The 70306-nt window shown below is 47.8% G+C and overlaps 5 protein-coding genes, 2 long non-coding RNA genes and 1 pseudogene across 7 annotated transcripts in view; 4 read left to right on the top strand and 4 right to left on the bottom strand.

Annotated features, from left to right (window-relative positions):
- Positions 1-739: 739 nt before the first annotated feature.
- LOC120677827 (blue copper protein-like) lies at positions 740-1891 on the bottom strand. The gene is made up of 2 exons (XM_039959033.1): positions 1638-1891; positions 740-1361 (listed from the first exon to the last, which is right to left on the bottom strand). Exons 1-2 carry the CDS (start codon positions 1889-1891, stop codon positions 740-742), a joined length of 876 nt encoding a protein of 291 aa, XP_039814967.1.
- A 9031-nt stretch (positions 1892-10922) lies between these two features.
- On the top strand, positions 10923-13674 carry LOC120677662 (annotated as a pseudogene).
- Positions 13675-23600: 9926 nt separating this feature from the next.
- Positions 23601-23944, top strand: LOC120677665. The gene is made up of 3 exons (XR_005676396.1): positions 23601-23647; positions 23726-23824; positions 23913-23944. It is a non-coding gene; the product is annotated as an uncharacterized LOC120677665 (long non-coding RNA).
- A 5240-nt stretch (positions 23945-29184) lies between these two features.
- On the bottom strand, positions 29185-31084 carry LOC120677664. The gene is made up of 3 exons (XR_005676395.1): positions 30941-31084; positions 30047-30552; positions 29185-29970 (listed from the first exon to the last, which is right to left on the bottom strand). It is a non-coding gene; the product is annotated as an uncharacterized LOC120677664 (long non-coding RNA).
- Positions 31085-31646: 562 nt separating this feature from the next.
- LOC120677661 (transcription factor bHLH115-like) lies at positions 31647-34386 on the top strand. Its single transcript, XM_039958836.1, has 5 exons — positions 31647-31884; positions 32793-32855; positions 32950-33027; positions 33115-33277; positions 33928-34386. The coding sequence occupies exons 1-5, from the start codon at positions 31736-31738 to the stop codon at positions 34219-34221; spliced, it is 747 nt and encodes a 248-aa protein (XP_039814770.1). The 5' UTR covers positions 31647-31735; the 3' UTR covers positions 34222-34386.
- A 4692-nt stretch (positions 34387-39078) lies between these two features.
- Positions 39079-49584, top strand: LOC120677826 ((E)-beta-caryophyllene synthase-like). The gene is made up of 7 exons (XM_039959032.1): positions 39079-39203; positions 39437-39590; positions 40253-40377; positions 44353-44574; positions 44684-44819; positions 48740-48988; positions 49141-49584. Exons 1-7 carry the CDS (start codon positions 39079-39081, stop codon positions 49426-49428), a joined length of 1299 nt encoding a protein of 432 aa, XP_039814966.1. The 3' UTR covers positions 49429-49584.
- A 14435-nt stretch (positions 49585-64019) lies between these two features.
- LOC120677660 (uclacyanin 1-like) lies at positions 64020-65212 on the bottom strand. The gene is made up of 2 exons (XM_039958835.1): positions 64936-65212; positions 64020-64718 (listed from the first exon to the last, which is right to left on the bottom strand). Exons 1-2 carry the CDS (start codon positions 65099-65101, stop codon positions 64198-64200), a joined length of 687 nt encoding a protein of 228 aa, XP_039814769.1. The 5' UTR covers positions 65102-65212; the 3' UTR covers positions 64020-64197.
- Positions 65213-66702: 1490 nt separating this feature from the next.
- The window catches only part of LOC120677659 (probable protein NAP1), a 12708-nt gene continuing 9104 nt past the window's right edge, over positions 66703-70306 (bottom strand). Inside the window, exons 19-24 of the mRNA XM_039958834.1 lie at positions 69954-70079; positions 69762-69874; positions 69578-69674; positions 68274-69271; positions 67611-67820; positions 66703-67517 (exon numbers count right to left, since the gene is read on the bottom strand). Of these exons, the coding sequence (XP_039814768.1) occupies positions 67040-67517; positions 67611-67820; positions 68274-69271; positions 69578-69674; positions 69762-69874; positions 69954-70079 (2022 nt within the window). The 3' untranslated portion in view covers positions 66703-67039. The remainder of the gene's footprint in view (positions 67518-67610; positions 67821-68273; positions 69272-69577; positions 69675-69761; positions 69875-69953; positions 70080-70306) is intronic.

Here is a 70306-nt window from a genome sequence, read left to right as displayed (position 1 = left end):
GCGCCTACGGCGAAGACCGGTTCGCCACAGGCGAAGACGAAGAGAAGCGAGGAGAGGCGAAGACCAGGGCGCCTAGGGCGAAGACCAGGGCGCCGGCTGCGAAGTCGAAGACCAGAAGGGAAGGCGTCGGAGAGTAAGCGCTTCGAAAGCCGCGAAGGGAATCTTGTAATGGGCCCAATGGGCTGTAATGGGCCCAATGGGCAGAAGAGGCTCAGATGTAATTTACCAAATGATGTAAAAATACGGTTGTACCCCGGGAATATAGTTGTTAGGGGGTATTACGGTGTAATAACAGATGGTGGTAGGTGAACCGTCACCTATAAATAACCGACCCTGTACATTGATGGGACACATTGAATACAGAGAGAGAATCCAATTTACTGTGCGAAGCCTCGTTTCTGACTTGGAGTTGTTCACTTTGACTGGTGCGCTCTTTCTCCACTGTTGTAGTGTTCAACCGTTCCGGAAGCACTTTCCACCAACATACGAGACTACGGGTACGCTGTGGTTCCGCTTGCAAGATCGTTTGGCTTGCTGGAGTACAGAAGCCGATTCCGGTCACGATTTTGATCTTTCACAGTGAAAATGGATCAGTTTCAGTTATAACCATTTTGAACTTTTAGGTGGAAATGACCGGAAGAAATTGTTTCACACATTTTTAGTAATAATTTATTTCGACACTGCCATGAGAATTGCTGGGCTGTGTTGCTGGCTTGCAGCATGAATGAAAGAAGAAAAATCAGCTAGACAAGACAATGACGAGGCCAACAAGAAGCAGCGACACCACGGTGACAGCCACAGAGCTGAGGCTGGCCGAAGACCCCGGGGCTGCGCTGGCGCCGGCGGGCTTAACGCGAGGGGCAACGTTGAACGTGGTGTTCGGCGGCGGGCTGCCGTAGCAGATTGTGAAGCGCGACGGCGCGCCGGGCGGCGACGGCGGCGGCGACGTCCCGGCGCACGCGGCGTCGCCGCTGACCCGGACCCGCAGCTTCATCCCGGCGGCGCAGTGCCCCGGCGCGCCGCAGATGAAGTAGCGCTCCCCGGCGCCGTCGAGCCTGATCGTTTCGCTGCCGGTCATCCGCGCGGCCGAGACGGGGCGCTGCACCGAGCAGGAGAGGTACCCGTCCCGGGTCACCTCCACCACGTCGTGCGCCGACGCGTCGTAGCTGAACACGAGCTGGTCGCCCGGGCGGAAGGCGATGGAGGACGCCCAGGCCGTGAGGTTGGTCCGGAGGTCCCAGGAGCCCCCCGGCGCGCCGGCATGAGCTGATGTCTGATGAGCTGACCAGCTGCTTGTTGACAAAGCAAGCAAGGAAGGCTGTTTGTGGCTGCTGCGATCTTGTGCAGCATATGGGATCCTCCTGACGAGATGCAGAAACATGATATTTGTTTTTTTCAAACTCGATGATAGTCACAGCCTGGCAATTGCCGCCGCCGCCGCCGCCTATGAATCTTGTGAGGAAAGAGAGCCAATGCAGAGTGAACACTAAAAACGTGGCATTTTACGACAGACTAGCCATGAGGAAACGTGGCGTTGATTGCTCATATTTGGTTAATTGGTTGGACATCATCATGGAACAAACCAGAGTTCTATTCAACACAAAAGCAGCCACATATATATGGCAGATTGGCAGAACCGGCACGGCGCGTCGCCCACGAGCATCCCATTCCCGTGGCTGCTGCCAAGGCTGGCACGGAGCGGCGCTCCTGCGAGCCACGGCGAGCAGCAGGAGGCGTTCTTGCGACGGGCAGGGTGTGGATGGCAGGAGACCACGATGGTACCTTCTGGGGATGTAGCCTCCGCCCTCGGCGGACGGCCGGACGCCCGGCCGGTGGTCATGGAGACGAGCGAGGAGCGCACGCCGGTGATGGCTGCCGCGAGCGGGTGCATGGAGTCAAGAATCTAGGAGACACAGCGAGCGAGGCGGTGGCGCTCCGGCGAGCCACGGACAGCCACTGGAGGCGGCACACCAGGGGCGGACGGTGTTTCCTCTGCGCATGGGGCCTGGGCACGCCGGCCGTGGTGACCGTCGCACCAGCCCTCGGCCTTCGCTGACGCGCATAATTGAGGAAGTCGGCGACGCACATGATCCGAGCGGCGCCGTCGCGTGGCTGCTTGTTCCAGGGGCGAGCTACGGCGCGCAGCATGCCAGCACGACATGAGGGCGTTCCTGCGACGGAAAAGGGTGGATGGCAGGAGAGACCTTGATGGAACCTGCCGGGGATGGAGAGGCGCGTCGCGGCGCACTCCGGAAGCAGCCAACGAGCGGGAGAAGCCTCGGCGACGGGGCGGAGCTCCGGCGAGCAACGGAAAGGCAGCGGAGGCGGCCCTGCTTGCAACGACAGGGGGTGGACGGTGTTTCAAGTGCCGACCGGGGGGACGGCATTTCAAATACCGTCCACCCCTGGGCCGGTTTTAACCGTGGGATGGGAGATGTGCGGGCGAGATTTGCCGCGTTTCAGTTAGAGAGCCATGGCGTCCTCGAGTCCTCGTCAGGCAGTTAGGCGCGCGCGGGAGCTGGGCGGCGCCATGGCGGAGGGCTCAGCAGGCCAGGCGAGGCCGCGGCAGACGGAGGATCCCGACGGCGAGCCCCGCTGGCGGAGGTCGCTAGCTGCTGGGCTGGGCAAGCAGCAGCAGCCTCGTGGTCGCATTCGTCAAGAACGGAGCGTAGCTTCGTCGTCGGACCACCGGCCGGCCTCGGCCTGCTTCAGAATTGGGTACGGGAGTATCGGCCATCGCACAGCTCTGAGTCCGATCCTAAGCCTGCTTCGCTGAAAGCTGTCGGCACTCGTGAGCCACGTACGGCTGGGCTTGGCAGATCTCATGATTCACTGTCTCGTTGGTGCAACAACTCGCGCGTGCGTGTCCACGAGACGTTCCGGGAGGCGGCCGGCGCCCTACCACCGCGCCGCCACCCAGCCCCTCACTAACGGCCACCCCGGCCCTGGTGTCCAACACCCCGCGCTCCGCACCTCCTCCTCCCATTGTAGCTCCTCCACCCTCGTGACGGTGACCACCCCGGCGCCATCGATCCAGATCCACCCCGCGCCGGCGGTCACCCAGACCCGGCCCTGCCGGTCACCGTAGGGTTGGTTCGACCCTTCTTCCCGGCTGCTACCTCGACTGAGCGCTGGCCGCGCTGCAAGTACCACCGTTGGGCCGAGCTTACTCCGTCTAAGGTTTTGGGATTCAATTTGGGAAAATTTTCGGTCCAACCGAAATGGACAAATTTCAGTTATTTTGGACATTGAATACGATGTGGAATTCCACAGGCACGCGGCCTTGGACAGTTCCAATGGCAGCGATTGGTACCGTAATGCTGCCCTAATATTGACTATAATCGTCCGCACCCACCCGAACTCCCGGTCGAACCGACCCACCTGGTGGACTCCACATCCTCCTGATTTATCTCTTTCCCCTCCCGGCCAGCACTTTCTCTCTCTCTGTTCCCCATCCCCTTCCCTCTCTTCTCCTTTTCCCCTTCCATTTGTTTGAGAGCTCGGCCGCCTGGCAGCTCGATCCGGATCCACTAGAGCTTGAGCGCGCACGGCACAGCGGATGACAGAGTTCGAGCTTTGCTTCGCCGGTGGAAGGTCGCCGCCCCGGACGCTCGCTTGAGAAGCAAAGGTCGCGAGAGAAGCTGCTTGTCCCATGACGCTTTGCTTCTCTTCTCCTTTTTCTTTCTCCAGATCCGACTCCTGGGGCGCAGCGAGCAGTGCGGTGGCTAGCTCCTTGCCCACATGGGAGCGGCGCGGCGGGCAGGGGCGCCGCGGCGGGATGCTTCGTGCCCACAGGGGAGCGGCGCGGCGGCGCGCCGTCCAAGTAAGTGGGGGGTTTTTCTTTTTCTTTTTCAATATTTTTGTACAATCTTTTTTCATATGATTTTCTCTTTGTTTTGGATGCAAAAATTTTTTACCTGAGTTTTTCTTTCGTTTTGGATGTAAAAAAATTTTATCCAAGCTTTTTGTTTTGAATGTAAAAGTTTTCTCGTGAATTTTTTTAAGTTTGTTTCTTGAAATTTTTTCTTCCAAATTTTTCTCGTCAAATTTTTTTCAGTTCCTCAAATTTTTTCCCTTGAAAAGTTTTTAGAAAATTTTTTGTCACAAAATGACAAAAAAGTTACTAAAAAGGGAAAAAGAAAACGATCGGGAAATCGACCGTACAGACTAAAACTTACGGTCGGCCGTAAACTAGCGTGCCCGTGATGCTACTGCCCTGCCGTCACGTGCTGGGTTCCAACTGGGCGACATAGGGATAGAAGCGGATTGGATTCACATGAAAATAGATTCGGATACTTTGGATATGCATCTTCTCCTTTCCATCCAATTTCCATCCCTATGACGGAAGCGGAAAGGATTCGCATGGAAATATATTCAGATATTTTGAATATCCATCTTTCTGTTTCCATCTCCCTAGGGCGATGCGCAGTAGCGGAGCTGGCGAATATCCACGCCTAGGGCCACTATCTAAGCACCTAAATAGTCCATACCATGTGCACATACCAATAATTAACATAAGCAAAGGGGAAAGCTAAACCTCACCTAAGTGATTTGGAGACTCTCCTCACTCGAATTTTCTTTGTTCACCATCTACACCTTCTTCTCCAACTTCGACGAGGTTAGGGTTCGGGGTTGGTGTGTGTGGGGGGGGGGGGGAGGCTACTGCTGTCCGTGGGCCTGAAGGCTGGCGGCGGCGGCGGTTGTGGGGCGGCGAGGCCACCAGCGTGGTGGACGGCGGTTGGGCGGTGCCGGGGTGGGGGTGATGGCAGCGGGAAGCGGCGGCGGGAGGGGCGGGCCGGACAGACGGCAAGCGTGGGCGGGCTAGGGCTAGTCGGAGGGGTGGCGGCGGCGGGCGGGTGGGGGGCTGGCGCAGGGAGCTAGAGGAAGAAGAAGGTGGGGGAGGAGAGGAGGAAAAATAAGGTGGGAAAAGATAAGATGGAGAGAGGGTGGGTGGATCTGAGATATCCATTTTAGACCCAACGGCTGAAATATTTGAGTGAGGGGAGAGCCTTTGTTTCACCTAGGTGAGCAATAAACTCAAGGATCACCTTGCTACGGCTGTTTACTTTTTCTCACTTATAGAGCTGCTGAATGCTTATTTCCTTCTCGGCAGCACTCTTGTCTTTGGTTATAGTTACAGTTAGCTAACAACAAGATAGAATCAAATATGAAAAATACATATATTAGCAATGCCACAAAAGACCACAAAATTGTATAATACTGAACAACTGACAGAAGGATGCAGTGGTTGCATTTAGGCGAAAAGAAGCCGGAGAATGAAAGGACTTCAATGTCTCGATCCTCTTGATTGTGTAATCCTAGTAGAAGCCAACAAATTTCTTTAGGTAATGGAAAGATTATCTGGCTTCACCCTCCTCATCAAGGAGGGATCTGACAAATCTTATTACAAGCAGTAGCAACCACACCATATTCTCACAACGTAATTAAAGTATGAAGCATGCTTATTGAAAGCCAATTCGTAAATTAAAAGGCCATCCATGGGATATGAATAAATAAAGAGCCAACATCTCCAACACACGACATGCCTGAATCATCTTCTCTTTTTGATTTTCACTGCACTGCAACTGCGTCCAATGGCGTAACCAATACGTTCCCCTGAATAAAACCTGTAAAAAAGTTTTCGGTTGACATTTGTTGAAAACAATATCATTCTAGCTAAATTATCCTTTGTAAGTAAAACACCCCTTTTCAAGTACCACATAAAGATTTTAATCTTTAAAGGTATTTTTGCATACCAAATTTCTTGTGTAATCTTTATACCATTATCAACAAGATTTTTATACATAGAGTGTACCGTGAAGCAGCCATTAGCTTATAGGGACCAAATGAAGGTATCCCTCCCCTCTTGTAAATTAATGTTCAACAACATATCCACTATACGGAGTCAGTCATGTAGTTTATCCACATCAAAGCTCTCCTAAAAGAGATATTTAGTGGTGTGGTGCTAAACACATCGGCTACCGTAGTGTGTCGTCAATGAACAATGTTGAACAGAGAAGGAAATTGGGACTTCAATGTATGGTTGCCCAGCCATATGTCTTCCCAAAATCGTATTTGTGAACCATCTTTAAGCAAAAAACGTCCCAAGCTAAGAAAGTTATCATTCACCCCCATTAGACTAGTCCAAAAATATGAATCTCCAGGCTTCTTATTGACTTGCCCTAGAGTTTTATTCTTTAGATATTTATTCCGCAACAACTCTTGCCAAATGCCTTTTTCATTGCATAGTTTAAACAACCATTTACTAAGTAGGTATTTATTTTGAATATCTAAATTTTGTATTCCCAAACCACCCTATTCTTTTGGTTGGCACATCAAGGGCCACATAACTAGTTTGTACTTTTTCTTATGTTGCTCGTTTTGCCAGAAAAATCTTGATATATAGTACTAAAGTTTTCTAAGGACTCCTTTTGGGACCTCAAAAAAAGATAGCATAAACGTAGGTAAACTAGACAAAATGGAGTTAATCAGAACCAACCTACCACCTATAGATAAAAGGTTGACTTTCCAACCACTCAGTCTTTTCTCGATCCTATCCTCAATTATTTTCCAATCATTGTTGCTAAGCTTTCTGAAATGGATCGGAATTCCTACGTAGCGAAAAGGATATGAGCCAAGCTTGCAACCGAATAGACTTGAGTACATTAATTCATGTTGTTTTGCTTGACCAAAGAAAAATATTTCACTTTTGTGGAAGTTTATTTTAAGGCTAGATAATTGTTCAAAGACACATAACAGAAGTTTGATGTTCTTTGCTTTGTCAATATCATGGTCCAAAAATATAATTGTATCATCTGGGAATTGCAAGATAGATAATCCCTCTTCTACTAGTACAACCCCTTTCACTTGCCCATCTTCCTTAGCTATGGCAATGATGATAGCCAGCATATCGACCGCTATATTAAATAGTTGTCGAAGCCCCTTTTTGGTTTGGAAATATGAGCCTATTTGATCATTCACCTCTATTCCCACATTCCCTTATTTTATAATGGCTTCTATCCATTTGCACCAAACATCAGAGAATCCTTTCATTTTAAGAGTTTGTTGTAAGAAATCCTATTTCACTTTATCATAAGCTTTTTTCAAAATCAATCTTAAAAATAATCCCATCTTGTTTTTTCACTACAAGAAATGTGGTGATCTATAACGAAAATTTTATGACATTTTTAAACAGCATCACAATTGCACACAATCCATGACATTTTTCAGATTTTCGTCATGAATTTGAAGGTATGGGCCATAGGCCCAAAACTTAGTGATGTTTTATTGAATTCGTCATAATTGAGCCCACAAAACATGATGTTTAATATTAATGTCATAGAAATCGTCATAGTTATTTTGACTATATATTTTGACATTCATCATTTTTTTCAAGTTTTTGCTTCTCTTATTTGATGCTTATTCAAGCTATGCTCTCATTCATGGTATGCTAGGCGTTACACTACTGCAAAAAGAGTCTTTAGGGGCGGGTAAAAAACTATTTCTAAGAACGGGTACCGCACCCGTTGCTGTTTTGCGCATCTAAATATCGATGTTTGCAGGGGCGGATGTTATACCCGTCCCCCGCCCTTACTAATCAATTAAAAAAATTAAAAAAAGTCGAGCCCCACCCTACACTAGGCGAGCGCGCCACCCGCGTCTGCGCTCCGCCCGCATCGGCTCGCGTGCCGCATCCGTCGCCGCCCGCGAGCCGCGGCCGCGTCCGCCGGCTGCGTCCGCGGCCGCGTCCGCCGGCTGCGTCCGCGGCCGCGCGCCGCGTCCGCGACTGCCGCCGCACGCCGCCCGCGCGCCGCGACCGCATCCGCCGCCACCCGCCGCGCCGCCGCCGGCTTCAGGAGGCCCCGCGTGCCGCCGTGTCTGCCGCCCACAGCGCGCCGCCGCGTGCCACTCCAAGCCGCCGCGTCGAGGCCCCGCGGCGGCGCTCCCTTCGGCCATCGTGTCCGCCGCCCGCCGCCCGCCGCCGCGTCCCGCTCCAGGCCGTCGCCGCGTGCTACTCCAGGCCGCCGCGCCGAGGCCCCGCGGCGGCGCTCCACTCGTGGCACTGGGCCCTGCCGAGCTGCCGCTTGTGAAGGGAGGGATGAGGGAGAGGAGAGAGAGCTGAGGGGAGAGGACAAGATAAGAGAGAGAGAGTGTCAGAGGACAAGATAACGACTGCCGCCTACCGCTCCTATTTAATGCCTGTGCACCACCGCCAGCGCCCGCTCACCCAATTCAATTTTTTTAACCCTGCAAACTTTGTAGCAGCGAGGGATAGAACAGCCCGCCCCTAGAAATGATATTTGTAGGGGCGGGTCATCCCACCACCTGCCCCTAGAAATGGTCTCATTTTTAAGTACGGGTGAGCCCCCTCACCCGTCCCTAAAAATATATTTTCAGGGGCGGGTCGTTTGCTACAGTAACTTCACGTCATTTATAGCAACGGGTCAAATTTTGACCCGCCACTAAAAAAATTTAAGGCGTTCCTACAAATTGTTTTTGTAGTAGTGTTACTTTTTTAGTTAAATTATCAGTATGGCTTAAAATCTTTCATTTAATATTATTTGTTTTTGTGTTAATTGCTATTTTATGAATCATATTCATATGGCATCATTTCTTAATAATGGTTAGAGAGGAGTCAGCCTATAAATTGGACACTGAAATGTTGAAGGCAAAAATATGTGGACGCAGGAGTGTCGAAGACAAGAAAAAAAATTGGACTTTGAAGACCAAAATAAAATCTGGACGCATAAATATTCAAGTATTAAAATCTTTCATTTAATATTATTTGTTTTTGTGTTAATTGCTATTTTATGAATCATATTCATATGGCATCATTTCTTAATAATGGTTAGAGAGGAGTCAGCCTATAAATTGGACACTGAAATATTGAAGGCAAAAATATGTGGACGCAGGAGTGTCAAAGACAAGAAAAAAAATTGGACTTTGAAGACCAAAATAAAATCTGGACGCATAAATATTCAAGTAAAAAAAAACTGCATGCCCAAGATTCGATCTTTAGACCATGCTCATTTTCTAGATGCACTACCATCACACCAAGTGTTTACATATGGTAATCGGGGGTAACCAATTTTATTTATATGATTTTATTTATATGTTTCATCTCGCCCACAAAACCATCAAAAAAATTGAGGTGGAGGTGGGTTCGAACCATGCGCATGAGACTTTAAGTGAAGCGCATCTTCCATTAGGCTGGTAGTCCACAAGCGTTAGGCAAGCGCATTAGGGGATTTAGTACAAATGCTCGTTGTTTTTCTGGAAAATAAAAACAAAACTTGTCCTCCAGAGGAATCGAACCTGCGACCTGGCTATGGTAAAGACAGAGCACTACAACCGTACTACACGCTTTGCTTGTGATTGTTGGGCATTAAAAATATTTTTGTCTAGTGCCACGTGGGCGATGCGAAGAACACAACTATGATTGATATTTTTCTTTTTAATTCAGGATTAAAATTTGTAACTGGTATTTCTCCCTCGTATGAATTCCAATTTGATGGTTCTTTTTCCTAAATTATTCTAAAATCATGTTCTTTTGTGTAATTGCATTTTTAAAGTAAATTATGATTTCTTAAATCTTCTTCATATAGCTTGTTTTCTTTCATTTAAGCTTAGAATAGCAATACATATTTTTATATAACAATAACTAATTTAATTTCATAATTTCTATTATTATGGTCAACATAAGCTTCAGTCCAAATTTGAGATCTATACGACTTCGAAAATGTTATCAAGCAGTCTAATCTCAAAGATTGACTTGATTTATAAGAAACACTTTGAGAGATGTATCCATTTATGAACCATGCATGGTCCAACTTTACTAAAACTATTTAAGTTTTTTATCGTAAGATTGTAGACAAAAAATATGTTATCATGTGAAAATTTAGAAGTTTTTGACCAAATTTAAATATTATTACAATTATTATGTGGTAATTTGGAGAAAGAAATTTGAATTATAAATATAAGACAATTGAATTTTTCATCTATCTATAGGACTTGGACTGTAATAGAACATATGAGTTTAAATATAATTTTCGCTCAATTTTTCGAAACTTATCAAATGTAATTGTAGCTCAGCATGGAATAATTATTGATAAGCTTGTAAAAATTCATTTAAATGATAGAAAATAACAAATATACTAAACAATTATTGAACCGTCTACATAACAACTCCGATGGTGTCCACTACCTATAAAAAATATTAGGTATTTATAAAATAATTATTTTGCAAGTTACTTTAAAGGGTACCCTAATTAGGTGAAAATAAAAAAAAACAGTAAATTGGCCTAGATTTGGGCCGTTTTCTCGGTGTGCACACAAAGTCTAACATATCGTATCTGTCCATCCCATATCAACGGTTTGGATCACATTCTCATGTTATAAAGTCAGCTCCATCCGACACGCCGCCGAAAACCCTAGCTACACATCCTCCCTCTCGTCTCTGCACCTCAGATACACAGCCGCCGCACTGATCCTCTCTCTGTCTCTCAGATCCATCCAGCGCACTGCACCTCGCTCCACCACCTCCTCGGCCTCTGGCGCCGCCTCCCCTCCTCCGCGGGCATCACCACGCCGTCGACTCCGTGGGTGCCCCTACTTCTTATGTGTTCCCTAACCCTAGCGGCGGCGCCTCCACTCCCTCTCTCCCTTCCTTTCCCCCTCCCCACCTCAGATCTGCTCGGGGCGAGCGCTGCGTGAGCTCCGCACGGGCCGGCCGCATCGGCGTGGAGGTCAAGCTCTGCAGATAGGGAGATCTCCCTCTCCGGCGGCTCTCCCCCCGCGTGAGCTCCTTCCTCCTCCGGCGTGGCGTGTCCCTCAACGCGCGGCATGGCCTGCGCGGCGCGGCCGGCGCGGCGGCCCGGTCGATCGATCCCTATATAAACACGACCTTCCCGCAGACCAGACCCACATCTTCTTCAGCCAAGCAGCTCCAGCCTGATCAGAGCCTGACCGATCTCCGGCGACACTAGCTAGCCATGGACATGGCGTCGCCGATGATCACCCTCGCCCCGCAGTCACAGTGCAACCAGTTCCGGGAGTACAGCCCCAGCCCCTGGGGTGACTTCTTCCTCAACCATGCCACATGCACTCCATCACAGGTAAACAGAACTAACCTAACCATACTGTTGATAATTAAGGTATTGCCGTGGTATATATTTTGCATTGTGCACTAGGTATTTTGCTGTACTAAGTTTTTTTTACCGCATGCAGCTCTTGACAATGAATGAGAGGGCACAGGTAAAGGAGGAGGAGGTGAGGAGGATCATACTGGAAAGCTTTGCCTCCTCCAACCTGGCTCAGAAGCTGGAGCTCGTTGACACGCTACAAACGATAGGGCTGAACTACCACTACAAGTAGATCAATGACCTACTTTGTTCTATCTACAATGATGAGGATGGTGGTTCTGATGACCTCTATGTCACCTCATTGAGGTTCTATTTGCTTAGGAAGCATGGATACACCGTCTCTGCCGGTACGATGGCAAATCCAATCCCGGTCCTTTCAGTGTGCCACTATTTTTATGTTTGGAGGAGCTAAAATTGAGTGCTAAACTTTAGCACATATTAGCACTCGCACATATGCTAAACTTTTTGAGTCTTAACTAAAGTTTGGCTCACCCCATCAGCAGTGCCGTTTGGATGAGCTGGTGCTGAAGTTTAACACTTTCACCTATTAGCATTTGGATCCCAAATTAAATGGACCCTAATTAAATATGTATGCAGACGTGTTTGAGAAGTTTAGGGACAAGCAAGGGAACATTTCAAGTGACGATGTCAGCTGCTTGCTAATGTTGTATGATGCTGCACATGTGAGAACTCATGGGGAGGAGATACTCGACGACATGATCACTTTCAACAAGAGCCGCCTCCAATCTTTGACGATGAAAAATTTGGAGCCAGAGCTGGCAGAGGAAGTGCGATGCACATTGGAGACACCACGGTTCAGGCGGGTCGAGAGGGTGGAGGCAAGGCGCTACATCTCAGTGTACGAGAAGAAGGCTGTGCATGATGGGACTATACTGGAGTTTGCAAAGCTGGACTACAACATCTTGCAGGCTATCTACTGTGATGAGCTGAAAGAACTTACAATGTAAGGAGACACAGGCTTAATAAATTGGTAGTACTTACTTCATAATGGGATTGCTTACGTATCTTACCAACAATTAGTGTGTGCGAGCACTGTGCTAAACTACTAATAATAGTCATTTCATCATTAATTTGTAGATGGTGGAAGGATTTACACTCAAAGACAGACCTTAGCTTCGCACGAGACAGAATGGTGGAGATACATTTTTGGATTCTCGGAACAATTTATGAGCCCTATTACTCATATTCGCGGATAGTGGTGACAAAGTTCAACACAGCCATAGAAAGGTTTGCGCAGCTGCCCAGTAGTTCCTCAAATAATATCAGGAGGTTTGATGAAATTCACTTCACAAAACATTTAGTACCTGTGATTGAACAATATATTAACCGATGGCAGGTGGGATGAACAAACCACAGAGGAGTTCCCAGCACATCTGAAGCCACTCCTCATCGGCATACTTGACACTACAAATAAGATTGAGGAGTTAAAACTTGAGAAAAACAGGCATGCTGAAGTTGTCAAAAAACTAGTAAGTTACTCCAAAAGATCACATTAAGGGAACATGTCATAACGTTTTCTAATATTTATTTTAACGTCTTGTACATATGTTGCCTTTATGGTGATGGCCTGCGCACTTGAGCCGGGATAATTTAGGCGGTTCTGCCACAATCACGTTTTCTAATATTTATTTTAACGTCTTGTACATATGTCTATTTAGGTGATCTGCACTGCCAAATTCTACCATGCTGAGGTGAATTGGCACGATGAACACTATGTACCAGCTACTGTTGATGAGCACCTCGAAAAATCCTTGCGTAGTAGTGTCTGTATGCAAATAATAATAATTGGTGTGCTCATTTCACTAAGAGATTGTCGGGAGGATGATGTTAATTGGGCATTCACCTTTCCCAAACTTATCAGAGGTGTTTCTGTTGTGGGGCGCGTTGGAAATGACATCGTGTCACATGAGGTATATATACAAAATCTCTCCACACATATATAAACTTCTCAATTATCAGAAAAACTTTTCATCAGTAGTCAAAGCCTTAGATATAGTTACATACTGCATATTCACCAAAGGCTTGTTTTCTAATTATTATTCCGAATTTTCATTCCTTCAAGCGGGAACAAGCTTCGGAGCATGTGGTATCCACGGTGCAAACTTGCATGAAGCAATATGGGATAACAGCAGAGCAAGCCAACGAAAAGCTTAGAGTCATAATCGAAGAAGCATGGATGGACATCGTCCAGGATTACCTCGACCAGAAGCGACCTAGGGAGTTTCTTGAGAAGTCGGTCGATGTTGCACGAACAATGGATTTCTTTTACAAGTGTGATGATGCGTACACCTTGCCGCTCAGCATCAAGGACACTATAACTTTGATGTATGTGAATCCATGTGAGCTGTAGCTATGGTATATATGGTTTATACTTTGGTACAGCTTGATGATCCAGCGTCAAGTAGTGTCGGCATACTGCATGCCAACCAGCTAAGATAAGATACGGTGTACATTACATGGCTGTCATGATCCTTAAACTTGTAACTTTGGGTTGTTTAATTTTATCTATGCTCGTGTTAGCTACTCCCATCATCAGCTTGCATGGTCCTGTTCTGTACAAGTATATAGAAAAAACTTGACCTGCGGGGGGAAAGACCGCCCCCACGGCATTGTATTAAGAAGACCTTCTCACATAGGTCAAGAAAACCCCTAAACCTTTGCCCTACCCATACATAGTGGCCCGTCGCCTTGTGAGTTAGGCCGGACCTACAATATGCTTTGGATATGGGAACAGACGAGGGGAATTTTTTGTGCAAAGCGGGAGTCGAACTCCCAACCTGGTGGTTCCAAACCGGACTTCCCACCAACCGGGCTAAAGTATATATATACATGGTAGAGAGTGAGGCCTATTCTCGAGAAACTACAGCTTGCTGTTATGCTCCAGAATGTTTTCTCAGTCTCTGTCTATCATTTATAACCACAGTGAGTGCGCCCCCCTCCTGTTCCATAAAAAAAGTTGTCTATTATGATCTGCATCTAATTTATTACTTGTGCAAGAGATGTGTGCAATGTCCCAACAGAGACTTGACAACAATCAAACTTGGTGGGATAAAAATTATATTTGTATATATCTTGTATTGTTGTAAATTAGCTAGTTTTCCTCCATAAATTGTGGACCTTATAACTTACTGATCATGGCTGTTATGCTGAAGGCATGGGTGGCGGGTTTTGCCCAGATATCATTCTCCTTTCAGTAGGAACAGCAAAGAAAGAACAAATGCAACCGTTCTTCCCCTTGATCACATGGTTTAAAGGTGAACTATACCAAATGGGGCCATGGGCGTGCTCATGAGGGGTTGAAAGGGGTACGGGGGGCCTCACCAAGGATAGGCAATGACGATTCAGAGAGCCGCAGCTTGGAGTAGAGCTACGGTGGGGGAGATCGTCGGCGACGAGCTTAGCTTGCTTTCACCGGATCGGAGTCGGGGAAGATAAGAATCTGAAGACGACGAACAACTTCTGTTGGGGAGAGATGAAGGCTGCTGGCGTGGAGGATCGATCTCGCCCATGGCTTGGCTGGTGGCCACGTCCAAGTCGGGGAGAGGCTATATATCGCTCATGCTACAATTTCACGATCCATCGCCTGAAGAAATCCACCATGTGTACGTTAGTAGCCTGAATTCGGCCTAATACCTATTCAGATGTATTACCATGATCCAACTTGGATGTCATGTTATTCGGATGTATTACCACGGTCCAACTTGTATGTAATGGCTCCAGACCCCCACGTGGCCTGTTATGTGCTGTATGGCCAGGCTGGCACCTTTACGCTCATCCAGAGTGAGAGGCTAGGATACATCTCATGCATTACTAGGTAAATTGCGCGCTTCGCTGCGCCCATTTATTTTGAACTGTGGAATATATGGGCCGCTAGCTTGCTTCGTTTGGGTTGTATCATTGCATTGGCCGTGGTGAGCAGCACCACCTAGACTGCTTCTCGGATGAGGTGGAAAGGTGCAGGAGTGCCAAGCTGATGGAGCCTGCAAGTGGTGGGGTAGTACTGGTGGTGTCCGCTGGCATCGATGCACCAAGAAGCGGAGGGACCGCCGGTTCCAAGAATAAGACGAAGCCGACCCTGCGTTGGAACTACGACCCTGTGAACAGGGGCGGGCCCAGGATTTTAAGTTTGGGTATTCAAAATTTTAAAAGGGTGAAAAAAAATTGACAGCCTAAAGAACACAAAGATATAGTCATATAGATGTACTCAATGATCAACATAGCAAATGACAATATCTCAAATATATAGAGGGTACAATCATAAAGGAAAACATCAAAAGAAATGGATGAAGAAGCTTACAAATTTTATGTTTGTATGCACACCATCAATGTAGAAAGCACCAGCACAACTGAAAAATTCAAATCAATAGGCAGTGCAGGCATTCCCTCATGCAGCATTGCGAGCTTAACTTCCGCAATTCCTGATGTTGCTAAATTGTGCAATTCACTAGGGTTCAATGCACAGATATCATAAGCAAGGAATCCAAATTTTGTACAGTTTTAGTTAAGATAAAGGAGACAAAAAGTTAAACATCAGGCTTCTTATTTTGCATAGCAGGGATAGCGTGAACCATTGATCGTGGAAACAAACAACAATGACAAATTCCTTCCAGAGGGTATCGGACGTAATGATGTCCTTTCAGAGGCGATGCAGATGAGATGAGCAAAGAGAATTTGAGAAATTTACCTTACAACTGTCCAAGTTTGACTAAAGAACAGGTGATGTCGATGAGATGAGCAGAGATTGGAGGCTGGCGCCTAGCGGATACATGCGCCGCCCGCAGCACAAGCTATGAGCGCGAGCTGCCTTCTGGCTGCCGCCGTGCCGCGCCGCCGCTGAGAGCGGGTGCCTGCGGCCGCAAGCCGCTGCTCGCCTGGGCGCCTGGCGCCAGCCCTCCGCCCCTCCCCGGCTCAGCTGCCTCGCTCCTCCTCCAAGCTCCAACCTCCGCGCGGTGCGTGCAACGTCGCAGATCGCTGGCTCGCCGCCCGCCGCCGCCGCTTTGCCTGCAGTCCACCGCTCCGCCGCCGCCGCCGGCCTAGGGAAGTAGGGTTGGAGAGGCTATTGTTCGAGTGAGGGAGACAGAGGGGGGCAGGAGAGGATTGGCTATTGGGCCGATTATTGCTTATTGGGCTGTTTGACCCAATTCGAGGAAGGAGGTGAGCTGCACGTTGAATACCCTGATTTTTTCAACTGTTTCAATATACATACACCTATATACTATATATACTTTTTTTTTTGCAAAAATAATGGGTATTCAATGAATACCCTTGAATACCAAGTGGGCCCGCCTCTGCCTGTGAAGCATCCCTTCACATTCGCCATTACGGAAGCAAGTGCAAAACAGCAACAAACATGCTGATCCACAAGCACCTCGCGGCCAAATCTGGCAGAGACAAAATCTAGATGAGGCAATCAGTCGACCACCTGTTGGGCGAGGTGTTGAAGAATTCCCTCCACCAGGCAGCGCTGGGCTCGGCGTTGCGGGCGGGGAGGGGCAGGATGGCGTCGCTGGCATACTCGGCCGGGAGGAATGCGTCACTGGCAGATGCGTGTAGCCGACCCGCCTCGGCGGTGGCGTTGGGCGGCCGGGGTCGGCAAGCGCGAGGGCGGGGGGCTGGGGCACTGATGATGCTGGTTGGGGGCGTGCTGGTCGGCCCTGCTGCTCCCATCCCCCACGCGCCTCGCGGGCCACGAGCGCTGGTGCCCGCCTGTACAGGCAGCGGCAAGCTCCACAGGCCGCTACGTTGCGCTCCTCGCTCCTCCGTGCCCGACGTCCGGTGGCCACGCCGAGTTCATCCTCTACGCGCCAGCGCGACGAGTGCCAGACCGCCGGTGGGCATGCGAGCTCCTCGTCTCCGCCCCTAGCTCGCGGGTCCGCGCCGACTGCACCTCTTCTCGCCTCCAGCTGCGGCTCGCGGCCTCCTCACTTGCTCGGCCCCCCGCAGCTCCGTGCCTGCCTACAGCCTTGCTTCCTCGGCGTAGCGTCCGGTGACCGCCGCTGGCCGGCGGCGCGGGTCTTCTTCTTCTTCTTCTTCTTCTTCTTCTTCTTCTTCTTCTTTTCTTTTCTTTTCTTCCTTCCCCCTCTCGCTGACGATCCGATCCTACGTGTCAGCGTGCCTCCCCCTACTGACAGCTGGGTCCCAGGTTTCGTCCTTTGCCGGATCTGCTGCGGCTCCTTCCCGATCCCGTGTGGTCTGGCTTCTTCGTGTGAGCATGTGTGTGCTGGCCAGAGCACGACGTCGTGACTGCGGCGTGACGGCGGCGAGTCGGCTCTGGTGGCCAGGCAAGGGCAAGGCCCTCCTCTGGAGCTTTGACGTGCCTGCGCGCGCACAGGAAGGGCCTAAAAGCACTACCTTGAGCTATTGCGCGGACGGAGCCCGGTGGCGTCCGACAATGAGACGGCCTGGCTTTGGGCTAGGCGAGGGCAAAGGCCCTGCCTTTGGTCCTCGGGCGCATGTGAACGCCGAGCACAGGTTGCGGCTTGGCCACGACACGGCCCCGACGGAGCGGCGGTGCTTGGACGCGGCGGTGGAGCCGGCCAAGGGGAGCTAGGGGCTCCGCCTAGGCGGGCAGTGCTGGGTTTGCACACGCGCGTGAACTCCTGGCTCCCCAGGGTCGCGGCAGCGCAGGGCAAGCATGGTAGCGACTGCAGTCTACAGCGGCGAGCGTCGGAGGGCTCCTGTAGGCTCACACAAAGGGATAGGGTGTGCCTAGGGCTAGCTAGGGTGGCTCGTCGATGGCCAATCGGCGACACCGGCACGGGAAAACAAGTAGGGCAGGGGCAGTGGCGAGGCTCATTGGTGGGCTCGGGGGCGTCGGTTCTCGGCGCAGTGGAGAGGTGGAAACAGGGACTCGATGGCGTGCCATGCCGTGCAGCTGTGTCGGCGGAGATGTTTGGTCGCTGGCTCGGCGGAGAACTCCAATGACGGTGGCCTCCTCTTTTTCTTCTCCCAACTTGCTTTGTTTCTCCCTTCCTCGTTCAACATTTCTGGTGGCGAAGGCTGGGGAAACCCTAATTGGGTCGGGGCTAGGGTTCGCGGCGGCTCAGGGAGCTTCTTATATCCAGGAGCTTGGGTTCCCGCGGGCCCGGACGTCGAGGAGCGGTGCGGATGGGACGGCCGGGGTGCGGGGGCACGTGGTGGCCATCCAAGGGCGCTAGGGCTAGGGTCTGGGCGTGGGCGGAGCAGGAACGCACGCGCGGGGTCGTGGCCAACCGGGTGTAGGCGGCGACATCAGCTGGCAGGTGTGGCCGGCGGGAAAGGCGTGCGAAGGCGCGGGCGATCTTGGGGTGTTTGCGGGCGAGCGCGTGCACGTTGCTGGGCTGAGACGGGGTTTTAGCGGGACAGTTCGAGTGAGTGGGTCGGGCTCGGTAGCGGGTTTCGGCCCGATAGGAGTTAGGGTTTAGGTTAGTTTTTGTATTTAATTTGGATTCCCATTTCAAATTAAATACCACTCAAATTCAAACAAAAATCTTCCAAATAAATTTAAACATTGTAGAGGTGTAAATCGAATTAAGATTCGAATATTTTTCACACTAGCACTTAGGTCCTTATATTTAATTTGATTTTATTTTGACTAAGAGAAAGGCGAGTAAAGTTAAACCATGAATTGATCTAATTACTCGCACTCCATACAAATTTTTTTGAAAATCCACATTTTTGCACTTATAGTTATTGTATAAATTTATGGGATGTTAGAGCATCTCCAAGAGCTCTTCTATTTTGACGAAGATGGCTAAAGAAAGAAAAGAAGAAAAAAAACCCCCTCCAACAGCTCTTGTATCTACATCGTCTTCTATCCTCGTCTTGTATCCAGGGGGCATCGCTGGGCAAAGATGTAGAGTCCATCGGCTCTTGTATCCTGTCTGGCCCCACCTCCGCCTACCTCCGCCTTGGTCGTCCCGTCGAGCGCCGCCCTCGACGTCGCGGGCCGCCATCGAGTGCTACCCCCTCTCCCGGTCCCTACCCCTGCCGTCTTGGGACCCTGCCGCGCGCGGGCGACGACCAGGCTGCACGGCTGCGGGAGTCCTAGGAGCAGGCGAGGAGGAGGTGAGGGGTAGCAGGAGGTGGCTCACGACTTGAGCGTCCTTGCTGCGCCGGCTACGGCGCAGGCGAGGTGGAGGGCGGCGGTGCGGCAGCTCGCCCATCGGGAGCAAGAGCAGGGGTGGAGAAGAAGATAAGAAATTGAGTATGACATGCAGGGTCCACTACCTTAGTAACGTATGGAGAATGCAATTTTAAAAGATCTGTTGGTTTACCCACTCTATATGAGGTCTTTTATCTTTTTGCAAAGCTTGTAAAACTTTAAATTTAGATTATACAAGAGCTCTTGGATATGCTCTTACACTCTATATCCTTGATGAGTTAGCTAAAATAAGAGAAAATTCACCAAAATCTAGATCTAATAGCCTTTGTATCCAACTAGCTAATCTATCCTGCCAGCTATCTCGTGAGCCTTGCTAGGCCATTTTACCAAGCCCATTTGCCTCGCCATCCCTGCATCGCCCCCTCCCTCGCCATCTGTCACCCTCTAGCACTCCTATGCCATTGCCGCCGCCGCCGTCCCGGCGTCATACGCCCGCGCCACCACCTCCGTCGTCCGCTGTCGTCCCCTGCCGCCCCGAGCCCGCGCCACTGCCGCCTCCGAGCGCCATCGTCCCTGCTGCCGAGCGCCCGCGCCAACACCGTCGCCGAGCACCATTGTCCCCCGCCTCCCCTCGATGCCCACGGTGAGGACATTGCGGTCCCTGTGTGAGCGGAACCTCGAGCAGCCATCCCCGCGCCGCGTTTGAATTTTTTTTATTTTTAACCTTTTTTTAAATAATATTTTAAGTTTAACCCGTATTGGTTTTTATTTGCAGCGTGTAGCCCGTTTGGTCGCGCCAGGCCGCATGGCGCGACAGATAGCCTCTGTCGCGCCAGTTCATGTGGCGCGACAGTGTGGCCACGCTGGCGGCCCGAGCCAGCGCAGCGCCGCGACGGCGATGACATGGCCCTCCCTGTCGCGCCACATGCACTGGCGCAACAAGGCCAATGTCCTGGGCCCGCGCCGGCCTCCTCCCCCCCAACCTCCCTTTCTTTCCCTCACGCCTCCCCGCCCAGAGGTCGTCCAGGGGTCGCCGCCGGCCCCCCCCAAGATCCCCCCAAATCCGGCCTTTTGGGTGGGGAAAAGTTTTGGGAAACGTTCCCCACCCTTCCCCGAAGGTATTGCTCCCATTTTTTCCTCCTTTATCCGTGCACATTTGTAGATATTAGGGATTCTTGGTGATTAGGGTTGGGTTTTGGATTTGAAAAATCATGATCGTAGTTGATAGTTTTCTCATGATTAGGGCTTTAGATGATGCGTAGATGGTACTCTGCTCTCGATTTGGACGTGAGGTAGTACGTGCATGCATCGATTAATATGATTTCTAGGATTGATTAGTTGGGATGTTAATATTGGTTTCACTGATGGATACTAGGCACCGTGAAGAATTGTTAATATTGGTGTTACCATAGCCATCTATTAGCATTGCTACCTGGTCCAAATCCTAGTATGAGGACAAGTAGAGTTTTGAGAGAGAAACAATTACCTGGACTCCTTTGGAGTTGAGCTTATTAAATTTGTGGTCAGGTTCGTAAAAATCGGATCATCTTGTCATGGTTGGTTAAAGATCCATCTAGTTGTTCTTAGGATAAGGTGCAAGCTCATGTGATGTAATACTCGTAATATTGTTTCAAGATCCAAGGGTTGTATAAGTGATGAAGGTACTCCGATATTTTTTTTGTTGTAGATGGACGAATTAGTTCGGGTTTTTCATGGTGGTATGGTTAAGGAAACTGGAGAGTTTGAGAATATGGTAGAGGATATCGAACTGTTCAATAGTACTCCATTGTTAAAGGATTTGGTAGACCGGGTTGTTTCGAAACATTCATGTGGAATTGATGAAATATCTCTGAGGGGTAGATTTGATTGTGGTAAAGCTAGAGCACATTATATTTTGATGACATTGGAATCTGAGATGCATTGGAGAAAGTACAAGGATATAGTAGCTCGTGCAAATGTGGTTTGTTTAGAGGTGGTTGTTGAAATAACCCGTAGAACAAGATTAGAAGAACCAGTTGGGATAGTAGATGAAGTTCAATTTCGTATTGAGAATATAACTCAAGAGTCTACTCTTGTAGAAGATGTCCCAAATCTCACTTGTGCTAGTGAATTTGTTGCGGATTATGAAATGGCCGTCGCTTGCGATCATTTCGACAGTGGTACCTTCGAGGAGGAGGATGAGAGGGGTGCTGGAGAGGATGATGATGTTTCTTTAGGTTCAGAGGACAATGAATACGATAGTAGTGATGATGAGGACGATGATGAAGCCACTGGGGAAGAAGAACCGGAGGGTAATGGTAGGGCGTCGCAAGCAGAGCAGGAAAATGATGATGGCGACGGATCCAGCCCTAATCATGAGGACATAAGTGGTGATGAGGAGTGTAGGGATGGGGCAATGGGTTGAGCTGTTAATAATGCTGAGGCACGATTTAGTTATACCGCTGAAGAGTTGCGCATGATGAAGCTAGCCCACGTTGAAGTCCCGGCGGTTTCAAATGATAAGGATCTTAGTAGGATCCATAGAGCAATTTGTGACTCATGTGTCTTTGAAAGCGAGTCTGTAATTGATAGTGACAGTCCAGAGATTCGCAAGGGCATGAAGTTCAATTCACTTCCAGAGTTGCAGTTTTTCTTAGCTGATTATGCAGTGCGTCATCATCGTCCATTTAATGTGGTTCATTCGGACAAGAGCGTACGGTACGATGTGCTATGCAAGCATGGGTGCCTATGGGGTGTATGGGCATGGATTGTTAGGGGCACGGGTCAGTGGAAAATCACCAAAGTCAGACAGCCTCACACATGTGCATCCTCCAGACCGAAGCAAGTTCACGAACAATGCACGGCACGTTACCTAGCACATCGCATTCTTGGTATTGTTCGGAAGGACAGCGACACATCCGTTCCTTCGCTTGTGGAGTCAATTTTCGGCATGTGTTCTTACCGGGTGAAGTACTCGAAAGTTTGGCGTGCAAAATAGCATGCTATAGCTCTTTGCTGGGGAGATTGGCTTGAGTCATATGCAAGATGTGGCGATGATTCTTGGGCTGCCTTTAGAGGGAATAGCAGTCACCGGCATTATACAGAATGATGGCTGGAGAGATATGGTAGAAGCACTGATTGGGATTCGGCCTCCCGAACCACCTGAGGGGGTCAAGGACAGGAAGACCTCAGGGGTTAGCTCGGCTTGGTTGAGGCAGAATTTTAACCATTGTCCTCAAGGAGCACCGCAGGGGGTTGTAGAGCAGTATGCTCGCGTATGGTTGTGGCACCTGTTTGGAGGTTTTTTGTTTCCTGATGGTTCGGGAAACACGATTTCATGGATGATACTTCCAATTGTGGGCCAGTAGTGGGAGAACATTGCTCAATATAGTTGGGGTCGGCAACTTTAGCTTGGATGTACCGGCAGCTTTGTGATGCATGTCGGCGGATTGCTAATGATTCAAACCTAGGAGGTTGTGCATACCTCCTGCAAATCTGAATTTGGGAGCGCTTTCCAGTAGGCCAGCCATACCGAGGCGAACTTGAGGTATTAATTAGCGTTGCAATCTCACTTTTCGTTTGCGGGACATTAAATGATTTTTGGATAACCTTAATTTTCCTCCTTTTGCAGCCGTGGCCACACCATGATGAGGATTCCAGGCCCACCGTTGCTTTCTGTTGGAAGAACGTGGGAGCTGTAAGAGGGGATCCTTCACGCCGCTACATGCGTTACATGGACGACCTAGACTGCCTCACTCAAAATCAGGTTATAACCTTCATACCGTTCGTTAAATAAATGCTTCTGTCTACATGATTTCTAATGTGTACGTGGTATGTAGATCTTCTGGACACCGTATAGTAGAGCCGAGCTGGACGAGTTGGAATTGAGTGATATTTGCACACGCGATGCCGAACTGTGGAGGACTTGCGTGCCTTTGATTTTTTTCTTTGTGGTCGAGATGCACTTGCCGCACCGTGTCAAGAGACAGTTCGGCAGATTGCAATACTTCCCTCCGGAAGGAATTTCGACCTCCCAAGCTTTGCATAGGTACTTTTTATGCCTTCATATTCATTTCTCTTTACCAATATTATTTCACTAATACACCGCTCTTATGTCAGTATTGACAGGAAGAAACGGTACACTGAGAATGATTGGCGTGTCAAACATGCACAGCCACTGGCACAGTGGGAACAAAGGCAAAGGATGCATCCAGAAAGTGGACCGGCACATAGGCACAACCATTTCAAGGAGTACCTTCGGTGGCTTCATTCAGTGGCTAGAGTTTCAGTCAAGCCACCACAATCCACTGAACCTATAGAAGACCACACGGACACCGACAATGATGATGACATCATCGATGCGTACGATGATATCACTCGTGGAGGAGTTCAGCCCGAACGGGTCCCTTTGCAGAACTACATGGTACATCACACTCTTTGTTTGACATTTCCTTACGTTTGCATATTTTCAATTATATTTGGACTAACTGAATTGAAATAGGCACAACAACTCGGACGCCTCGCTAACGAGGCTGGCGTGGCAATGGCTCATGCAAACGAAGGAGACAATGCCGGGGGGCACTTTAGGGCATTTGTCGAGGTTACTATCTTTCCTTGAATCCGAATGTAACTGGTTATCTGAAATATAGTTGAACGGGTAATGACTCACATATTGCTCTTTGATACAGAGAGTCCGTCGGAGCTGCAGGCGGATGGCCGCTAAGGGTCAATTGCATGGCTCGGCCAGACGAGGCATTTGGTCCACACGCCTCTGGTGCGCAAACTTCAAGTGCACGTGGCCCCACTCCCAGCATACGGACACCGATTCGCTACGGTGCCACAACCGCTACAACTCCTGGGCATTCCGGTTCGAGAAGCCGTTCAAGGACCACTTCCAGGACTGGTTCCCAAGCCTTGTCAAGGGGCAAAGCTATCCAGGCATCCGAAGGCAGTGAAGGGTCTGACCGCCAAGGCGACTCAGAAGATGAGGACCCAAGCTTTCAGGTGCTTAGGATGTCGCAGATGTTTGATGCTCCCATAGGAACGCAGACTCAGGGTGAATCGAGTCAGGTAAGCATGTGTAATTGAAATGTTCTAACTTAGAGGTGATACTGCATCATTATAAAGAAAATGTGATATTGTACACATTTTTGGTCTTCAACATTCCTCCATGTTATATATTTTTGTGCAGGCACCTTAGGATGCACCCGCTTCTCCTCCGCGTCGCCGACAAAGGCGTTCTCGTGACCACACCGACGTTGGTAGCGCGAACGTGCTCCCAACAGTTCCTGGAAGGCAACGGCGGCCCACCAACCCTTTCAGCCCTGCCGAGCGTGGATGGCGCCGTAGATGAAGGAGCAACGACACTTTGTTCCTAGATGTATTGTAAAAATGCTACCTACAACTTATTTGTGCTTGTCATGAACCATTTGTGCTTGTCATTAACTATTCTGAATGTTGTTCATCATTCTTTATGTTTGCTTTCGGATGGAGAATGAAACCACTTTTTCTGAATTTTTCTACTCGCCACTGCAACCAACAGATAGTTGGTTTACTTATATATTGCGATAAGCATGTCTCAACATATAGCTGGTCTGGTGTACTTGAAGCTGAAATGGATGGTTGGAACTATTAAACCTTATAGCTCTGTGCAAGTTTAAGTAATGTGCTGAGTGGAATGGGTTGTATTCTTGTTGTGTGCCCTGTCTCGGATATCCTTTACTTGCTGAGTGGAACTATTAATTTTGATTGCATTTTATTCTTGTTCTATACCCTGCCTCATTTGTTCAGAGATTCTCTAGACCATCTAACGCAAGTATTTTGTAGTGAAACTAAGAACGAGCATAAGGGAAATAATTTTAGAAACATTACTGTTCCAGTTCTGTCCGACAAGCAAGAGCAGCAGAGCAGCAGCAACCACCAGTAGCAGAAGGCAGAGCAGGAAGGTAGCTGTCTGGCGAATTATGTGCTTGTCGCGCCACCCGCAATGGCGCGACAAAGCTACCCTGTCGCGCCATTGGGAGTGGCGCGACCAAAGAGAGCTGCCACGCCACCAAGTGAAAAAAGCAGCCCTTACTGGGCTTGGCCACACAATGGCACGGCAGGGTAGTATTGTCGCGCCAATACCACTGGCGCGACAAATGCCCTGCGGCCGACAGGGTGGCCACGCTGGCTCTGACGTGGCCCTCTCTGTCGCGCCGCTACATGTGGCGCGACAAGCTTGTCGTGCCAGGCGGGCTGGTGCGACAAGGCCAATATCCTGGCCCCGCGCCGGCCTCTTCTTCCCCACCCTCCCTTTCTTTCCCTCACTCCTCCCCGACAACAGCAACAGTAGGTCGTCGCCGCCGGCCGCCCCACCCCCCAGCTCCCGCGAAATCCGGCCTTTTGGTTGGTTTGAAGTTGGGGGAAACGTTCCCCACCCTTCCCCGAAGGTATTGCTCCCATTTTTTCCTCCTTTAACCGTGCACATTTGTAGATATTAGGGATTCTTGGTGATTAGGGATTCTTGGTGATTAGGGATTCTTGATTTTCTCCTCCTTTAACCGTGCACATTTATGCTTGATTTTTTTCCTCCTTTAACCGTGCACATTTGTAGATATTATGGATTCTTGGTGATAGAGGGATTAGGTTGGGCTGTGAAAACAACATTGAATATGCTCGAAGAGAGAGTGAATAGGGCTCAGAAAATAACATTGAATATGCTTGTTCATAGATTAGAGAGTTTGGGTAATAACTTGGGTATCAGGTGTTACTAACACAAATTTTAGGATGTACCGAAGGACATTCTCATTTGAGAAAATCCCATTGATGGTTGCTGAAAATATCCTTCGCGGTCTTTAATGTGCTAGTGCAAAGTGACAGCTGACAAATGTTTATTACTTTATTTAGGTCAACAACTGACAAATTTTGCTCCAATGTGATGCTCAAGCTTTAGAACTCAACATCTTAGAATCTTGATTATGTTCTTAGATGTGACAGTCAAACACGTTTTGCTCTTTGATATGGTTTTAAATATCATTTACATGTGGGTTTCCCATGATATAGTAGTTCCTATTCCTATTTTCTACTAATTGTTTACATGGCCCTACATATTCCATGATTAATGATAAAAGTTTTGCTTGCTTGTGTTATCTTAAATTTGTTTTTTCATCCACAATTGCTTCATATGGAAATTGTAGCATGCCCTTTTTCTTGTCAAGTAATTATTTCTTTAGCCTTAGGTGATCGAGACTGTGCTACGTGTGCAAGACATGTTTATAAATATGTTCAACTCAGTTATTTGTGCCAGTTATTCTACCAACTCAGTTATTTTGTTCTTCGGACTCAGTTATCCTTATCTGACCACTCAGTTATTCTGGTATGCGGCCTCAGCTAGCCCCCCTCCCAGGCGCTTCCTCCAAATTCAAGACCGCGGTGAGGCCACTTCCACCTACAACAACATCAGGAAACCCAGATCCACAGGTGAAATTTGTCTGTGTTTGCTTTGGTGGAGCCATTGAAATATCAAAGTTCTCACCAAATCCTATGACAATACGGAAGAAATTATCCAAGATGATTAGCTGGTTAGTTGGGTGTCTGCCCCGTAGCAACTGTGCAACCCATGTCAGTTGCTTCTCCAGCACCAACCACGACAACAACCCCGTCGTCACCATCAACTACTATGCCAATACTCCAAGGGAAGGAGAAAGTAGTGGTCATGGTACCCAGCTGGAAGGAGGAAGCCAAGGTAGCGGTAGCAAGCAAGATGCTTTGTCGGATCTTATATTGATGTAATTGCTGGAAAGGTCTTGTGAGATGGATTTCTGTTGCCTTATTTGTATGCATGTACATCTAGAGTATCGGTTTGCATGCTACTGAGTACGTGATTTGTTATGGACTTGTTTGGTGATACTTGTGAGCTTGGTGGTGGATTTGGTTTGATTTGTGGACTTCTGATGATATCTGTGTACTATATGTGTGATATGTGGACTTGTTTGGTGATATATGTCATATTTGAGACATTTGTGTGATATATGTGATATTTGAGCGATTTGTGTGACATGTGAGGTGTTTGATTTGCACAAGCTGAAACTAAAAACAAAAATAAAATTGAATATATGAAAGCTTTGCCGAGTGTTTTGGCTAAAAGACTCGGCAAAAGTGCCCTTGGAAGCTATGAACAACAGAATATATGAAAAGTACAAAAGAGTATAAGGAAATTGTAGAATCAAAGAGATCATTATATATTCATGGTATAAAATATTTCTAACTCTCAAAAAATAGAGTATAATATTTCGTCTCTCTCTTCAGTTTTCTTACATATTCACAATTACTCCCTTATCCTTGAACTTTGTTACGAAAAAAATCTACAATGTCGACATTATCACTCACTCTTTTGTCTCTCTATTTATGTGTCTACGTATTTGTCTCTTGCGAATGAGAGAAAGAAAGAATGGAGACATCGCAGATTCTTTCTTATAATCAAATCGAGGACTCGTCATATTTTCAACTTTAATTAATCACTAACTTAGATTATAACGTATGAGGAAATTCTGTTGGCAGGATATTTCATCAGCTCATCGTCACCACGACAACACTCACAGCAATGGCGGCCACACTCACAGCAGCGGAGTTGGTTGGCCGAATTCTGTGCTTGTCGCGCCATTCAGGGTGGCGCTACAAACATACTCTGTCGCGCCATTCGGAGTGGCGCGACCAAAGCGATCTGCCACGCCACCAAGTCAAAAATGCAGTCTCTACTGGGCTTGGGCACACAATGGCGCGGCATAACGGATCTGTCGCGCCAACACCACTGGCGCGACAAACCTACTTTGTCACGCCATTGTATTCCCAAGCCCAGTAGGGCCTGCATTTTTGACTTGGAGGCGTGGCAGGTCCCTTTGGTCGCGCCACTACTAATGGCGCGACAAGAACAGAATTCGGCCTTGCTGTTGTCTCTCGCTGCTGCTTGCTTCTGGTGCTGCGGCATTCCGGGTGAGTTAGTGGTTTAGAGCGGCCCTTCATTTCAACATGATCTAAAAAAGCAAAAGTTGGAACATAACCTGAAAATGAATGTGCTTGAATAAAACCTCCAAAATAATTCTTTGCAACAGGATACATCTTCTTAAATGACTTCTTAGCATAGAGGAGCATAGTTCCCATATATGATTTTCCGGCCTCTATGATTTAACGTACACATCCTTCAATTATTACAATTTTTCCAGCTTCAAAAGCTAGAATAGCAGGAGAACCAAAAAAAATTATTGCAATGATACTTAACTCATATATAATACCATCAGTTGAAAACAAACAAATTTGGGCACGCTTCATGCCACAATTTATGCATCTGTAGTTGCGACTGTAATCTAAAATAGTTCTTCAATAATGGAGATGACCCATCATTAAATTGCACACGATACAAACTAAATAAATTCCTAATTTCATAACCATACCATGTTAGAAACTACAAATAAAGTCTCATACACAAACGACAACCACATGAATAGGTAAAGCACATAAATAGTCCAGCAATAAAAATAGTCCGTCACACACATAGTCCAATCATATATAGAGTCCATACAAGTAAAAATAAAACAAGCTAATCAAAGTCGCCTTCAATCAAAAGCTCTCCCCAACCATCATCATCATCATCTCCATCATCTTTGACTACAGCTTCCCCCTTTGTCACCTCAATTTGGGACACTATGACCTCTACTTCCGCTGCATTCATTGCCCACCACTCGTCATCATCTCCATCATCAGAAACATGGTCATGCTCAGAAACACTCTTCCCTTTGTCCTGGGCAGGTAAGTCTCCTACAATTGACTTCATTGCCTCTATTTGAGTACCTCTAACACCCAAAACCTCCGTGCTCGCGGATGACACATCCTTCTCAACGTTGGGCACCTTGTGTGTCAGATCGGCAACTAGGGCCTGCATTGCCTCCATCTGAGCCTCCTGAGCTAAATCATTCATCTTTTCCATTTCTTCAATCCTCTTGTTAGCCACCAATTTCTGAAAATATTCTTCCCAAGAACCCTTTGGGTATTTAGCTTCCGTATCAACAGTAAAACCTTTCTTTGCTTTTTCCTCCCTTAACCTCTGCCTCTCCATCTCCTCCTCCTCCTTCTTCTCATAATTTGCCAAAAGCTCCCTATCTGTGAGGGACCGTGGGTACTTGCTTCGGTTCCTCCTCCAATAAACAATGCAATCCTCAAGAGTTGCCTTTTCTGCTGCCTTCTTTCCATACTCGCGCCGTAGGTCTTGGAGTATAGTCCCTGACAGAAATGACTCAAGAGGCAAAGTAACTTCGTAATCCTTCCTTATCTTCAGTTTTCTATTTATAGTGTCTCTGGATTTTCAAGGCTCTTTTGTTCTGCCCAATTGCAACAATAGCTCATACCGGCCTTAGAACCACTCCCAATCACATGTCCTTCCCTCCTGAAAAATTATTAAGAGCCAAACATTCAGAAATGTTAATATACCAAGTACTAGCACAATGACATAATCATAAGGAGTTTCAACTTTGTCGTTAATATACGAACCCAATACTCTCCGTAGCTATTGCCACAGTAATATCCGTAGCCAAGCTCAGAAGAAACTACACATTTTGTGGCCAGAATACCACACTTGCATCGAAGACTAGGAGTAGTTGTACATGGCCATGGCTTCTTCCCACTCTCAAATTCTCGAACTTCCTCTTCTGTCGGCCAATGAGATCTAGGACCATAAATATACTCATTGAAGTCACATGCCGGCCATCCATCCTGTATGACACATAACATTAGCGAGCATCTACTCCTGCAAAATTAAAGAATCAATGCTACACTACATGACACTTACCCTAGTCTTTAGCGAGCATCTAAAAAAGGGAGTGAACTTTGGAGGGACACCAATATTAGGCCTTTGAAGTTTGGCACGAACACCGCAATGACATTTCGGAGGATTGTTCACACGATATATAGCAGCTTCTTGCTTCTCTTCCTCTGTCATAGGTGGTGGATTTGGTGGGGGAGGGACCCATCGTCTAAAATCATTGTACGCCCACGACTCTGACCGATAATAAGGGAACAGCCGAATTCTAGGATCAAACTTATCCGGACCATCGATCCACTGAAAGAAAAAGCAATGGCAAGGATTCAAAGAATCATTCCACTTGCATATGTAGAATGCTCTACCGGCCGTCTTGGGATGCCTCGATTGCTTCACCTCTGCCAGCTGATTGCCCGGTTCACAACGACAGAATGGAACTGGAAGGGCATGAGGGACAGGGGCATCCTCATCACACTCGGATGGGTACTGTCCACCACCAAGCAGTTTGTACCGGGCATCGCTCATTGCCATGTGCACTGCAAATACATAAATTCAATTGCCATGTGAAATAAAAAAACTTATAGAAACAAAAACAAAATAATTATGGAAACAAAGTATATACTAATTAAACACAATATACCAGCACTCAAAATATAATATGTACATTCCTAAAACTATGGAATAAAATTACATGTAACTCATATTAACATCCCCACTCCTCAATCCTAGAAATCATATTAATCGATGCATGTACATACTACCTCACGTCCAAATCGAGAGCAGAGTACCATCTAAGTATCATCTAAAATCCTAATCATATCAACAACACCACCATTTCTCATATCAAGAACCTAACCCTAATAAAAAAAACCACAAATAACTACTAATGCACACGGTTAAACGATGGGATATTAGGGGCAATACCTTCGGGGAAGGGTGGGGAACGATTCCCCGTACTTTTTCACCTCAAAAAATCCGATTTTGGGAGGGGGGATCTTGGGGGGTGGCGGCGGCCGGCGGCGACCCTGGACGCGCTGTGGTCGGGGTGGAGCGAAGGAAGGAAAGGGAGGGTGGGGAAGAAGGGGCCGGCGTCCCAGTACATTGGCCTTGTCGCGCCAGCCTGCATGGCGCGACAAGCTTGTCGCGCCAGTGCATGTGGCGCGACAGGGAGAGCCAGGTCATCGCCGTCGCGGCGCTGCGCTGGCTCGGACCGCCAGCGTGGCCACACTGTCGCGCCACATGCACTGGCGCGACAGAGGCTATCTGTCGCGCCATGCGGCCTGGCGCGACTAAACGGGCTACGCGCTGCAAATAAAAACCAATGCGGGTTAAATTTAAAATATTATTTAAAAAAGGTTAAAAATAAAAAAAATTCGCACGCCGACGAGCGGCACTACGGAGATCGACCTAGTGGAGTGCATGCTAGGCCTGTGCCAGCCATATGTGCTCTCCGCCATGACGTGAGCTGTCATCGACGTCGCCTCCTGACCCCCGACGTCTGCTCCCGCAGCCACACAGAAACCCCACAACAAATCGCCACCCACCCATCGCCTCCACGCGGGGGCCCACCTGTCATCAACACCGCGGCCCGCCTCCCCAGTCTTCCAATCCGGCGCCGCGACCCGCGAGCGACCCAAAAAGATCCACGAATTGGAAAAAAGAGGAAAAACAAGGGGACAGGAAAGGTCTCCCCTTTGCTCGACGGCGGCGGCGGCGGCGATGTCTCTCCCTCCGGCCCCGGCGGAAAGCGGCGGCGGCGGCTCCCCCGGCGACGACTGGTTCCTCGACTGCGGCATCCTCGACGACCTCCCGGCAGCGGCCTGCGGGGCCTTCCCGTGGGACGCGTCCCCGTCGTCCTCCAACCCCAGGTCAGCCCGATGGTCGATCGATCCCTCCGTCTCCCACACCCCCTGGTAGTTCTCGGCGCAGATGCTTGGTTTAGCGAGGGATTCTTCATTCTTCTCCCGTTCCCGTTGGTTTCTGGCGGTCGATTCCGTAAACGCGGCGTTCCTGGGAGACGGTGATGGTAGAGAATTGCTGAGTTCTGGCTAGGCGTCTGATTCTGGACTTGGATGGTGTGGATGAATTATTTAGGGATTTGAAGACTGTTTCCATAGCCGATGCATGCACCGGGGGAATCTAATCTGCAAAGGCAGTTGCTTTATACAGCAGATCTTGTCGCCTGATATAAAACTTGCCGAGGTTGCTTTTGTTGCAATAAGAAAAAAAAAGAAAAAAGAATGAGGAAAAGGCCCCTAACGAAATAGTAGTGATTTTGCGTGCTGCAAGATGATTACTTTTGGTAGATTGGTTCTCGTGTTGCGGTGGCCGTGTTTATGATGGATGGTGAAACGGATATATTCATGTGTGTGGATGATATATTAGTTAATTGTTGGGGATTAGATTCCAGCCTTAGTGATAGTATGCAGCGGGATGTGCTGCTCTATCATGGATGGAATAATAATAATGAACCAGATTGGAATCAAATGAATAATTTCCTATCAGTCATGACTGTCTACACTGCTATTAGATAATTGTAACAAAGCAATTGCTAGGTTTAATTTGGCGGTAATTTGCAGCTATACTGTTTTTTTTTCTGTCCTTTTTGCTAAAAGGAGGTCACTGCATGTGTGCAGAGATATGTGGCTTACATGTTAAATTTTCCCTATTAATTTTGTGAATGATTTTGTTTGTTTGGTTGAAACAAGGTGGCGACTGAGAATTTTTCCATATGGAGATCCAGAATTGCTAATCATTTCTCCCCTTGTTTTAACAGTGTGGAAGTTGGCAGCTATGTAAACACCGGTGATGTCTTCAAGGAGCCTGGCAGTAATAAACGGTCAGGTTGTTATTTCACCTCACAACTTAGGCGCATATTGCATTATTGTATCCAGTCATCAGTTCTGTAATTGTCATTCTGTTGCATTTTGCAGTTTAAGCTCAGGATCTTCTGGTAGGCCAACATCCAAAGCTTGTAGGGGAAAAATGAGAAGGGACAAGCTCAATGACAGGTAAATGATAAACGCAGTTTCGCTTACGCTAGAGTATGAGAGATGGATTACCATGCTGATTTTTCGAATGTTTCTTATGATTGCTAGGTTTATTGAATTGGGCTCTACCTTGGAACATGGGAAGCCAGTAAAAGCTGACAAAGCTGCTATCCTAAGTGATGCTACTCGCATGGTTATTCAGCTTCGCTCTGAAGCACAGCAGCTCAAGGACACCAATGGTAGTCTTGAAGAAAAGATTAAGGAACTAAAGGTTACTCACCTATTTCCTGTTCACACTTACATATAGTACATCATCTTTTCTATACTCAGTCTTTGTTGCTTGGAGTGGACTGCAATTTGGTTGATTTCCGAATCAGAGCCAAGTAGTATTTTTATGTTCTTCTCCACAATGAGATCTTTATAGGACTGGCAGTGCTTTATGATAGGCTATACGCTCTACATATGAGCACATGCTGACAACTCTTCGTATCTCATCCAAGACATTTCTGGTTACCAGCTAGAATTAAGGTCACATACTTTTTTCTTTTGAATGTGAATTGTCCGCAAGCTCCAAATGATCCATGGAGCACATAGCATCTATTGATCACATGCAACCTTCCATTTTCTTATGATAGATTGACCATCAAGCTTCAGCTGTTTGTATCTCTGGGGAATTCACAGCCTACCACACCACTGTAATTTAGGACCCATTAGGAATTTGATTAGACCTTCTATTATAGGGTGCTGTATATATGGTTCTCTCAGCATACTATGGCCCAGCAGCTACCAAGTTGTGTGTAATACTGCTTGTGGAAAAATAATCTTGGGGGGCACAAACCTGCTCCTTTTCCAATGTTTTTTATCCTTTGGTCTGCAATGATTAATTGATTATGAAACTGTTGTTCTTTCTCTAAATTCCAGGCAGAGAAGGATGAGCTTTGCGATGAGAAGCAGAAGCTGAAACTAGAGAAGGAGAGTTTAGAGCACCAGATGAAGCTTATGACATCAACACCAGCCTACATGCCTCATCCAACCCTGATGCCAGCGCCCTTCCCACAGGCTCAGCTAGCACCGTTCCATCCCCATGCGCAAGCTGCAGGGCAGAAGCTGATGATGCCCTTTGTTGGCTACCCGGGATACCCAATGTGGCAGTTCATGCCACCTTCTGAAGTCGACACCTCGAAGGACAGCGAAGCGTGCCCTCCAGTTGCTTAATCGCTTTGAGCGACTCGTTGCGCTCGCCGCGTATGTGAATTAATCGCAACTGAAGCCCCCCCTAGTTGTTGATCCATTGATTGGGTATAACTACTGTTCTTATGTGGTAGTTCGTTGGTGACTGAGTAAGCTTATGTTCCTGGCGCCCTATAGAGGCTGCTATTAGCCCCTTTGAAAGTGACCGGGTGCTCTAGTCTAAGAGGGCGGGGGGGGGGGGGGGGGGGTGAATTAGACAATATTAGAACTTTAACATATGGCTCCAACTAGTTTGCACAAAACTTAAATTAGATCAAGCTATCTAGATGTGCAACTACGGTTCACCTTAGTGTAAAACCCTCATTGCAAAAAAGTTTTGCAATCTATAGCCAATTCTAGCAAGATACTACACTAAGAGAGTAAAGGCACACAAGTTGCAATATGAAATACAGAAGCTTAAAGGGAGGGATGAGAGAAAGCGAACTCTCGACACGAGGATTTATCTCGTGGTTCGGATTGCCACAAAGGTGCCTCTACGTCCACGTTGTTGAAGCACTTACGAAGAGTATCGCTTCTCGGCAATCAAGTCTCTTTCGTGAACACAATCACGGTCACCTTGATCCCGATCTTAACTAAGGGAGATTGCCCATGAAGGAGGGGTCTCTGTCCCCCGCACAATGTCGTCGACGCCGCTCCACACCAAGTCGGAGGGTCGTTGACTTGCCGGCGAGCCACCAATTGCTCCAAGGAGCCGGCGCACCGTAATACAAGTGTGGTTCACTCTAGAACCAGCCACAAGGATCTCAACCTTACTTGTTCACTCACTCAAGAGCGAATCTAGCACTCACACTTTACAAAGCTAGTGCTAAAACATAAGGATATGATCAATGAGCTCTTGTATGGCTTGAAGGTTTTCTTGGGTGTGTGTATGACTTCTAGCAACTTTAGCAAACTTCAAATGGCCGGGGAGCACATATATATAGGTCTCCAAGACGAACTAGCCATTTGTAGCCGTTAGCAGCTTTCTGCGTAGGCATCGGAACATCCGGTGCATAGTGCATCGGTTCTTCCGGTCACTCTGCGCTCTGAACTACCCGTTGGCTTCTCTGACACGGCCGCAGCACCTACAGGGACCATCGGTTGATCCGATGCTTAGGTGTCGGTTCTTCCGGTGACACTTGATCCGCAGATAGCCGTTGCTATTGCTGACGTCATTGCACCGACGCCTTGCTCCGACGCACCACCGGTTCTACCGGTACTGAAAGCTTGGCTACTGCACGCTTGACAACGTCTCTGGAACATAGTACGTTGGATGCACCGATGCCTCTTCTGACACTATCAGTTTATCCGGTGTTTCACTTCTTTCTTCACTTGATCTCCAGAGGCGCACAGGATTGTGGCAAAGCCAGGCCGTCGGATCTTCCGACAATCGTCGGATGCACCGATGCTATAGGCATCAGTTCTTCCGGTGCTACTGATTTCAGTAGAACTCGTCCAATTCAGCGTTTCTTTGAGTTCTTTCTTCGTGTTTTGCTTTGTATGGCCTTTACTTCATCCCTGGGATCTAGAACTGTTCACTTAATAAAAACATTAGTCCTATTGATTGCATTGTTATTCGATCACCAAAATCACTCGAAATGGCATAAATGGTGTCGGGTACCACGATTAGGGACACCCTAATCGGGGTACAAGATCACCCTAAAAACGCAAACACATATTAGGCAACTGAGTGGAATAAAGGAAAGGACTCAAGGAAGCCCATCACGCGGCCCATCCGCACCCCCCTCGGACTCGCGGGGTGATCTCCGTCTCGCTCGAGGGCTCCCATTGAGACCCTCGACTGCGCCCCGGGTCTCCGCCTCGCTCGAGGGTGGCGAACCTACCCTCGAGCAGGACAAATCATCTCCGCCTCGCTCGAGGGTGGCGAACCTACCCTCGAGCAGGACAAATCATCTCCGCCTCGCTCGAGGCCGCCTCTCGACGTAAAGGACAAACGACCCTTCCGCTCACCCGCCCGTCGTACGGAGGCATTAAATGCCAACCACTCCTCCACAGCACCCGGGACAGAAGGCGTCAGGCCGCCATTCCCCACAGTGGCTGTGACCGGAGTCCCGTCCGCCAACTCCGGTCGTTGCTCCGCCATCCCGGACGTTGTGGCAGCACTGTGGAACCTGCGATGCGGGACGAGATGTGCTCGGCACAGCTCCCGTTACTATTCTGCCAACTCCGGCTCTCCGGACTCCACCTCACCACATGTATGGCCCCGGGCCCGCCCCCTGCTCGGGAAGGGGTCCGGCGTCGCCACGTGCTCCTCATGGAAGGACGCTCAGCGCTAGCAGCCAGAGGCCCGGACCTCCCCCCTCGAGGGGTCCGGGATCTCCATGTGATTCCCGGACCTCCTTAGTGCACACGCCAGCACTCCGTCCAGGGGGGTCCGGGACCGCCGTGTGCCCTGCTACCGCTGATGCACGTATATATGCAAGACCCTGACCTGCAGGGCTCACGAAATGCCACCACGCCACGTTTGGAAGACTGTACACCCTACAGCGACGATCACGCTGCCTGCTGGGGCTGGCAGGACGCCGGCGCGATCTGCGCAAGACCAAGGACGATATCCAAGGCGACTGCCACGCCCGACGCCATGCCCCACAATGTACTTCCTACAGTGTTCGACCACTATGCCCCCGCGATTCGGGGGAAAATGACGACTTCCACGATCCCCTGTTTATGTACACCGTCCCTCCTTGTGACTATAAAAGGAGAAGGCGGGCTTCCTTTAAGGGGGATCGTCACCTTAGTCGACGTCCTTGACATCACACACTCAGCACCACTGAACACCCAATATTTGCACTCGCCTCAATCGACTTCTCCTTCTAGCAGAGACCTGGGAGCTTCCCTCCCTCTCTCGCTTTGCCTGTACCCCCTACTACAGGCACCTCCGGTGCAAGATAATACATTGCCCTCGCACACCCCCTTGCTGGACGTACGGCCCCGTGGCCGGAACCAGAATAAACCCGTGCGTTACTGTGTTGCCTCTTGCATCAACATTTGGGACGAGGAAACACGCAGCATTACTAGTTGGGATCCGGACCGCCGGGTCACGACACCGACAAATGGTGTCATGTTCATTACACCCTTCAATGGCTGTACAATTTTTTGCGGAGAAGAGAAGAATGTTCGTTCTTTTTCTCCATAGCAACAATACCAAATTAATTATGTGCCACATATATATTTGACAGTGCCGTAAAATTCAGTGATTTTTGTGTACAAGTTAATTATCTGGCATGAATCTTTGGAATTGTGACGTCATGTTTTCAACATTGACATGAGTAAAAGAATCAGCTAGACAATGATGAGGCCAACAAGCAGCAGAGACACCATGGTGCCAATTAGAGAGGTGAGGCTGCTGCCGCGGCGGCGCCGTGTGAGATGACGCCAGGGGTCATGATGACCGTCGACGGGCCACCCGGGCAGAGCCTGATACCCGGCGAGGGCGCGCCGGGCGAGGCCGGTGGCGGCATCGTCCTGGTGCACTCGGCGTCGCTGACCCTGACCTGCAGCTTCATCCCTGCGGCGCAGTGCCCCGGCACGCCGCAGATGAAGTAGCGCCACCCGTTGCCGCCGAGCCGGACGGCATCGCTGCCGGTATGAGCTGATGTCTGATGAGCTGACCAGCTGCTTGTTGACAAAGCAAGCAAGGAAGGCTGTTTGTGGCTGCTGCGATCTTGTGCAGCATATGGGATCCTCCTGACGAGATGCAGAAACATGATATTGTTTTTCTCAAACTCGATGATAGTCACAGCGTGGCAATTGCCGCCGCCGCTGCCTATGAATCTTGTGAGGAAAGAGAGCCAATGCAGAGTGAACACTAAAAACGTGGCATTTTACGACAGACTAGCCATGAGGAAACGTGGCGTTGATTGCTCATATTTGGTTAATTGGTTGGACATCATCATGGAACAAACCAGAGTTCTATTCAACACAAAAGCAGCCACATATATATGGCAGATTGGCAGAACCGGCACGGCGCGTCGCCCACGAGCATCCCATTCCCGTGGCTGCTGCCAAGGCTGGCACGGAGCGGCGCTCCTGCGAGCCACGGCGAGCAGCAGGAGGCGTTCTTGCGACGGGCAGGGTGTGGATGGCAGGAGACCACGATGGTACCTTCTGGGGATGTAGCCTCCGCCCTCGGCGGACGGCCGGACGCCCGGTGGTCATGGAGACGAGCGAGGAGCGCACGCCGGTGATGGCTGGCGCGAGCGGGTGCATGGAGTCAAGAATCTAGGAGACACAGCGAGGAACCTCAGCGAGGCGGTGGCGCTCCGGCGAGCCACGGACAGCCACTGGAGGCGGCACACCGGGGGTGGACGGTGTTTGCTCTGCCCATGGGGCTGGGCGCCTGCGCCTGGGGCCTGGGCACGCCGGCCGTGGTGACCGTCGCACCAGCCCTCGCTGCCGCGCAAAATTGAGGAAGTCGCCGCCGGGGCGACGCACATGATCCGAGCGTCGCCGTCGCGTGGCTGCTTGTTCCAGGGGCGAGCTACGGCGCGCAGCATGCCAGCATGACATGAGGGCGTTCCTGCGACGGAAAGGGGTGGATGGCAGGAGAGACCTTGATGGAACCAGCCGGGGATGGAGAGGCGCGTCGCGGCGCACTCCGGAAGCAGCCAACGAGCGGGAGAAGCCTCCTCGACGGGGCGGAGCTCCGGCGAGCAACGGAAAGGCAGCGGAGGCGGCCCTGCTTGCAACGACAGGGGGTGGACGGTGTTGCAAGTGCCGACCGGGGGGACGGCATTTGAAATACCGTCCAACCCTGGGCCGGTTTTAACCGTGGGATGGGAGATGTGCGGGCGAGATTTGCTGCGTTTCAGTTAGAGAGCCATGGCGTCCTCGAGTCCTCGTCAGGCAGTCAGGCGCGCGCGGGAGCTGGGCGGCGCCATGGCGGAGGGCTTAGCAGGCCAGGCGAGGCCGCGGCAGACGGAGGATCCCGACGGCGAGCCCCGCTGGTGAAGGTCGCTAGCTGCTGGGCTGGGCAAGCGGCAGCAGCCTCGTGGTCGCATTCGTCAAGAACGGAGCGGAGCTTCGTCGTCGGACCACCGGCCGGCCTCGGCCTGCTTCAGAATTGGGTACGGGAGTATCGGCCATCGCACAGCTCTGAGTCCGATCCTAAGCCTGCTTCGTTGAAAGCTGGGCTTGGCAGATCTCATGATTCACTGTCTCGTTGGTGCAACAACTGAAGTGCGTGCGTGCCCACGAGACGTTCCGGGAGGCGGCCGGCGCCCTACAACCGCGCCGCCACCCAGCCCCTCACTAACGGCCACCCCGGCCCTGGTATCCAGCACCACGTGCTCCGCTCCTCCTCCTCCCATTGTAGCTCCTCCACCCTCGCGACGGTGACCACCCCGGCGCCATCGACCCAAATCCACCCCGCGCCGGCGGTCACCCAGACCCGGCCCTGCCGGTCACCGTAGGGTTGCTTCGACCCTTCTTCCCGGCTGCTACCTCGACTGGGCGCTGCAAGTACCACCGTTGGGCCGAGCTTACTCCGTCCAAGGTTTTGGGATTCAATTTGGGAAAATTTTGGTCCAACCGAAATGGACAAATTTCAGTTATTTTGGACAGTGAATACGATGTGGAATTCCACAGGCACGCGGCCTTGGACAGTTCCAATGGCGGCGATTGGTACCGTAATGCTGCCCTAATACTGACTTTATAATCGCCCGCACCCACCTGAACTCCCGGTCGAACCGACCCACCTGGTGGACTCCACACCCACCTGATTTATCTCTTTCCCCTCCCGGCCAGCGCTCTCTCTCTCTGTTCCCCATCCCCTTCCCTCTCTTCTCCTTTTCCCCTTCCATTTGTTTGAGAGCTCGGCCGCCTGGCAGCTCGATCTGGATCCACCAGAGCTTGAGCGCGCACGGCACAGCGGATGACAGAGTTCGAGCTTTGCTTTGCCGGTGGAAAGTCGGCGCCCCGGACTAGAACCGGATCTCGCGAGAGAAGCTGCTTCTCCCATGACGCTTTGCTTCTCTTCTCCTTTTTCTTTCTCCAGATCCGACTCCTGGGGCGCAGCGAGCGGTGCGGTGGCGAGCTCCTTGCCCACATGGGAGCGGCACGGCCGGGAGGTGCGCCGCGGCGGGATGCTTCGTGCCCACAGGGGAGCGGCGCGTCGTCCAGGTAAGTGGGAGTTTTTCTTTTTCTTGTTCAGATTTTTTTACAAATTTTTTTCATATGATTTTCTTTGTTTTGGATGCAAAATTTTTTTACCTGAGTTTTTCTTTCGTTTTGGATGTAAAAATTTTTTATCCAAGCTTTTTGTTTTGAATGAAAAAGTTTTCTCGTGAATTTTTTTAAGTTTGTTTCTTGAAAATTTTTCTTCCAAGTTTTTTTCAGTTCGTCAATTTTTTCCCCTTGAAAAGTTTTTAGAAAAAATTTTGTCACAAAATGACAAAAAGTTACTAAAAAGGAAAAAAGAAAACAATCGGGAAATCGACCGTATAGACTAAAACTTACGGTCGCCCGTAAACTAGCGTGCCCGTGAAGCTGCTGCCCTACCGTCACGTGCTGGGCTCCAACTGGGCGACATAGGGATAGAAGCGGATTGGATTCACATGAAAATAGATTCGGATACTTTGGATATGCATCTTCTCCTTTCCATCCCATTTCCATCCCTATGACGGAAGCGGATAGGATTCGCATGGAAATATATTCAGATATTTTGAATATCCATCTTTCTGTTTCCATCTCCCTAGGGCGATGCGCAGTAGCGGAGCTGGCGAATATCCACGCCTAGGGCCACTATCTAAGCACCTAAATAGTCCATACCATGTGCACATACCAATAATTAACATAAGCAAAGGGGAAAGCTAAACCTCACCTAAGTGATTTGGAGACTCTCCTCACTCGAATTTTCTTTGTTCACCATCTACACCTTCTTCTCCAACTTCGGTGAGGTTAGGGTTCGGGGTTGGTGTGTGGGGGGGGGGGGGAAGGAGGCTACTGCTGTCCGCGGGGTTGAGGGCTGGCGGCGGCGGCGGTCGTGGGGCGGCGAGGCCACCGGCGTGGTGGACGGCGGTTGGGCGGTGCCGGGGCGGGGGTGATGGCGGCGGGAGGGGCTGGCCGGACGGCCAGCGTGGGCGGGCTAGGGCTAGTCGGAGGGGTGGCGGTGGCGGGCGGGTGGGGGGCTGGCGCAGGGAGCTAGAGGAAGAAGAAGGTGGGGGAGGAGAAGAGGAAAAAGAAGGTGGGAAAAGATAAGATGGAGAGAGGGTGGGTGGATCTGAGATATCCATTTTAGATCTATCGGCTGAAATATTTGAGTGAGGGGAGAGCTTTTGTTTCACCCAGGTGAGCAATAAACTCAAGGATCACCTTGCTACGGCTGTTTACTTTTTTCTCATTTATAGAGCTGCTGAATGCTTATTTCCTTCTCGGCAGCACTCTTGTCTTTGGTTATAGTTACAGTTAGCTAACAACAAGATAGAATCAAATATGAAAAATACATATATTAGCAATGGCACATAGGACCACAAAATTGTATAATACTGAACAACTGACAGAAGGATGCAGTGGTTGCATTTTGGCGAAAAGAAGCCGGAGAATGAAAGGACTTCAATGTCTCGATCCTCTTGATTGTGTAATCCTAGTAGAAGCCAACAAATTTCTTTAGGTAATGGAAAGATTATCTGGCTTCACCCTCCTCATCAAGGAGGGATCCGACAAACCTTATTACAAGCAGTAGCAACCACACCACATTCTCACAAGATAATTAAAGTATGAAGCATGCTTATTGAAAGCCAATTCGTAAATTAAAAGGCCATCCATGGGATATGAATAAATAAAGAGCCAACATCTCCAGCACACGACATGCCTGAATCATCTTCTCTTTTTGATTTTCACTGCGCTGCAACTGCGTCCAATGGCGTCACCAATACGTTCCCCTGAATAAAACCTGTAAAAAAGTTTCCGTTGACATTTGTTGAAAACAATATCATTCTTAGATAGCCAAATCACCCAACACATAGCTAATATGCCTGTCAATAAATGTAAATTTGGTTTATGACCCCTTGTTTTAACCAATGATTAAATAAATCATCAACATCCTTTGGTGGTGCTAAACCAAAAACTAAGTGAATAGCACATTAAAAAATTTAGCATAAGCGCAATCGAAAAAAAGGTGTTGGATAATTTCCTCCCGGTTACAGAAGCTGCACACTTTTTTTCGATCCAATTTCGCCTAGCTAAATTATCCTTTGTAAGTAAAACACCCCTTTTCAAGTACCACATAAAGATTTTAATGTTTAAAGGTATTTTTGCATACCAAATTTCTTGTGTAACCTTTATACCATTATCAACAAGATTTTTATACATAGAGTGTACCGTGAAGCAGCCATTAGCTTGTAGGGACCAAATGAAGGTATCCCTCCCCTCTTGTAAATTAATGTTCAACAACATATCCACTATACGGAGTCAGTCATGTAGTTTATCCACATCAAAGCTCTCCTAAAAGAGATATTTAGTGGTGTGGTGCTAAACACTTCGGCTACCGTAGTGTGTCGTCAGTGAACAATGTTGAACAGAGAAGGAAATTGGGACTTCAATGTATGGTTGCCCAGCCATATGTCTTCCCAAAATCGTATTTGTGAACCATCTTTAAGCCAAAAACGTCCCAAGCTAAGAAAGTTATCATTCACCCCCATTAGACAAGTCCAAAAATATGAATCTCCAGGCTTCTTATTGACTTGCCCTAGAGTTTTATTCTTTAGATATTTATTCCGCAACAACTCTTGCCAAATGCCTTCTTCATTGCATAGTTTAAACAACCATTTACTAAGCAGGTATTTATTTTGAATATCTAAATTTTGTATTCCCAAACCACCCTATTCTTTTGGTTGGCACATCAAGGGCCACATAACTAGTTTGTACTTTTTCTTATGTTGGTCGTTTTGCCAGAAAAATCTTGATATATAGTACTAAAGTTTTCTAAGGACTCCTTTTGGGACCTCAAAAAAAGATAGCATAAACATAGGTAAACTAGACAAAATGGAGTTAATCAGAACCAACCTACCACCTATAGATAAAAGGTTGCCTTTCCAACCACTCAGTCTTTTCTCGATCCTATCCTCAATTATTTTCCAATCATTATTGCTAAGCTTTCTGAAATGCATCAGAATTCCTACATAGCGAAAAGGATATGAGCCTAGCTTGCAACCGAATAGACTTGAGTACATTAATTCATGTTGTTTTGCTTGACCAAAGAAAAATATTTCACTTTTGTGGAAGTTTATTTTAAAGCTAGATAATTGTTCAAAGACACATAACAGAAGTTTGATGTTCTTTGCTTTGTCAATATCATGGTCCAAAAATATAATTGTATCATCTGGGAATTGCAAGATAGATAATCCCTCTTCTACTAGTACAACCCCTTTCACTTGCCCATCTTCCTTAGCTATGGCAATGATGATAGCCAGCATATCGACCGCTATATTAAATAGTTGTCGAAGCCCCTTTTTGGATTGGAAATATGAGCCTATTTGATCATTCACCTCTATTCCCACATTCCCTTATTTTATAAACGCTTCTATCCATTTGCACCAAACATGAGAGAATCCTTTCATTTTAAGAGTTTGTTGTAAGAAATCCCATTTCACTTTATCATAAGCTTTTTTCAAAATCAATCTTAAAAATAATCCCATCTTGTTTTTTTCTATGTAATTCATGTAAGGTCTCGTGTAGGATAATAGCCCCTTCCATTATATTTCTTCCTGGTAAGAATGTTGTTTGTGATGGTCTGATAACCTTTTAGGCTACTTTCACAATCCTATTCGTGGCTAATTTTGTAAATATTTTGAAACTAACATTCAACAAATAGATAGGCCTATATTGTTGAATTTGTTTTGCATCATTGCATTTAGGCAGCAATATTATTGTCCCGAAGTTTAGGCTGTGGAGAGGCGGTGTACCCATCACTCCACCCAAGAACGAGCGAATCCGCTGTGATCTCCGCCTAGGCGCATCACCACTCCGCGGTCGTTGACGTTCATGGATAAGATCAAATATCTTGTCGTGGAACGTGCGGGGGCTCAACTCCAGAGCCAGGCGCGATGACACTAGGCTACTGGTTGATGCTTGTTGTGCTTCATCATTAATTTGTAGATGGTGGAAGGATTTACACTCAAAGACATACCTTAGCTTCGCACGAGACAGAATGGTGGAGATACATTTTTGGATTCTCGGAACAATTTATGAGCCCTATTACTCATATTCGCGGATAGTGGTGACAAAGTTCACCCTGTTAGCGTCATTGCTTGATGACCTTTATGACAACTATTGTTGCACCACAGAGGAGAGTACTGTCTTCAACACAGCCATAGAAAGGTTTGCGCAGCTGCCCAGTAGTTCTTCAAATAATACTAGGAGGTTTGATGAAATTCACTTCACAAAACATTTAGTACCTGTGATTGAACAATATATTAACCGATGGCAGGTGGGATGAACAAACCACAGAGGAGTTCCCAGCACATCTGAAGCCACTCCTCATCGGCATACTTGACACTACAAATAAGATTGAGGAGGAGTTAAAACTTCAGAAAAACAGGCATGCTGAAGTTGTCAAAAAACTAGTAAGTTACTCCAAAAGATCACATTAAGGAAACATGTCATCACTGTAACACCCCGGGTGTCTGCACAGTAATTAAATAGGTGTCTGCACAGTAATTGTGTATGTTTGCTATGCATCATGTGCTTGAATTACTTAAAAAGGATCTATTTGTAATTATGAAAGGTTATATGTGTAATTATGATTTTATGCAAGGCCCTTTATATAGTTATTTATGAATATAGCTTTTGTGGAGGGTGTTTTTGTAAAATTTTAGTGCATTTAATGCATGGCAGCCAATTTTGCTTGTAAGTCTACATTTGAAGTGAATTTGCTTTGAAAAAGACAAATTTCCTAGAATTCAAATTCCTTTCTATGTTTTTAATTTTAGCTCTTGAATCTTTGGTCAAATAAATTTTTGCACAACATCAAAGTTGTAGGTCTTGAAAAGTTGAACAACTTTCATGTTGGGCATTTTTTCATTTGAGCTTTGGTTTAAAAGTTATCGCTGGTTTACAGTTTAGTCCATGGAATTTTTGGTAATTGCAAAATCGCCCTTATTTCCATCTCCCACCTCCCTACTCTGCTCTCGCCGCCGTCCACCGACAGCGCCGCCCGCCGGCGCCTTCCCGGCCATTCCGGCCATTAATTCGTCGTGCGCTGGCACCCACGCGTCGCGGACGACCTCCTCCACCGCCCTCTAGCCTTGCGCTGGAGCCTCCCCAGCCGTGCCACGCGCCCCGCCGCTTCCAGAGCCGCCCCGACGGCCGCCACCGCGACGCCGCCGTGGAACGGCCGCTGCAGAGCACGCCGCCCTCTTCTAGCGAGCGCCCGAGCACTACACATACCCCAGGACTCGATTTCGTGCGTTCCTTTGCCCTCCCCTCGTTCTCACACCGCAGAATGCCGCCGCCGCCCCGCTTGAACCCCGGCGAGCTCACCCTCGCCGCGGAGCCGCCTCACCGCCGCTCCTCCGCCCGCTCTGACCCCCTAGCAAGCACCGCCTCGCCCTCGCGCAACTCCCCGACCGCTTCCCCTCGCCCAATCCTCACCGGAACACCCTCGCCATCGCTTGCCTCCGCCGCCGAGCCGCCCTGCTCCGTCGAGCCGCCGCCTCCGAGCCCCTCCCCGCAACCCTAGACCACCGAGAGGTGCGCCTTGAACCCGTGAAGCTCACGCACCCCTCCACCCTCGCCGCCGGTGAACCCCTCACCGGGAAACCGCCGGTCAAACCCCGCATCCCCTCTCTGACCCGGCCAGGGACGTCGGTGTTTGAATTTGAAAAACCCCAGGGGGTTGTCTGCGTAGTCAGTGACTCATTGGAATAGTGCCTTAGGGACTGGTTTGCAATGTTTTTCAGTGAACTTTGAAATTCAATATCAATTCGTAGAAAATTCGTAAAATAGCAAATCTTGATGTTTTGGAATCCTCTTGAAGAGCTCTATGCAGTAGAACCATAATATGTTAGGCTTTAGTTGCAAGTTTTTGCTGTAGATTTTGATTTGTGTTTCTAGTACATAAATATTAGTTGTTTTCATCTTTTTCTTAACTACTGCATTAAGCCTTGTCTTGCAGTGAAACTTTTATGGTAGTTTAATTATGTAACACTAGCGTTGCTGTAAAAATTTCATGATTAGTTCTCTTGTGTAGCTATTTATTTGATTTAATCTTTGTTTAATAGACTTTATTTATGATAAATAGTTTCTGTTCTTAATAAATCCTGATTTTATTCCTGAGTGTTCATCTGAAGCATCTTAGCTTGTCTAGGAAGTTTGAGCATCAGTTCATGACTAAAACAGGAGCTAAAGTTTAATCTTGCTAAACTGATGTTTGTTTTGTTTATTTTCTCAGAGTTATTTCTGTGTAGATAAAATCATGAAAATTTCACAGTAGTCAGATCATCCTTGTGTAGGTCTGTTGTTAATTTTTTAGCCTCTGCTTTGCTATATTTTGACCTGTATAATTCAAGATTGTGCTAGGTGTTGTCTGAATGAATGAATTTTTGTGATTAATTGGCTACATGTATTGGCATGAATTTTTCAGGGTAGCTTAATCTGTTCATGTTCTGTTTAGGGTAAGTTTTGGTAAATTAATTACTGTTTGTACTTTGAGTTATATGTTTATTTGCGAATATGGAAGTAATTGCTATAGGAATCCACCCCCACTTATTCATGAAGTTAGTCAACTTCTTTTGTGCTGTTGATCATGATGCCTTGTGTAGTTAAATTTGTTATTTAACTACTCTATAAACGATTGCCCATGTTTGTTTTTAATGTTGTTCTTGCATTACATATAGACACGACTGCCTTATCGGACGGGACGTACGAACTGATCCCGGAATCTGACGGAGGTGATCTCGAAGCTCAAGTAAACACTGCTGAACTAACTGAAACCCCGGACCAAAGTTCGGAAGAGCCTAGAGCTGAAATAGTTAGCAATTACCGAGAAGGCAAGCCCCGGACATAACCTATATTTCAAATTGTTATCATTTACTGTTATTACTTACTTGTGCATTTACAGTTCTTAGGATTTGAATTGAAACCCTAGATGCATGATCCTAGGAACCTATGTACTGAACACTAGACCTGAGTTCGACTACCTGCTAAGCTTATAGGACCGGTAAAAGTCAAGTGATTGCCTGTCACTCGCGAGCTTTGTAGGAATTGCCTGTTTACTTTCTGTTATCAATATAAGGACGACGGACGGGGTTTTGATCGATATCATAACTTCATGTGAGACCCCGTCTGTGTTGATGAACTTGCTAAGGTCGCGGTGTGTGGTAGTGCTGGTTAAGTTTTTGAAAGTACTAGTCACATGCCGTAAATATGGTACGCAGCAAGCCTAGTAGCCGATTGGACCGGGGAGTGGATATACCTTTCACTCTCTCAGTAGGGATAGGTTTTATTTTTATGTTGCGCAACACTACGACTTCAAGGGACAAGGTTCGGCCTTGGAGCCCTGTAGTCGGGGAGAGTGACCCTATCCACAAGCCGGAAAGAAAGGTCAACGGTTGTTTGGGAATGACCCGACGGTGTTCCAGACGTGTGTGCTAGGTTATCCTTGCAAGGTTGAATTTCGATTCAGAATCGTCCGCCTCTCACGATGAAATGAGACTGCTTGATCTCTTTGCCACACAGAGTAAGAAGAGCAACAATACTTTAATCAATCTTGATGTTTGCTTAGATTTCTACCATGATTGGATAGTAGTTGCTTACATAGAATGGTTAATCGACTAGAATCTTGAAAGCTAAAACTTGAAAGTAAGGACATACTCTTTATTGCTTTTCAGCAAAAGAAAACCAGAGCCTCACAAAGCCTTGCATAGTCTAGCTAAGGTGGGCTACTTATACCCGTTGACGGTTAAGTCTTGCTGAGTATTAGAATACTCAGCCTTACTGTTGAAACCCTTTTTCACGTATGAGTTTTGAGGATCAGATCGCTAGCTTGACCTATCCTTGCTCGTTGCCTCCTGGCTAGTCCGTAGAGTGGGATACGTCTTCGGCCGGCAATGACTATGACGAGTGATGCCATGCTTGGGCTAGCCTGGTATCCTTTTTGCGACGTGTTGTAGCCGTCGTGTTTTATCTTCCGCTGTTTAAACCCTGAAGCTTTACACTTATGGCTTGTATAACTATTTTACTTAATTTGGTTTTGTAATAATCATTTGAACTGGTTTGTAATCTTTGCTATGCCTGTGTTGAAAAATTGTGGTTGTAATGTCTCTGAACTCGTCTTCGTGCAGGGTATGCTTGTTCGATACGAGAATCGGTGGTTGTATCGGGACGTTACCCGACAGACCAAAAATTGTTCCGTTTGAAGTGCGTTTAAGCTAATGTTGCCTTTATGGTGATGGCCTGCGCACTTGAGCCGGGATAATTTAGGCGGTTCTGCCACAATCACGTTTTCTAATATTTATTTTAACGTCTTGTACATATGTCTATTTAGGTGATCTGCACTGCCAAATTCTACCATGCTGAGGTGAATTGGCGCGATGAACACTATGTACCAGCTACTGTTGATGAGCACCTCGAAAAATCCATGCGTAGTAGTGTCTGTATGCAAATAATAATTGGTGTGCTCATTTCACTAAGAGATTGTCGGGAGGATGATGTTAATTGGGCATTCACCTTTCCCAAACTTATCAGATGTGTTTCTGTTGTGGGGCGCGTTGGAAATGACATCGTGTCACATGAGGTATATATACAAAATCTCTCCACACATATATAAACTTCTCAATTATCAGAAAATTTTTTCATCAGTAGTCAAAGCCTTAGATATAGTTACATACTGCATATTCACCAAAGGCTTGTTTTCTAATTATTATTCCGAATTTTCATCCCTTCAAGCGGGAACAAGCTTCGGAGCATGTGGTATCCACGGTGCAAACTTGCATGAAGCAATATGGGATAACAGCAGAGCAAGCCAACGAAAAGCTTAGAGTCATAATCGAAGAAGCATGGATGGACATCGTCCAGGAATACCTCGACCAGAAGCAACCTAGGGAGTTTCTTGAGAAGTCGGTCGATGTTGCACGAACAATGGATTTCTTTTACAAGCGTGATGATGCGTACACCTTGCCGCTCAGCATCAAGGACACTATAACTTTGATGTATGTGAATCCGTGTGAGCTGTAGCTATGGTATATATGGTTTATACTTTGGTACAGCTTGATGATCCAGCGTCAAGTAGTGTCGGCATACTGCATGCCAACCAGCTAAGATAAGATACGGTGTACATTACATGGCTGTCATGATCCTTAAACTTGTAACTTTGGGTTGTTTAATTTTATCTACACTCGTGTTAGCTACTCCCATCATCAGCTTGCATGGTCTTGTTCTGTACAAGTATATAGAAAAAACTTGACCTGCGGGGGGAAAGACCGCCCCCACGGCATTGTATTAAGAAGACCTTCTCACATATGTCAAGAAAACTCCTGAACCTCTGCCCTACCCATACATAGTGGCCCGTCGCCTTGTGAGTTAGGCCGGACCTAGACTATGCTTTGGATATGGGAACAGACGAGGAGAATTTTTTGTGCAAAGCGGGAGTCGAACTCCCAACCTGGTGGTTCCAAACCGGACTTCCCACCAACCGGGCTAAAGTATATATATACATGGTAGAGAGTGAGGCCTATTCTCGATAAACTACAGCTTGCTGTTATGCTCCAGAATGTTTTCTCAGTCTCTGTCTATCATTTATAACCATAGTGAGTGCGCGCCCCTCCTGTTCCATAAAAAAAGTTGTCTATTATATCTGCATCTAATTTATTACTTGTGCAAGAGATGTGTGCAATGTCCCAACAGAGACTTGACAACAATCAAACTTGGTGGGATAAAAATTATATTTGTATATATCTTGTATTGTTCTAAGTTAGCTAGTTTTCCTCCATAAATTGTGGACCTCATAACTTACTGATCATGGCTGTTATGCTGAAGGCATCGGTGGCGGGTTTTGCCCATATATCATTCTCCTTTCAGTAGGAACAGTAAAGAAAGAACAAATGCAACCGTTCTTCCCCTTGATCACATGGTTTAAAGGTGAACTATACCAAATGGGGCCATGGGCGTGCTCATGAGGGGTTGAAAGGGGTACGGGGGACCTCACCAAGGATAGGCAATGACGATTCTGAGAGCCGCAGCTTGGAGTAGAGCTACGGTGGGGGAGATCGTCGGCGACGAGCTTAGCTTGCTTTCACCGGATCGGAGTCGGGGAAGATAAGAATATGAAGACGACGAACAACTTCTGTTGGGGAGAGATGAAGGCTGCTGGCGTGGAGGATCGATCTCGCCCATGGCTTGGCTGGTGGCCACGTCCAAGTCGGGGAGAGGCTATATATCGCTCGTGCTATAATTTCACGATCCATCGCCTGAAGAAATCCACCATGTGTACGTTAGTAGCCTGAATTCGGCCTAATACCTATTCAGATGTATTACCATGATCCAACTTGGATGTCATGTTATTCGGATGTATTACCACGGTCCAACTTGTATGTAATGGCACCCAATGTGTACTTGGATGTATGTTATTCGGATCCGCTTACAAAAGGTCTACCACCCAATGTGTTCAGTGAACACTTAGCCCGCATGGGATTGAGGGAATGCCTATGATACCTGGACATAGAGGGCCCAAGAATAAGATTATGTTTCAGAACAGAAAGTTGATTGTGACTGTTAATCTAATGGTAGTAACCGTTACGACGAGGCTCGCCCTATCCACTAATCTGTGATGCAATGGAGCAAGTACAGATAAAGAACAAGAACAATAAGAAAGAAGAGAGATCAAGGGGGAGAATGTTGGAGTTGATCTCAAGGCCCGATCCAAAGATCAGGCCAAACCTCTTGACGCGCCCTGATCAGGGGCGCCAGTCCGTTATAACTGGTGGGCCCCCGTCGCCAGCGCTATAAAAGAATAGGAGGTGGGCCGGGGCACGGTACCCTAAGTTCACCGCCGCCACTTCCCCCTCCGACATCCCGATCCGATCTCGGGAGCGCTTGGCCAACAGGAAGCTCCGCCGGTGCTGCTACGTCCACCACGATGACCCGATCTACAGCCCCCGTCGCCGGACAGTGCCGGTGGAGGCCCGAGGGCTACCGCTTCCCATGCCGACCTTCGCCGCCGCCGGACGCCCTCTTCTCCGACCCGGAGTTCATCGCCGGCATCATCGACATGATGACTCCGAGCTCAAGCGCCTCCGTCCCGCAGTCTGCCGCCACTGGATCTGGTCTAGACCTACCACTCTCTCTCTCTCTCATTATTTTATTAGAGATAGGAAAGAATAGGAGATCTACTTGTTATTGCATCAGTAGAACATGTACCCGTGCCCAATCTGAGCACAGAGCTCGATCCTTGTATGAACTCAAGAACCCTAGAAACTAACACCTCGACCCTGATGGCGAGCTTCATGCAGCCGTTGCAGTGCCCAGGCACGCCGCAGACAAAGTAGCGGGTGGCCCCACCGGCTGGGAGCAGGACGGCGTCGTCGCCAGTGGTGAAGGTGGCGAGGGGCGCGCGCGGAGCCGGAGCAGGAGTCATAGCCCGCCCTGCTCGCCTCCCCCACATTGTGCGCGGAACACTAGGTGGTCACCAACGCGGAAGCCGATGCCGGAAGCCCAGCGGGTAGTTGGTCCGGAGGTCCCACGACCCGGTCGGAGCGTGTCGTGGCTGTATCGATGTAGGCGTATTTGTTGTATGAAAACATAGCGGTAGTGCGGGAGTGGTGTTGCGTGGGCCCTGCGTGGTAGTGTCCGGCCGGGGATTAATAGCCTGTGCCGTGTAACGAGGAAGACATCTAAGAACTGAATTCTGAATCGTGAAATCGAATCCGGCGACAGGGTCCTCTGTCCGCCGCCGCCATCGCCTCTGTGTCCCTTGCCGCATTTCTCACGCCGCGGCGATCGCCGGCGGCAACGGGGGTGTTACAAGTGGTATCAGATTCACTCTTTCCTCGGCTCTTCACTGCTCTGTTTATTGCCTGAGTCCCCTGATCGGCTCTGCTTCCTCACCGAGCTCGGTCTGCTCCGCCGAGGGATCCTTCCGACCTCGGCGTCCACCGCCACTCGACGGTTAGCGCTTCCTGCGCTGTCGACCACTCCGTTCGTGCCGCTTAGGGATAGATCGAGATTTGGTTCTGCAGGCTCTTGTACACGAATTCGGTCTGTCAGGCGCTGCGACGAACAATTCGCCGTGGCTCGTGGGTTCCGGAAGCGATTACTCTACTCCTTCGGCTCGGATCGACACTGTTCGGCCTCCTGATCTGAGGTTCCATCAATCGAGTAGTGTCTCCGTGTTTGAGATGTAGTCGCCACGGCACCCCCTAAGCCTTCAGTGCAGACTCAGCTGTTGCTGAATCAGATGGAGGAACATTTTCATCAGGATGACATGCGCTGGGACGCGCGGTTTCATCAGGAGGATGTGCGTTGGGAGCAGGTGAACGAGAATTTCGACCTTCTGTTCGCTCGGGTGGATTCTCTGGGTACCAATCCAAGCAAGTTGGAAGCACAGATGGATTTGGGGAACAAGGTCATGGAGCAGATGCTCAGGGACCAGCAGCTCCTGGCCAAGCAGATTGAGCTTACTGGTGAGGTCGTGGCCCGTATCACTTTGAATCATACCTTCTCCAGATGCTGAAGCGGAACCTCCAAGCCCGACCAACACGCATCGATCGGGTCCTTCGTTTCGCCACCACAGGCCCCCACCAGTTGGTAATTCTCTTCGTACTCGTCCCTTCGGTCCTCGTTCTCAGCGGCCTCCTGATTCCTCCGATGGATATCGCCATGTCCTCCCTAAGATGTCGTGTCCTACGTTTGATGGTACTAACCCTTGTATTTGGAAATCTAAGTGTGTGGATTATTTCACGTTGTGTAACATTGATGAAGCGTTTTGGACTATTGCGGCTTCTCTGAGTATGGATGGTAATGCGGCCAAGTGGTTATAGGTCTATAAGAAGAAATATGGTTTAGGGGATTGGGATTCGTTTATGACAGTAGTTGAGCAGAAGTTTGGTGTTCATGATTATCGTGATGCCATGGAGGAATTGTTGGAACTCAAGCAAACCTCTACTGTGGAATAATATGCACTTGCCTTTGAGAACCTTCAGTTTGAAATCTCTATGCACAATGATGGTTTTGATGATACATTCTTTGTTTCACAGTTTATCAAAGGTTTACGCACTGATATTGGTACTGGAGTTCAAGCACATGTTCCCCGAACCGTGGATCAGGCAGTTTTGCTGGCAAAACGGCAACAGTTTGTGCTGGACAAAGGTAAACAACACGGCTCCAAATCCTCATCTCAGCCTCGTTTTCAGTCTGCTGCACAGAAACCTAAGGGAAAATCCACTGGTCACCAATCTTCTCTGTGGAAAGAACGACAAACTCTCAACTACAGGAAGGCTAATAACCTGTGCTATTATTGTGGGGACAAATTCGATCCAACTCATGTCACTGTCTGCACTCACCGTCCTAAAGCTCAAGCTAATGCTATGGTGGTCAATGATCTGGATATGCCTTTGACAGAAGAGGTCCTTTCTCAGCTGGAGTTGGAGGATTCTATTGCTGCTGATTTTGGCCAGTTATCTCTTAATGCCATTGCTGGTACTGATATTGGTCAAGCTATGAAAATCAAGGCATTGGTTCATAACAAGGTGATGCTCACCCTCATTGATAGTGGTAGTTCCCATAGTTTTGTTAGCTCTGCTTTCTTGAACAGATTAGGCATTACTCCTGTTCCTGCTCCTCTCAAGCAAGTCAAGCTGCCCAATGGAGAAATTCTGTTGTCTGACCACATGGTTCCTAATTTCTGCTGGTGGTCTAGTGGTCATACTTTGCATACTGACTTGAGAGTTTTGGACATGACAACTTATGATGCCATACTTGGCTATGACTGGCTCAAACCAAATTCTCCTATGATCTGTGACTGGGAAGCTAGAACTCTGGAATTTCAGGAGCATGGTAAAACAGTTAAGCTCCAAGGGATGTGCCCTGTTCAACAGACTGTTCCACCTATGTCTGCTAAATCCTTGGTTAAGAGTTATCAAGCTAATGATATTTGGGCTATGGTGCTGGTCACTCCTGATGATTCTGTCAGTTCAGAGTGTCCACCAGCAGCTGTACAACACTTGCTCCACAAGTACAAAGATGTGTTTGATGCTCCACAGGCATTGCCCCCAACCAGACCTTATGATCACACAATTCCACTAGTTCCTAGAGCTGTTCCTGTTAATGCTAAGCCTTACAGGTATTCCCCACATCACAAAGATGAGATTGAAAGGCAAGTTAAAGAAATGTTGTCTGCTGGGTTGGTGGTCCCTAGTACCAGCCCCTTTGCATCACCTGTGCTCCTCATCCAAAAGAAAGATGGCAGTTAGCGTTTTTGTGTGGATTATAGGAGGCTCAATGATCTTACTATCAAGAATAGATTTCCTATGCTCATCATTGAAGAGATTTTGGAGGAATTGGCTGGCAGCAAATACTTCTCCAAGCTGGACATGAAATCTGGATATCATCAGGTTAGGATGAATCCTGCTGATGAATACAAAACGGCCTTCAAAACTCATCATGGTCATTATCACTTTAGAGTGATGCCTTTGGGCCTCACTAATGCACCAGCTACTTTCCAATGCATCATGAATGAAGTACTAGAGCCTTTTCTGAGGAAGTTTGTCATGGTCTTTTTGGATGACATTTTAATCTACAGTCCCACTCTAGAAGCCCATGTTTCTCATTTGGACCAAGATTTTCAGAAGCTGCGTGAGCACAAACTGTACATGAAACCTAGTAAGTGCTCCTTTGCCCAACCCCTGTTGGAATACTTGGGACACATTATTTCAGGAGCTGGAGTCTCTACTGATCTCAGTAAGACCAGTGCCATGTTGGAATGGCCCACACCACTTTCTGTCACAGATTTGAGAGGCTTCTTGGGCTTAACTGGGTATTATAGGTGATTTGTCAAGAACTATGGGATCAATGCCAAACCCCTTACTGCTCTCTTACAGAAAAATAAGTTTGTCTGGTCCTCTACTGCTCAACAGGCTTTTGATCATTTGAAACATGCTATGGCTACTACTCCAGTCTTGGCTTTGCCTAATTTTCCTGAACCTTTTGAAGTGGAAACTGATGCTTCAGACATTGGAATTGGTGTTGTTTTGATGCAAAAAGGTCAACCAGTTGCTTTCCTTAGTAAAGCTTTAGGTCCTACACATTCCCACCTTCCATTTATGAGAAAGAATTCTTAGCTTTGATTATGGCTGTAGAAAAGTGGCGCCAGTATCTTCAGAGACAAGAATTTGTCATCATCACTTACCACAAAAGTTTGTCCTTCCTTAATGAGCAGAATTTGCATTCTAACATGCAGAGAAAAGCCATGACCAGACTCATGGGTCTGCAGTTTAAGGTAGTCTACAGAAGAGGTAAATAAAATCTGGCTGCTGATGCTCTTTCAAGGTTGGGCCATATGATGGCTATTCAGTCAGTCTCCTCAGTGCAACCTGCCTGGGTCCAGGAAGTTCTTAACTCCTATGCTACTGATGCTCAGGCCAAAGCTTTGCTGTCTCGTTTGGCTATTTCAACTCCTGATGCTCAGGGATATTCTCTACAGAATGGCCTTATTCGATTCAAGGATAAGATTTGGATTGGCTCTAACCCAGCACTTCAAACAAAATTGATTGCTGCTCTACATTCAAGTGCAGTGGGAGGTCACTCTGGCCAGTTGGCCACTTACCACAGAGTCAAGAAACTTTTTAGCTGGAAGGGGTTAAAAAAGGATGTAGAGGAATTTGTCAAACAGTGTCTGGTGTGCCAACAGGCCAAACATCTGAACACTCATTCTCCGGGATTATTACAACCATTACCAATTCCTCAGGGAGTCGGGCAAGACATTTCCTTGGATTTCATTGAGGGCCTACCCAAATCTGATGGTCATGAGGTCATTTTGGTGGTGGTCGACAGGTTCACGAAATATGCTCATTTCTTTGCTCTTAAACACCCTTATTCGGCTATTACAGTGGCTAAAGTGTTGTATGATGGAGTGATTAAATTGCATGGTATGCCACAGACCATGGTGTCTGACCGAGATAAAGTCTTCACCAGTCATGTTTGGACTGAACTGTTCAAATTAGTGGGGGTCCAACTTCGATTCAGTATAGCCTATCATCCACAAACGGATGGGCAGACTGAACGTGTGAATCAATGTCTAGAAATGTATCTCCGTTGTGCTGTCAGTGACAATCCCAAGCAGTGGAGGTCTTGGTTGGCTCAGGCTGAGTTTTGGTACAATACCATCTTTCACACAGCATTAGGGTGTTCACCATTTAAGGCTTTGTATGGGTATGAACCTACCTTGGGGATTCCTTGTCCTGTTCCACCAGACACCAATCCACAAGTGTCTGAATTCATGTCTAGCCGAGACCGGCACATGCAGTTGCTTAAGGACCATCTTCTGAAGGCTCAAACTCGCATGAAACTTCATGCAGATAAGAACCGTCATGATGTGGTTTTTCAAGTGGGTGATTCAGTCCTGCTCAAGCTTCAGCCCTATGCTCAATCATCTCTGGTAAACCAGCCCTTTCCCAAACTGGCCATGAAGTACTTTGGTCCTTACCCTATCCTGGAGCGGATTGGTGCTTGTGCTTATCGGTTGGACTTGCTGGCTCACACTCTCATATACCCGGTTTTTCATGTGTCTCAACTTAAGGCTTTCGTCCCTGATCATACACCTGTTTATTCAGACTTACCGGTTTCCATTCAGTTAGATGCAGCTGAGGTGATTCCAGAGCAGATTTTGGACAGGCGTTTGGTCCAGAAAGGGGGAACAGCCATCCCACAAGTGCTTATCAAATGGAAGACTCTGCCATCATCTTCAGCAACATGGGAAGATTACTACGTGATCAAGCAAAGCTTTCCAGATGCTCTTGCTTGGGGACAAGCAAGTGATCGAGCGGGGGGAGATGTCGTGGCTGTATCGATGTAGGCGTATTCGCTGTATGAAAACGTACGCGGTAGCACGGGAGTGGTGTTGCGTGGGCCCTGCGTGGCAGTGTCCGGCCGGGGATTAATAGCCCGCGCCGTGTAACGAGGAAGACGTCTAAGAACTGAATTTTGAATCGTGAAATCGAATCCGGCGACAGGGTCCTCTGCCCGCCGCCGCCACCGCCTCTGTGTCCCTTGCCGCATTTCTCATGCCGCGGCGATCGCCGGCGGCAACGGGGGTGTTACAGAGCGCCTACGGTGTAGCTAGCGCCGTGCGCCACCACGGCCACCGCGACAACGAGGAGAGCTCTAACGCTCGCCATGGTGATCACCGTGGGGACTTGCTGCAGCCGACTGCTTTCAGGGAAAACGATGCAATTGAATGCTTCCAAGCACTATGAAGAAGAACTGAACAAGAAACTTGGTTGGTTGGTTGGTCCGTTTGGTGCAACCGCGTGATCGATCTTGGGGGAGTTAGCCATTGAGCTGGTCAGTGACTGCGTTGGTGTGCTGGGTCAACGCATGTTGGGCTAGATCGCTCCGCAGGCGTGTAGCTGTCGATGCGTGGACTGGTCGTTGACAATGACACACCAATGGAAGCTGCAGCGTATTATTAGGCGAACTAATTAATCCGTGCAAGGTCAAAGATAATTTTAATAAAATATTGTTTTCGTATTCATGTTGAAAAATATTATGATTTTGAATATCATATAAGTCACATATTATTAGGGCAGTCCTAACCAAGAAATGATGTAGTAGTGTCTATAATATGCCATGTCACATAGACAAAACTCATTCCATAATCTCCGGCTGAAATCGCGAGATGAATCTAATGAATCAAATTATGCAATGATTAGACAATGTTGTGCTACAATAAACCTCTAATGATGGGTTAATTAAGCTTAATAGATTCGTCTCCAGATTTCCCGTCCATCCATGTAATTAGTTTTATAATTAGTTTATATTTAATACTTCTAATTAGTGTTGCAATTTTTTGCTAACTAAACAAGCCCTTATATTTCAGTTTTTGTGCAAGAAACCATTTTTTGCATGAGATCCAGTTTTTTGTATTTTCCCCTCTCTCTCCTCTTTAATTATATTGCCAAATCAGCAAAACATCCTTTATGGCATCATATTAAATGCTATAGAAATCATCCTAGTCACTGCATTGAGACTGCTCTTAGAGTAACTGTCAGTTTAACTATTGCCCCGATGAAACAAAATATGTCTTAAATTTGAAACCCCGTGAGTGGAATCTACATAAAAAATAACAAAAAATAGGATAATTTATTGCACTACAGTTGAAAACATTTTCCAGACGAAAAAATGCGATAAAGTTTATTTCAGCATTCAGTTATCACAAGAGTTCCACAAACTATTTTTTGACTATAACATTACAAGTTTCGACATTCTCGGTTCTACTCTTGGCTAGAATCCTAGAATTAATTGACACTACTACAAAAATAATTTGTAGAAACACCTCTCTTTTTTTTCAAGGGCGGGTCAAAAGTCATCTGCTCCTACAAAGGAAGCGAGGTTACTGCAGCATGTGACCCGCCCCAAAAAAATATATTTGTAGTGGCGGATAAAAACGTCAACCGCACTTAAAAATGAGTTACTTTTAGAGGCGAGTGATGGGATGACCCGCCCCTACAAATATTATTTGTAGGGGCGGGTTACCCCATCACCCGCCTCTAGAAAGTTTGAACACAGGAGCGGTAGGGTTAAAAAGTTTACTAGTTGCATCGGGACGGCAGCATCTTTATTTATCTCTCTCTTCTTCCTTATCCCTTCCCATCGCACCTCTCCCCCCCCCCCCTCTCTCCCCCCTGGCTTTCTTCCAGAGGAGGAAGGGGGCGGGATCTCGCTCTGCGGCGGGGGTGGGGGGTGGGAGGGGTGCGAGCGCGGGGGCCGGCGTGCACGGGGGTGAGTGCTGGCTAGGCGCGGGCCACCTTCAGCCGGCGGGCGCGGGCGGCCACGCCGCGGCCAGGCCTGGCCCCGCGCGTCCATGGAGGCAGCGGCGGCGGCACAAGAGGGGCGGGTTGCGAGCAGGAGGCGGCCGGAGGGTGCGGGTGGCGCAGATCCAGGCCAAGGCCTCCCACGTCCCCATCTCGCTCGCTCTTCAAGGACTTCTTCAACTTCTTCTCGTGGCGCGGAGGCCGGCGGGATCCCCACAGGCCTCCTACGGCCAGCTTGCGGCGGGCATGGCGGATCTGGGCATCCCCGGCGGCTCGAGTGGCGAGAGCAGCGGGAGTGCGTGCGGCCGACGGTGTGCGGCCTGCGCGGCGGCCGACGGGAATGGTGTGCGGTGGCCGGCGGGAGCGGCGGCCGGCGGAAGCAGCGTGATGGCTGGAATCATTTTTTTTAATTTTTTAATTTATTTGCAGGGGCGGGTTGTCCCATGGTCGTCTCTGAAGATCCATCTCTAGGGACGGGTCGTCCCGTAGTTCACCCCTAGTTCACCCCTGCAAATCCGTTTCTAGGGGCGGCGGGTGAGGGGATGACTCGCCCCTGCAAACTGCTATTTTTAGCAGCGAAATGTAGGGACGGGTGCAACGTTCACCCCTAAAAATGCAATTTCACCAGCCCCTAAAAACATTTTATGCAGTAGTGTCATTGACTGCGTGTATCTGCACATTCTTAATTCATGAATTGTCCAGCAGTTGAAAATTGCACTAGTATTTCTTTCACTGGACAGTCCGGATTCGGAGTCCGCTTCTTTGATGAAGGAGAAACCGAAACTCCGATTCAATCCTGTTGTGTGCTCATGAGCGCTGAAGCGGATTCGGACTTAACACCCGAGGAGGAATGTTGGATATGTGTCGAATATGTGTACAATTAGGTTACAACTGGAGTTGAGTTGTAATATGATAGGTTAGGGATGGAGTTTGGGTCGTACTTTGTATTCCTTGAGCCCATAAATATGAGGGCACTACCGTATAACCGTGAGACGACTTGGCGGCTGGTGTGGGCGGCGGTGTTGCCGCGGTGGTGCCCGGATGCCGATGTAGTTGCTGATTATGGGGAGGAGCACCCGTAGTCATGTCCCGAGAATGTAGGCACATCGCCGAATCTCGGTCACAACAAAAAAAAAAACTTTGGTGACTTGCGTGCGGCTGCAGGAGGGCACGGTACCTGGTGGGCCCATGATGATTGAATCCGAGAAGAACTTGGCATGTAGGCGTGCCTACCAAGAAAAGGAATCGATCTCCAGAACAAGAAAAGGAAGGCATCAAGCGGCAGGAGGAGTTCTGCGTTACGGACTCGGTGGTCGTATGCCTCTCCATATAACAAGGCGAAGTCTACGGGAGATTGCAAGTTGAGGCAATCGGTGCTGTTCGTGGAAGCCGGTGCTTGCGACGGTTGACAACGGACAGCGAGCGGCACTCGAGGCGGGTCGGCATTGTCGTGTGTGACGGCAAGGAGGTCGACAAGGCTTACGAGCGGCGTGGCTGTGTAGGAGTACACGGCGGCGACGGCACGAGGAGGTCAGCACAGCACACGTAGGAGGTGGGTGCTGCAGCGTCGTGCGGCGTCCGTGGCGGGACGTGAGGAAGATCACACGACGTGTTGGAGGTACGTGGTGTGTACAGTATACGTGTGTGATTGATTTTCAGCGATCTGTGGCAACAGGCAGATGGCGTCGATGGCTTCCAAGTTTGAGGTGGCGAGGTTCGATGGCACCGGAAACTTCGGGCTGTGGCAGACGAGAGTGAAGGACCTGTTAGCTCAGTAGGGTATCTCGAGTGCCCTCAACAAGAAGAAACTGGCGAAGGTAGATGATGATAAGTAGGAGGAGATGCAGGCGCAAGCATGTGCAACGATAAGGTTGTGTCTCGCAGATCAGATCATGTACCATGTCATGGATGAAAGTTCGCCTAAGAAGATTTGGGACAAGTTGGCCGAGAAATTTATGTCCAAGACTTTGACCAGGAAGTTGTATATGAAGCAGAAGCTGTATGGGTTGAAGATGCAGGAGGGGTCAGATCTTGCTGAGCATGTGAATGTCTTCAATCAATTAGTTGCTGATCTTGGGAAGGTCGACGTGAAGATTGAGGATGAAGACATGGTGATTGTTCTTCTGTGTTCGTTGCCGGAATCTTATGATCACTTGGTTACTACGCTGACTTATGGCAAGGAGAAGGTGCAAGTGGATGATGTTGTTTCTGCTTTGCTTTCTCATGAGCAGAGGAGGAAGAATAATTCACTTGAAGAGTCTTCTGGGAGTGCTTTTATGGTCAGGAGGGATCAGAGTGGTGAAGATAAGAAGGGCAAGAAGAAGAAGAAGGAGCCGCAGTACTTTAAGTGCAAGGGATGGGGACATAAAAAGGCCGAGTGTCCAGAACTGAAGACGGGCGGAGGAACCGCAAGTGTGGTGGTTGGCAAGAAGCTGGATGACTCGGATAGCGATGGTGATGTTCTCATAATATCAAGTGAAAAGTCTTGTGAAGCGTGGTTGTTGGATTCAGCTAGCTCGTTTCATGCAACACCAAAGGAGTGGTTCTCGTCATACATTGAGAAGGATGGCAGTCTTGCTCACTTGGGAGATGATTCGGCTTATCATATCATAGGAGTGGGTGATATTAAATTCAAGATGTGTGATGGACGTGAGATGCTACTTATGGGTGTGAAGCATGTGCCGGGGCTACGAAGGAATCTGATTTCGTTTGGGATCTTGCATGAAGAAGGATGGCTACATCAGGCGGCGCCTGATAAGAAGACCTTGAGAGTCATGCATGGAGGCAAGACGGTCATGGTTGGTGAGAAGTCAAGTGCACACCAATACATGCAACACCAAAGGAGTGGTTCTCGTCATACATTGAGAAGGATGGCAGTCTTGCTCACTTGGGAGATGATTCGGCTTATCATATCATAGGAGTGGGTGATATTAAATTCAAGATGTGTGATGGACGTGAGATGCTACTTATGGGTGTGAAGCATGTGCCGGGGCTACGAAGGAATCTGATTTCGTTTGGGATCTTGCATGAAGAAGGATGGCTACATCAGGCGGCGCCTGATAAGAAGACCTTGAGAGTCATGCATGGAGGCAAGACGGTCATGGTTGGTGAGAAGTCAAGTGCACACCAATACAAGTTGAAGGGAAGCGTTGTTGAAGATAGAGTCATGGATGGCACTGCAACAGTGGCGGTGTTCTGTCCGACGGTCGGCGAGGTGGCAGCAGCCTCGTCGGGCTGTTCTAAGTGAGCAGCAAAGAGAGACGACTCAAGTCCAGTATATGGAGATTCGAGTATGGACGGCTTCAAGGTGACGTGCATATTCGCCAATGTGGAGTTTGTTGGATATGTGTCGAATATGTGTACAATTAGGTTACGACTGGAGTTGAGTTGTAATATGGTAGGTTAGGGATAGAGTTTGGGTCGTACTTTGTATCCCTTGGGCCCATAAATATGAGGGCACTACCGTGTAACAGTGAGACAACTTGGCGGCTGGTGTGGGCGGCGGCGTTGCCGCGGTGGTACCCGGATGCCGGTGTAGCTGCTGATTATGGAGAGGAGCGCTCGTAGTCATGCCCCAAGGATGTAGGCACATTGCCGAACTTCGTTAAAAAAACATCGTGCCTCGGTGTCGTTCTCGTTCGTGTGATTTTATGATTTAATTTTGTGTTCTTAGGGTTATCGCTTCCGCGCAATTATTCTAACAAGGAAGCCCCAAATAAAACGCGATCCAGAGGGCACGCCGTTTCCATCAACGCCAAACACCACAAGCAGCGGCGAGCTCTCATCATCAGACAACAACAGCTCGTCGACGTGACAGAGACCATGGCACGAAGGACGTCGTCGAAGCTGCCTCTGCTCGCGATCTTGTTCTCATTGCTGCTGCTGCTCCTGCCCTCGGCGGCCGTAGCCAAGGCCATCGACGCCAGCAAGACCCAGCGCCTGGAGCTGCCGGACGTGCTGGTCGGCCCAGAGAGCGTCGCGTTCGACGCCCGCGGCGCCGGACCCTACGTCAGCATCTCGGACGGCCGCGTCCTCAAGTACGCCGGCGAGGGCGGCGCCGTCCGACGTGACATAGCCTAACGGTATCGCCATTAGCGCTGACAGGAGCCACCTCATCGTCGCACTTACCGGACCATGCAAGCTGATGAGGTATTGGATCCGAGGGTGTAAGGCTGGTACATCCGAGTTGTTTGCTGACCTGCCGGCCGGGATACCCAGACAATGTAAGACCCGACGGGAAGGGAGGGTACTGGGTAGCACTACATCGGGAAAAGTATGAGCTTCCATTTGGACCGGATAGCCACTTGGTCGCTATAAAAATCGGCGCTAATGGTGAAAAATTGCAAGAGATGAGGGGTCCCAAGGATGTCAGGCCAACAGAAGCAGTGGAAAGAGCAGATGACAGAATATATCTTGGATCTGTGGAGTTGTCGTATGTCAGCATTGTTACAAGTAACTAGGCCTAGAATAAATTTTAGTTATGCCATATTAGCTCTGTGTTCTATTAAATGGTCTTTTGTAAGGAGTCATTAGTATGTGTCCATGTCAATAAATTTCCTTGATTCAGAGATTAAGTGTGCTACATATGAGTAACTTTGTTGCTGTCAGCCAATAATGCGAGCTCGCCTCGGTAGGAGTACCTAGAGTTTAGTCAAGATAAATATAATGATACCCGCAAAAAGAAGATACATATATGAGATGTACTTGATCTTTATGCATATTTTGTAATGTTCCCTCGTACAAATGTTTTTGCCCTTCTAGCGAGAAGAACTAAAAGGTCGTGAATTTAAAGAAATAAAAATATTTTCGTACGATAAACAGTTCAAATTCGTTTCATCGTTTGTATGTAGTATAATTTGTACCTGTAAAATCTAATCTCATAATAACGACCTCAGTTGTTACGTACATATCAACATCATAGAGTAAAAATTGAGTACACACGTGAGTAAAAAATTACAAAAAAAAAAGGCAGCCGTTGACTCTAATGGAAGACCATGAGAGCAGCCACGGCAGCACCCAATCCAAGCCCCACTAGAGACCCAACACCAGCCGGGGCCGCCGCAGAGCTCGGAGGAGGCACGGCCGGCATGCCACCGGCGGCCGCCGGGGCCTTGGCGCCTGGCGTCACCATCGGCGGCGGCACAGCAGGGGCCATGCCCAGTGGCGCTGGAGCAGGCGGAGCTGCAGCTGGCGGACGCCCAGCGCGAGGGGGCACGGCCATCGGCGCCGGGGACGGAGACGCAGTCGGCGGGCGCGCAGCACGGGGGGGCATGGCCACCGGCGCTGGAGCGCTGGCGGCCTCGACTCTGACGGCGAGCTTCATGCCGCCGGCGCAGTGGCCGGGGACGCCGCAGATGAAGTATCGGGTGACGCCGCCGGCGGGGAGCGGGACGGTGTCGTCGCCGGTGGTGAAGGTGGCGAGGGGCCTGGAGGCGGTGCACGAGTCGTGGTCCGCCTTGCTCACCTCCAGCACGTCGTGCGCCGCGGGGGAGTACTTGAACACTGCGTGTATCCACGTGACACGAGTCAAATCCATGGTAACTAAAAAATCATCATATGATGGTATTTAAAATACAACTTTTTATTTAACACTAGTACCTTCTCTACACATCAATGACTAGCATATTATTATTCTTTTATTTATAATAAATTTGTATAATCGTATATATCAGAATTGACCAAGCTTTTGTGACGAATAATAAGAATAAGGATTGCGTACCAAGCTGGTCGCCAGCACGGAAGTTGATGCCGGATGCCCAGCTGGTGTAGTTGGTCCGGAGATCCCACGACCCCGCCGGAGCACCGACGGTGTAGCTGGCCCCGTGCGCTGTCCCGAGCACCGCCGCGACGGCCACGGTGAGGACGAGGAGAGCTCTAGTCACCATGGCTATCTCCGTGTGCTGCTTTGTACCTTGATTGGAGATGCAGAAGATGAGACGAGAAGAGAGAGTGGAAGGTTTTTGGGTTGGGGTTGTGGTTGTGGGATTATTGGAGCAGGGTTTATGTAGGCGCTGCATGCTCGATGCCCCGACGTTAGGTGCGCAACCGCGTGACCGCGGGAGATCGTTGCCGTGGTCACCGCCGACTGCGTGGCGGTGTGGCCACCGGCCAGTAGTGTGAGAGCTGAGCAGGTCGCTGCTGCAGAAGCTGCTGGGGCTGGGTCAACGGTGCGTGGGCTTGGACTCGCTCACGCCTGTGGACTAGTGCTTTGTCCCCTCCACAGATGGAGCCTGGAAGTGTTCGTGAATTTATGAATTTGATTTGAGCATGTAAACTTGTTTATTCATTATGCTGCTGGTTGTTCGGATAAGATAATTTTGCTTGTTTCGCAAACAAAATAAAATTAGCCTATCTATATAACCTATATACATGCAACCTACTAAGTGTCATAATTGTATTTCTCTCAATCATTATGCTGCTATATCGTCAACCCACTAAGTGTCATAATTTCTATTTCTCTCGATCATATTTTCCATATATTTCCACTATGTTGTGGCTTATCAAAAGTATAGATAAAGAAGAAGCCCAACAACCAAATTTCTTATTTATCAATTAAATATCACTCTATGTAACATACAGGAGTTAAAATCTCCTCTCTTTATTTCCTTTTATTATTGCCTCATGAATGTTATTTTCATTTATCATTTTATTTCCTTTTATTATTGCCTCATGAATGTTATTTTTATTTATAAATTAAATATTAGTCTATTTAATATTAATAAATGAATTCACATTTGTTAAAAATTCAAAACAATTCGTCTACTATGATCTTTCTATCTTCTAATAATGATGCATCGCACTAGGAAACATTCATTTATATTTCTCTCAAACCTCATTGAGCCACCAACGATGGAAGAAGCACCTCTTCATTCACCTTCATTTTTATCATGTTTGTAACTTTCGACTTTAGTATTTAACTATATCTTATATACAACTATACCATATATCTTCAATGTTAAAATTGGCTGCAACTTCATATCTCCATCTTTTCTGTACACTCAACTTCAACATTTTTGTTCAAAAATCCTGAACAAAAATCCCGCAACAACGCGCGGGGTATTCAACTAATTCTCCTTACGTAGCATGCCGACCATGATGCCATCTAATTGCTCAGGGCGCAGCTCGGGAAAGTTTAGTTACAACACAGAACTTGCTTCAAGTGCATCATTGTTTATTTTTAACTTTTCGTGCAAAAGATTTTAAAACAAATATTCTTGAAAAAATATTCAAGAATTCCTTGCCTCTTCTATCTCATCCATTTTTAATGCTAGCCCATAGTTGAGCGTTCGACCAGCCGTAAATGGTTATGACAAGCCTGGAGACGTAAGATTTATGGTACGGTGACGTCCTATTTCCGAGTGATGAACCATGTAGTATTCCACAGCTGATGAAAACAGAGGTAAGCATGACTTTGGGCACGCACGCATCTCTCTTGTAACAACCAGACACCTGCCTGATCATTTGTTGCATTCAGTGTCAAGGTCTCACAAGTCACAACTCAATCATTTGTTATTTAATCGGCTATCAGACAACCCATTTCACATAAACAGCTGGAATGGGTATTACAAGCAGTGTCTTAGCTTACAACACGCAAACTGGCTTAACTAGTTCAATCACTTCTCTAGCACCATTGAACAAAGCACACTAAACTAGCAACACACAACGGGTTTTACTTACAACACCAATAGCTACATACAGGTAACGTACATTAGGATGATCTAGTACTCTACAGTTACAAAGAATAATATCCGCTTACGACTTTTTCTGTCAGCTGCCTGATTATGGTGCTCCATCAGAACGCCTGGTCATGTTACCAAAAGCTCCTATTTGTAAGACAGAGGGCCAGATCTTGACACTGCGAATCTCTGCAGCGAGCCAGCCCCATGGCTGCCCCCAGAGCTAGAGCCCTCAACAAACTTCACCTTCCTACTAGCGCTGAAGTCAAGCGGTCCCGAGCGCCTCATGCTCCGCAGCTGTCCGGTCCTCTTATCTGCCTCATACCCGTCGTCATGCTGGGACCCTGACGAACTGTAGTAGCTAGGCTCGAAGGTGTGGGACCTGGGTGTTGTCTCTGGTCGATTTTGCCTCACAGATGGGGAGGCGTGCGCAAGAGAGATCAGAGGTGACTGCTTTGGGGACTGATCCATTGGTTCTGAGGCCATCAGTGATGCTCCATATAGCTGGTGGTAAATTGAGCGGAGGATGGTGTAAGGTATGTGAACCTCTAAAGTGCTTCTGGGGAGGTACGGGGACAGCTCACAGAGTTGATCCAGGAATATTAGCTTCGGAACAATGTATGCCCTGCATTTTGGTCATGTAAAATCCATCAAGACAAAGTAAAAAAACATAGCCAACAGAGATCCAAAAATGCTGTGGATCAGGTGAATCCAGTACCTGCTTGTGTCATTCCATGAATCGAGGACTATCCCTGCAGACAATTTGACATAGATCTGCATAGCAGATTTAATACTTGCTTCTGCTGAGACACGGCTTGGTAATTCAGCTTCTTGCAAGTCATCTGTATGCCCATTTGAAAGAGAATTTATTCGCTGCTCCCTTTCAACCCTAGTGTACTCGCTTCCCCCAACCACAGCACTTACGCACCTGCATGAATACAAGAGGCGGATAAAGTCACAAGATGCCCAAAAGTATCCTGTTGTCCGTGTATTGTGTATTATGTTGAATGAGGACACTAGAAAAGGATTTCAGGAAATAAATGGTAAATTTGATGCTGAGCAACAAGCTTCATGACTACAGGCAAAGGTTAAGATGCACTGTCTGTCATGTATATCGCCCTGTTTTAAAAAAACGTTTTAAAACTACGTTTAATCTTGATTAAACTCTAAACTTTGGCCTAGCGTTGCGTTTAATCACAGTGTCGTTTAATCACAAAAGACGTTTAATCTACGTTTAATCACAAAAAACTCTAAACCATAGGCTAGCGTTCACCTAGCGTCTAGCGTTTTTTAAAACCTTGGTATATCGATAGCGAAAAAACGTTGACATCAAGCATACACTTGCATCAGTCACACATAATCATTAGGAGGTAAGTCTTACCTTGCAAGGCAGTGCAAATTGTTACTGAATCCACCTATATTGACATCATAAACAGCACCACTCCAAATATTGGACACCATAAATGCAGCACAAAGATATGGAAGTAAGATCCAAGAATTATCATTAGCTGCACCAGCTTCTGCCAGAATAGCGTGTACCCACTCGGCATCGTGTTTGTCACCAACACCAACACTGCTCGCAACCCTTCTCAATCTAATAATCTCATTTTTGTCAGGTACCTCATCTGGCAACTGCAGGGCTAATCCTTTGAGCAGAGAATATATGAGAGGTACTTTCTCTTCAAGCACCGCTCCAACAGCCTCAACCAACAGTCGACGGAAAGTTATCGCCTGCCCTGCTTGAATACAGAGGTCAGCCAATGTCTCAATATCAATGATCTGCTTCAGATTTGCATCTCTTTCAATCCTATCACCAGAATTTACACTTCCAGCTAAACCCTCCAAGGCATCACGATTTGACCTCAATGCTGAATCAATACAATTTAACAGTGCAGATGTATGTTCCCTTAGCATCTTATCCATTTTATCTATTCCATAGCCACCAAAAAGACGAACAAGGGCTTTGAGTTCTCTTTTATCTGTAAATGCTTCAGCTAAACATCCACCACCAATAGGTTGTGAGCTCCTGAAGCAATTCTGTATTGCATCAAAAGCAACTCCAATGCGAGAAGCATCCTTTACAACATTCTCAATATACCAATTGCATATCATCTCGACAGCAGATCCCCCTCCTTGTGTCCCCACTGGTGTTTCAAACATTTGCAAATTGGGAAATGGACCAGTAAAACTCTCTGCTAGTAGCACTTCACGTATACCTTCAGTAAGGTCCATACTAATATGCTGCTCTGCTAGATGGATGATGCCCAGATGTCTTCTTAGAAGAGATTCTATGATTGATGGTCGCTGAATGCAGTTATCAGTTCTAATCATACTATGAAATCTTCTCCTGAAATTCCCTAGGATACAGTCTCTCATGTACTACGAAATAAACACAATCTAGGTAAGTCAAACAAGGACACATGCATGCCAGTTCAAGTAAACAACACAAGCAATAATTTTCTTCTGAAAATATAAAATTCATTTGTATGTTTTTAGATCCGTTTATCATAAGATATTACTTAACATGGAAAATAAGGATATAAAATTCACTAGCTTTAATAGTCATGAACAGCCAATCATTTTGTTATCACCAATATATCCTGAAAACATAACATGTCCAAAGTTCCAAAAAAAAATGCATGTTTACTTCTTCCCAGTGAATATAAATTATTAAATTGTACATACCTCCCTGAGAACAAAAACATGGTTGAGAACACAGATAGGCTCCATATCATTTAGAACAGAACATAAACTTGTCAGCCTCTGCATAGCAGCTTCCAGCCTGTTTTTGATGCATAAATAATTATATTGAGGTCAATAAAATGAGGATAACATTTAAACAGTGATGTGAAGTAACAAAATGACTGACATCTTAATTGATGAACTATTATCAGGATAACTCTCATGTCCTGGCGTTAACAAGCTTGAAACACCTTTTGCTCTTGTACTATTCAAGCAAAGAGCTGCTTGCTCTGGGGAAAGCTGGCAAGTTTTGAAGTCAGACTCAGATATAAAACTATATATAGTCAAAGTTATAAATATGAACTCAAAAATTATCTACCTGCATCTCTAATGAGCCAAATCCACCTTCTGAATCTAGAATGTTTATCAATCCTTCCAATCCACCCATGATAGACTCAATAAGGGACTCAACATATGAGATAGAATCTCTGCCAATTTTGTTAACCTACATATCAAACAAAGGACAATTCACTAATTAATATGTTAAACACAGAAGAAAGATGCAGGCCCCTACATATCATAAGTGTTGAAGAAGCATATAGGATTTGTTTATTTTCATGGCACTTCGAAGTCTTCACATTTCAGAGGGCAAAGGCAGGCTGACTTCCTTCTCGATCAACAGATCAAGCATAGCAAAGGTCCATCTCCTCAACCAAAAATTAAAAGCATATG

This window comes from Panicum virgatum, chromosome 6N, assembly GCF_016808335.1.
Source record: "Panicum virgatum strain AP13 chromosome 6N, P.virgatum_v5, whole genome shotgun sequence".
In the NCBI taxonomy this organism is placed as follows: domain Eukaryota; kingdom Viridiplantae; phylum Streptophyta; class Magnoliopsida; order Poales; family Poaceae; genus Panicum; species Panicum virgatum.
The sequence above is the reverse complement of the archived record's forward strand: the minus strand, read 5'-3'. Positions and strand labels throughout refer to the sequence as shown.

Coding starts and splice junctions, on each gene's coding strand:
- LOC120677660 (XM_039958835.1), bottom strand. CDS start 65,101: ATGGTGACTAGAGCTCTCCTCGTCCTCACCGTGGCCGTCGCGGCGGTG. Junction 64,719..64,935: donor CCGTGCTGGCGACCAGCTTG/GTACGCAATCCT, acceptor GGATACACGCAG/TGTTCAAGTACTCCCCCGCG.
- LOC120677826 (XM_039959032.1), top strand. CDS start 39,079: ATGGCGTCCTCGAGTCCTCGTCAGGCAGTCAGGCGCGCGCGGGAGCTG. Junction 44,575..44,683: donor TTCAACACAGCCATAGAAAG/GTTTGCGCAGCT, acceptor AACCGATGGCAG/GTGGGATGAACAAACCACAG. Junction 48,989..49,140: donor ATGACATCGTGTCACATGAG/GTATATATACAA, acceptor CATCCCTTCAAG/CGGGAACAAGCTTCGGAGCA.
- LOC120677661 (XM_039958836.1), top strand. CDS start 31,736: ATGTCTCTCCCTCCGGCCCCGGCGGAAAGCGGCGGCGGCGGCTCCCCC. Junction 31,885..32,792: donor CCGTCGTCCTCCAACCCCAG/GTCAGCCCGATG, acceptor TTGTTTTAACAG/TGTGGAAGTTGGCAGCTATG. Junction 33,278..33,927: donor AAAAGATTAAGGAACTAAAG/GTTACTCACCTA, acceptor TCTAAATTCCAG/GCAGAGAAGGATGAGCTTTG.
- LOC120677827 (XM_039959033.1), bottom strand. CDS start 1,891: ATGCACCCGCTCGCGGCAGCCATCACCGGCGTGCGCTCCTCGCTCGTC. Junction 1,362..1,637: donor GTGGGCGACGCGCCGTGCCG/GTTCTGCCAATC, acceptor GCATCTCGTCAG/GAGGATCCCATATGCTGCAC.